Genomic DNA, 72089 nt, shown 5'->3' on the forward strand with positions numbered 1-72089 from the left:
AGGGCTGTTATCCGCTGTGTGGACGACTCCATATTCTCCTTCTTGAAATTCCACGAACCAGTCCCTGTTGGGACACATATGATAGCTACAAGCCGAGTCCATCAACCATATGTCTGAAGATGTTGATGACTCTGTTGTAACTAATGAGAAGTCTGAATCATCACAATCAGCTACATTTGAATCCATAATGGCCTTTCCATTGTTATGTTTGGCCTTATTCTTCAACTTCGGACAGTCTTTCTTCCAGTGCCCTTTTTCTCGACAAAAGGCACATTCATCTTTGCTGGGTCTGGATCTTGACTTGGATCTTCCCTTCTTTGTCCTCGTTTGATTTTGAGGACGACCCCTCACAAATAGTGCTTCTCCTTCTCCGCCCTTCTGTTTTTCTCGCTTTCTTTGTTCATAGCTGTACAAAGCCGAACAAACTTCTCTGAGAGAAACTTCGTCATTTCCATGGAGTAGAGTAGTTTCAAGGTGCTCGTACTCATCAGGAAGTGACGCCAACAACATCAAGGCCAAGTCACCATCATCATAAGTTGTATCCATATTTTGCAAATCTGTAACCAACTTATTGAAACTGGTGATATGTTCATTCATCGTGGTACCAGGAACATAGGTGAAGTGAAACAGTCTCTTCTTCATGTACAATTTATTTTGACTGTTTTTCTTCAAAAATTTATCCTCCAGTGCTTTCCATAATTTACTTGCAGAAGTTTCCTTTGTGTATGGATATTTCTGCTCTCTAGCAAGGTAGGATCGAATGGTACCGCAAGCAACACGGTTGATAATTCTCCAATCTTCTTCTCCAATAACATCTGGTTTCTTTTCTTCAATGGCCAGATCTAGCCCTTGTTGAAAAAGGACATCTAGAACCTCGCCTTGCCACATCCCAAAATGTCCGGACCCGTCAAATATTTCGACCGCAAATTTCGCATTTGACACAATTCTTGTCATAAGCGAAGATGCCAATGATGACGTATTGTTGACACTTGATGTAGATTCTTCTTGTTTATTGTCTCCCATCTTTGACACAAATATTATTTAATAGCTGACGACACAAATCAAGATTATTTCCTTTCTGGTGTGGAAGATCAGACTAAGCTGCAACCACAGAGCATACTCAGACAGAACCTTGACTCAGTTACCAAGATAAATCTTTTCTGATGTGGAAGATCAGACTATGCTGCAACCACAGAGCATACTTAGACAGTACCTTGGCTCTGATACCAATTGTTGCGGAAGCCAAATGTATAGAGTGTGAATAAGTCACAACTACTATACCAAAAATTATGACAGCCACCAAATAATAAATAAGACAATAAAGCAATAATAAAGGGAACACCAGAATTTACGAGGTTCGGCTAATTCTGCCTACTCCTCGGACACAACCAAATATTTTATTCCACTCCAAAATACAAGTGAAATAATACTAAAGAGAGAAGATACAAATGCCTTAAACAGATGAGAAGGCAAATGAGAGGTGTGTTTCAATCCTAAACATTAGGCCTTCTTTTATAGGGGAAAAATCCCCCCCAAACTTAACTCCCAACCAATGTGGGACTTTGGCATTTTGCCAAACATCAACACAGTGTACTTACATAAAAATTGAATATATACTCTCATATTCTGTTAATTTTGAGAATGATTTCATTTTCCTCTGAGATAAAAGTTTTACAAGGTGCTGTGAAATTCACTTTAACTCTTTAAAGTATCTTTTTGACGCGAATCTCGTCTAATTTTAAAGTATTCTTTTCTGAACATTTATACCTAGAGCCCGTTGGGCCATTAAAAGAGATTCCTTTTTTTGAAATTTTTTTTTTTACTTTTTTTTTCTCGAAATCAACGTCTGGCCATGAAATTTTCGATTTTCACTTGAAGATGTTTTGGAATTTTTCAAAAATTTGAAAAACTCCAAAAAAACAATTTTCAAAATTTTCACTTCAGATCACTATAAAAATTCAAAAACAGCTCAAATTATATTCATGTCCAAACACAACTCTAATTTTCAAATACCATTTTCTCTTGAAATTTTTTTCACTTGAAGATGAATTTCGGAATTTTTCGAAAATTTGAAAAAACTCCAAAAAGCTAATTTTGAAAATTTTCAGTTTTTATCACTCACAAAAACTCCAAAACAGCCCAAAATTATATTCATGTCCAAAGACAACTCTAATTTCAAATACTATTTTCACTTGAATTGTTTTTCCAATTTCTTTTCCGAAATTTTACGATTCTTATGTCCAAACGCCCACTTAGTCCATATCCTTTTTACTCATCGAAGACAGAAACATATTCTTTATCATCCCTTTAATATTCTTGCGTCAAATGTGTCAAACCCTAACTTTTTATTTGGTACTTCATTTTTGTGGTGATTCTCTCTGTATTTCCTTTAATCTTTAGGTAGTACGTACCTATGAAAAACTGTGCTGGACCAACGGTGAAATTTATGACAATAACTTGTTATTGTGTAATTGGTGCACATTTTATTCAGTCTCAATAATGTAATTATGATTCCAAACTACCTCATTCAATTCTTCTATCACATTTTCCTCTATATATACCTATGAGAAACCCTCATTCTCTAAACAGTCTAATCAGTTGATCTAAGCCTTAACCTTTTCAGTCTCAAGCCCAAGAAAAAACAGAAAAACATGTCTTTTTTGAAAAGAGAAAAATTGACAAGACCAACAAGGTGGAGTCCAACCCCAGAACAACTTATGTTCTTAGAAGAAATGTATAGGAAAGGTTTAAGAAATCCAAATGCTACTCAAATACAAAATATTACTGCCCATTTGTCTTCTTATGGAAAAATTGAAGGGAAAAATGTGTTTTATTGGTTTCAAAACCACAAAGCTAGAGATAGACAGAAGCTTAAGAAAAAACTCCTTGCCCAAATGAACCAACAACAAATTTTTTCTCAATATCCTGTTGATGCGCACAATACAACCACCACAAACACCAACACAAACAATCTTTTTCACTGCCCTACTGATCACTACTCTCATAATTCTTCATCTGTTGTGAACCAAATATGTCCTATTAGCTCTCCTGGACTTCCTCAAGAGGTAGAGACATACACAAAATAATACTATATGATCTTCTCTATATTCAGTTTTATTATTATTACCGTTATATTTTGGTTTTATTCTGCATGAGGAAACTATGTCATAAGCTAGTCAACTTATATCTTTTGTTTGGGTATTGTACTTTTTCATCTTTTGAAAGTGACCGAAAATGGAGGAGCAAAGAAACATAATTAGAAAGCTTGCCTTGCTCACTCCCCAAAAAAAGAAAAAGAAGTAGAAAAAGTTAAACTGTGTAAATCAGTTTGATTATTTAAGAATTTTAGAAAAAGTTTTATGATATATATATATATCCTAGGTAACTCTATTTATAGCCTTGAGATTTTTGGTTGGATAAATTTTCTAATATGGTATTAGATCCAAGCTTTCATACCTTCAAGCAAAGGTGAGCCAAAATTTGAAACTTATGGGTTCTGAATTCCAAATCTTGTAAGTTAATGGGTTCTAAAATTAATAGTGTATATATTTTCAATGAATTTCTTAAGAAAATACATTATTTGGACCAAAGCTACTAGGTTTAGCCAAACTCGTAGGTTCTACTCTCCCTCCGCCGCTGACTTCAAGTTCACTCTTCAATGGTTCAACAAAAATGGAAGAAAAAGAAGAAAGAAATTATCTTCGATTAACGTGTGAACCTTAGAATTGATCAATTATGTATACACATGCAGGATGATGTTAGAGAATATACTTGTGTCTCGTTGATTATTTAAATATTTTCGTTGAGGTGTATAATGCTCAAGATCATTCGATAGTCTTAAAGTTTTGGATGAGATGCTCAAATTCAGATTTCTTTGACTTAGAAGACTCTAGCATTCTATCCCAAAAAAGGGAAGAAAACAAAGAAGTGAAAAGAAAGAGAAAGAAACAAATGTTGTATTACATCAATGAAACATAAAATTATATGCATGTGAACGTTGGTATTTTTATATATGATGCTTTCACGCTATGTTTTTAGATCTTATTTTTCTCTGATTCTTCTTTCTTTTCTTAACAATTTTTTTTTTTTTTTTTTTTTTTTTGTATTATAGGGTGGAATCAAAGATGCATCATCTCGATTAATGACTTACCTATATCCAATGGATATTTCAAGACCAGTTGAGAATATGGAAAATTGCATGATAAGACCATACGGAAAAGATTGGGTTTTGATGATGAACATTAGTCCTAATACTTTACCTTGTTGTATCAATAAACCCCTCAAAACCCTACCACTTTTTCCTATAACTGAAACCAATGGCCTCAAGGAACAGACCAATACAACATCTTCCACTTTAAGTCATTCATTTTCAAGTTAATTCTTTGGCCTCAACACTTTAATTTGCATGAGCTCCATGCATACTAGTATTTAAGATATTTATTAGAAGACCACGAGCAATAGTACTGTGTTTTTTTTTGTTCTTTTTCTTTCTTTGTACCATTAGAAGGGCTGGTGTAACTGGTAAAGTTGTTGCTATGTGACTAAGAGGTCACCGGTTCAAGTTGTGGAAACAGTCTCTTGGAGAAATACAGGGTAAGGTTATGTACAATAGACCACTGTGATCCGACCCTTTCCCTGATCCTGCGCATAATGGGAGTTTAATGCACCGGGCTACCCTTTTTGTACCATTAGAATTCTTTGAGAAAAAAAAGTACGGCATAGAATAGTGCCTGTAGTTTAACTGTTATCAGTGTGTACCTTGTAAAAAGTTGATGAATGGAGTGTTATTTACTTGATGGTTTCTGTTAACATTCTGTATAATAGTAATGAAATATCTGAATTGCTTATTAATTCTCTGTCAAGTCATTTTGAATGAGCTCCATGCATACTAGTACTTGCCAAAGAAGATCTATGAAGTACTAGATCACGTTTTAAGTTTTTATATGAGATGATCAGATAATTCAATATGGTACTCGAGCTAGCATAACATCGATCCTAGGTTCATATCTCACCGCCTCCCAAAAAGAAAAATAGTTTCTTGTGTTTTTTACCTGAAAAAGAATTAGACCTAGAGGTAGATCCACGATTTAATCTTGATGAGTTTAACCTTTGCGATTCTTAGACTGAACACATTGTATTTTTGAAATTATAGGTTTAGAATTTAATATTTATTGAAATTTTACTGTTCTTATATATATATATATATATATATATATATATATATATATGTGTGTGTGTGTGTGTGTCCGTATCAAAATACCGAGTTCATGAAAAGAGTTTGTGTATGCTCCTAATCAAGCCCACACGTACGTAAGGAAGTATGTTAGACATAATATCCAACACTCCAATAAAATGTTGCATAAAATAGTACCTGCAGTTTACTATTTGAGTGTGTACGTACTCACTCTGGTAAAAAGTGGGATGGACCGTTAGTATTATTGATGGATTCTGTTAACAGTCTGCAGTGAAATATCTGAATTGTCTAATTCTTGTTGTAAATGGTGACTACTCAACTGCTGCTTCTCTTCTAACAGTTCTAATTTCCGATTGTCAATTGTGAATCTGCATATATATACTGATTTTGTGATTCTATTTGTCTCTTTGGGCATACGAAAGGGTAAAGCTGCTGCAATGAATGCAGCAACAGTACCTGTTATGTACATGGAAAGTGAAAGTGATATTAGTCAACTCTTTTCCTATACTCTCACATGATCAATGCATCCATCTTATACTATAAATTAGAGTAATGGCCGAACGTTATGGGTGTGTCAATCCAAGGGAAAATGATCAACTCTAGCATTTGTTTCCATCTACTTCAATCTTGGTGGGGCAATGATGGATTTATTTATATTCCTGTAGCAGCTAAACGTTTAGTAAATATAACAGCTACACCTTTTTGTAAATCGAAAGACAATACACCAAGCATCCCGCGTTTACACGTAGGGCCCCGAAAAGGGCCGCATCCCAAGGGATATGATTTAGGCAGCCGATTCTCATGCAAGTATCAACGAATGATTTCACGGTTCGAACCCGTGATCTATAGGTCGCACGAAAATGATTTAACGTTGCTCCAAGCTCCACTTCCTTTTTGTAAATATTACGTAAAACGACAACTTAATCTTGAATTGCAACCAATAGTTATCTCCTAGGTGTGAGCTTTTGCCAATATGCCGAGATCCATGTTTATGTTAAATGTTAATGCGTACTATACATAGTAGACCTAGTTAAAGACTTAAAGGGTTCATACTTGTCGACATAACTTGATCTTCATTTCAAGTACTTATTTTCTTCAAGTTCAAATACTTTCTTAAGTAAGTTCACATTATGTGCTTATTGAGAAAGAGAGTGAGAGAGAGTTTTGTGTGTGTGTGAGAGAGAGTGTGTGTTTAAAATCGAAATAGGTATACAAGTGAACCCCTTATTCATCGTGATTCTCCTCAACAGAACACTTACTTGGATGTACATGCACGTATGGCTAGATGAGTTTTTCCTATATATTTTTTGTCTTGTCCTATATATATACATTATGTTTTTTGTTTTGTCCTACATTTGGGTTCTAATTATGGCAGGAGAGATGTTATATATTGAAGTTTTATTTCCATTTTATTCGGCGTAATAATTTAATAATCGAAAAGGTTAAGATATAAACATAAAGTTGTTAACCAAAATAATAATAATTTATTTCTTTTTATCCTATACTCATTCAGATTTTGCTCATTCAACCAGCTACGTACAATATAATATGATTGATAGAGTAGTTGTTTATTTATATCAAAGATCAGGGTATAATGATCCAATCAATGATCTTTGAACACGCGGCTTAATATTTGTCACTAGAATTAAGGTTTTATCAGTGATTTAAAATATCACTATAACATTCTGCATATGTAGCTACTAAATACTTTCTAGCTATTCAGGTATTTATTGCCACGATACAAAGCAAGTAAAAATTATGTGGGGTAGCAACTTTTTAAAGTGGTATTTACTTTTTATCCAATATTTTTAATGCTTAGCAATAGTAGCCACTAGTTTATTAAAATTAATATAAAAAGACAGTATTACCCTTTCTAAGTTTTTATGATCGGTGGGATTTTCCTTACTTTTGGGTTTGCTATCATCTTCATTGTCATGGATGTGATTTGCGTAAGACAAATTTGGCCTCCAAATGAGATTCCTCCGAAGAAAACGTTGCTACTGTTGTCTTACTTTCTCAAGAAGAAAACGTTGCTACTGTTATGTTTGATCTTTAGGACTTTTCTTGTTAGGATAAAGATTGAGGAAAAATAGGTATGTAGCTTAAAAGGGTGAGTGTGAAGAAGAGAGAGTGGGAGCTACAAGTTGTCTGAAAAAATGGAGGAGGGTTGTCGAAGTAGGGAGGTTATCGGAATTTCAAAAGTTAAGGACACTTGGTCCTAAACTTAGACTAACAAGCTCAAAAGTTAAGGACAGTAGGTCCCGAACTTACAGTTACAAGTTCAAAAGTTAAGGACAATAGGTTTTGAAGTCCTAAAGTTAGACTAACAAGCTCAAAAGTTAAGGACAATAGGTCCTCAACTTAGGCTAAGAAGCCCAAAAGTTAAGGACAATAGGTCCTGAACTTAGACAAACAAGCTCAAAAGTTAAGGACACTTGGTCATGAACTTACAATTACAAGTTAAAAAGTTTAGGACATGTAATCCTGAAGTCCTGAAGTTAAGTTCAAAAGTTAATGACATGTAGTCTTGAAGTCCTAAACTTAGAATTCCAAGTTCAAAAGTTAAGGACATGTAGTCGTGAAGTCCTGAACTTAGAGTTCCAAGTTCAAAAGTTAAGGACATGTAGTCCAGAAGTCCTGAACTTAGAGTTCGAAGTTCAAAAGTTAAGGACATGTAGTCCAGAAGTCCTGAACTTAGAGTTCCAAGTTCAAAAGTTAAGAACATGTTCAAAAGTTAAGGACATGTAGTCGTGAAGTCCTCAACTTAGAGTTCCAAGTTCAAAAGTTAAGGACATGTTCAAAAGTTAAGGACATGTAGTTCTGAAGTCCTAAAATTAGAGTTCAAAGTTCAAAAGTTAAGGACATGTTCAAAAGTTAAGGACATGTAGTCCTAAAGTCCTGAACTTAGAGTTCCAAGTTCAAAAGTTAAGGACATGAGCAGAAGGGTATTTTCATCCGGGCAGTTAAAATTTATTAAAACAGTGGCTAAAAACTAAAGACATTTTAAACAGTAGCTTAAAAGTAAATACATGTGATTTTAGTGGCTAATCGTGCACTTCCCCATAACAGCAGAAAAAGATAAATAACTTTGCCAATAAAAGTTTTGTAGCTAAGAAGTTTTACAAAATTGTAAATAGCAACGAAATTTTAATTTATGTAGCTATTATTTGGTACTAGCCACGAATTTTATATCTGAAATTAAAAATTCGTAGCTATATGTGCATAATATTGCAGACTTGCAGTGTATGTGAAATCAAGACGAAGAATTTAATCTATTATGGAGTGGGTCTTAATCATTGAAATATAGTTTAGATGTAATTATCAATGATTCTTAGCTCTTGAGTCATCTCTCTAAAAGGAAAAAAAACAGAGTAAAAATAACAGTCCCTTGAAAAATCAAATACACAACTTTTGTTGATATTATATGTCGGAAAGGATAACGTAGATCGATCTTTTCATGTCCAGAGGAATTAAGTTGGCAGATAAGAGAATATATGGGATTAGTGAATTTGATGAATCTATGCCATATAAGCCACTCGATCCAAGCAAGATGATGTCACTATTACATTAAAATATTTATAAAGTTATAATGTTTATCAACATATCTTTGAATTTCTCTTTTCCCAGTTGTTCAAAGTTAATGCTACCATTATTTTAGTATTTTTTTTAAAATGTAGAAAGCTCAAGACAAGAGATCAGAAATTAAATTTTTTCGCCTTGCTTTTATAACGGGAGTTGATGTTCTAAATTGACAAGTGAGGGGTGTAATTATTAACATACAACCTATTAATGAGAGACGGTGTGAAAAGGAAAAGCTATGGGGACGGAGGCACATACCTAAGTAGTGTGAACAAAAATTATTGTATTTGTTACACTTTGTGATAATTAATGTGAACATGACATAAGTGTGTAAATTTATATAGCGAAGGCTCGTAAATAGATAGAGCATGAGTTTAAGTGAGACATTCAAGAGAAGAAAAGATATCATGAAGATGGTTAGCTGCAATATAACCGACATAAGACAAGTGAATTTTTAGCCGAAAAAATGGAATCTAGCATACAATCATTACAACACCATAATGAAAGAGTAAGGTAGACGCCTCCTACATTAGAGTGAACTAATTCAATAGTACCTATAATGACTTTCATTACTATAGAAAGATTACCATATAATACGCTTAGCCCTCTTATATACGTAAGCCTACAACCGATCAGACACACCTACATTGTCAATGCCATGACAGAAAAATCATTTTTATCTACATTGGACACGTCTGGATTATGTGTTTTTGCTTCCTGCAGAAGTGCATGCAAACAATGTTTAATAGAAAATCCATTTATTTAGAGCACAAGACAAAAAGACGCTCTATGAATAAATTTTTCAAATATTCTTACACTTTTTTTTTTATTTGAAGGCATCACCTTCAGGCTAGAGCCTTTGGTGTGGGGTTAGGCAAGACCCTACCATGTCTATATATAAACAAAAAGTACAAAATTGAAGGGGGCATGGACGTTCTCTACAACCGATGAAAGAAAGGAAAGCCTAGGCTCCTTTCATTAATCCGTGCTATACAATCAGCTTACAAAAAAAATTACATTTATCATATCTTCTTTTCATTGAAGGAGTTTCCATCTATCTAGTTGAAATAGTAGTCCCTTAGTTTCTCTTGGCATCTATTGGAGAGAGTGATAGAAGATGCTAATTTAGCGAGGAAATCCGTCACTTAATTTGCTTCTCCAAAGCAATGAGAAATCTGTACAGTAGCGTCTCTGAGAGCATGACTATGATATTGTTCTTTAATTTAAGGTTGTTGGTTCCCCTGTTGAGAAGAATATTGGCACTAACCATGGAACCCAAAAATATGAATCATGCTTAACCCATGTTGAGTGCACCATTTAGTGCCAAAGTTGGCCGTCATTGCTTCAGCTTGATTGTTACTGCTACAGTGCACAGGGAAAGAAAATGCCATCGGGAGTTCTCCATCACTGTCCCTGACAACACCTCCGATGCCAGCAGTCCCATTTTTTTTTTTTTGATAAAGCTTCCATATGTATTGAGTTTGATCATCTCTACCACAGGCTTATTCCAAATGACTTGCTTGATATTCACTGTATGTTGAAGTTTTTTAATCATATTATAAATGCTGGGCCATGTACTTGTTACATTATAGATGGGATAGATAATTTGAAGGGCTCTTTGAATGTGTCAGATGATTTGGAATTTCATCATACTTTTGTAGAATTTTTTTTGCTCCCCATATTTATAAGTTGTCCAGCTTTTCCAAAGTTCCCAGCAAATGACCACTGGAGCAATCTATAGTAGAAGCTTGTGTGTAGCATTTTTTGGATTAATGTCCCACCATTCTTTAATAATTCTGTTGATCGGTCACTGGTGGTGAGTGATTCCTAAAGGAGCACCAATGTATTTCCAAATATGGCTAACCGCTTCTCCCTCCACAAAGGTATGTTGAATAGAGTCATTGTTAGACATTTGACAGCAACTACATCTGGAGGTTATTTGGTTGCCAAATCTAGCAAGTACTTCATCAAAAGGGAGTTTACCTAATGTCACGATCCAATTTAGGATCATGACCAGCGCTTAGAAGCAAGTGCCCCAAGTAAGCCTCATCGGTATTTTACGGAAAATCGGACAGAGTATACCCTATTTTAGGACTATCCAAAAGTTTTCCTAACTTATAAATAAATAACAATCAACCAATATTCACATAAATCAGTCAGAATCTTCATCAACTAACTAAAAATGAGTTTTCACCAACATTACAAACTTTATCAACATAATAATACTAAACCCATCTCAAACAAAATAAAAAAAAAGTGAAATACTAATAACTAATCCAATATAAAAGAATGAATACCCATAACACTAATAAAAATGACTATGGAGAGATATAAGAGTACAAAAGCAAAGACAATAAGAAGTAAATAAACTCTTCGCTCACAGGAACAAGTGCGAGGCTCACCAGGAACTATTAACTCATATACTCTACTTAATGAAATGCTCACTCACGTTAACTGTTGTCTCTGTAAGGAAAAAATAGCGGGAAGTGAGCCGCTAGCTCAGTGAATACGTAATAACACTTAACCACAACTGTTTTTAATGGGGACAAGTCGGAAAACATGCTTGTATAATAATTAGAAAATATCATAAAAATAAATGCCCTTTTTTAGACTCGGTAATAATAATCAATCTTGTCAGTTTTCATGTAAATAAGAATCAATTAACAATTCAGTAATACACTCTGTAAACATTGTCATAACAAATCTTATGTTTGGGAGGTTTTCTGAAAAGATCGTGTAATCTGTATCTTTGTGTGGACCCCTTCGTAAAAGGAGTCAAACATAACTGTAGGTCCCTACTCGAGGTAAAACTGTAACAGTATGCTAGTTATACCTTCCCACTAGCTAGGGCTTTTGCTTATATTTTTCTTCCATCTAGTTCCTCGTGTTAAAAATCCTAAATGTTTTGGTTTTATCCGAGTCCTGAAGATGCATTTGTTTATCTGTGTGTATACTCGTTTCGATTATGCTCTTCGTGTTTGAATCCTCTTTTCTGTTTGGCTTATCTGATTCTGAGTTCTTACTATTGTGGAAACCCTAATTTCTTAAAAGGTTTTCCTCACTTGTTACTGTGAGATCTTTACTTCTTTCTGATTCTCTTTACCTGTTGGACTGATTTCTTCACTTTGGCTCTAAGTGTGAGCCCTGACTATTTGACTTGGTTGACTACTGAGCCCTAGCTTACTTTTGTTACCACTGCATATTTGTATGTATCCAATTGTTTCTTTTTCCAATACGTTTGGCCTTGCATGTCTGATATTTTTGTTTGTTCTATTTATATGCTGAAGTACAGAGTTATGATTCTTTCTTGATTATTCTTGATTTCCTCAATATTACGACTGATTGCAAAGGGTTCTCTTATAAACCCTAATTTTTACTTATTTTTTTAAAATTGATTGATTCCCTTCCTTAATTAATGTGATGTTTTACCTTGATGAATCCTTTCCCAAAATTAAGCATATTTTGTACTTAGACTCAATTATTTACTTCATACTTTTACTGCCCTTTATATGGCAAGGATCAATTTGTCCCAAACTGATTTCTTTCCTTTATTTGACCCTGTTAGTATTTGTTTGAGTAGTAATTCCCTGATTAAAGGGAAGTACTTGTATTGATTGATTCTGATTGTGATTGTTTCCATGTCTGTATTAAAACCTTACTTTTTACCTTATTCTTTACTCGTTTTAAAAACTATAAATATCATATCCTCTCTTCTTTAAACACACGAACAATTTGAGTTCAGAACATACAGCTACACTCAAAACTCTCTCTTTCTCTACTACTACTTGTGCTACTGCTTTGTCTAGCTGGCTAAAAGCCAAGGCTAGACTATGGAATCCTTCTTACTTTTCCTTTCTGCACTTTGCTTCTCTACTGGTATGTCCTAGTTAATTTTTAAAGCCTTAAAAACAACATGTTTCTTTAGTTGCTTCAGTTTCTTTCACTCTTTCCTACTTCTGCTTATATTTCTGCAGTCAAGTTACATTATTAGCATGATGTAATATGCTCCCTTCCCCCTTAGATTAATGCTCCCATATGTGTGTGCTCTATCAGTCACTTGTTGTGTACTTGCTGTTTTATGAATCCCAAACCCCTATATCCCCTCCATGTATTTGTGTTCTTTTGGCTGGTTTGTGACCATACCAGCATCAGCTATTGCTGTGCATGACCAAACCAGACCCTTCTTGGGGTCATGTTCATTCAGACAATGTATCCCCAAAATCCCTTGACCCCATTTGTATGACTACTGATTCTGTGTAGTTGTGAGTTTTACTACTGCAATTGATTTGAATCACCTCTGTTACTAATTGCTTTCAAAATGGACTATCAGTCCAGCTTTTTAAATAAATCTCTTTCAACATGTGTTCTGCACTTCCACTATATTCTTAGAATCTAGGTTCTGCCCATCTTGTGTGAACCTTGCCTTGGGACCCTTGAGCTCCCTTTGAACTTGGACACATAAGGGCTAGCCTTTCCACACTGCACTCATTCTGTCTGGTTATGCAAATCTGGGTGTGATCACTACCCGGGATCCCTTGAGGTCCTTAGGGAACTTTGACACATCCAGGTATGAGAAAGACTTTGAAATATTGGCATTGAAGTGGTTCATTAAATAACTCAGAGAGGAGGTCAAGATCGGTCTTCCTTTGGTTGTAATTTCTTATTTCTGCATTTGTTTTGTAATTCAATAATTTGGTATGTAATAATTTGTAAACAATGTCGGGGTGATTAGTGAAAAAGGGTGGGTAGCCGTATATTGTGGGTAAATTGGGTAGATAACACGCCTATAGAGTCTATTTTGATTCAAATATGGCCTGTTAGATAACATGCCTATAGGATCTACTCTGGTTTAAAATAAATTTTGCATGTTTTACTTTCACACAAATAGAACCATATCTATAGGATCTAAATGGCTTTAATAATATAGATCATGCCTATAGGGTTAAAGTAAGCTTTATAATTAGATATCATGCTTATAGGGTGTAAAGTAATTGAAGTTCAGTTTTCATTACAGCATGTATTCACATTCGTCTCCCTAGAAATCATGCCTATAAGTCCAAAGTCAGCTTTTAATACTTAGATACCATGCCTATAGGATCTAAATAGCTATAATAGAAATCATGCCTATATAACTTAAAACCAGTGTAGTTGGAGAAGCCGTTTAGTTCATGATGTTTATTCTAAATTGGATTAGTTAATTAATCTGCTGCTTCTTTAATAAGTCTTCAAACACTGCCTTAAATAAATACCATTAGAAAGCATGTCTATAGGATCTCAAGTTGTCCGTCTAAAATTAATCATTGCTCTACTACATTCCTAATCAATATAGATATCATGCCCATAGGACATCACTACTATGCCTAAGCAAGCCTTAGGTAATTACTCGAATAAAATTGGAATCTGCCTTTGTTTAATTACCAACTGCTACAACCAGCAGGCAGGCCTGATTTAGACTTCTTTTCTGAGTTTTATAATGAATATGGTTCTGATTCAAACTATGCTTTAATTTTTTTTTTAAAAATTCAGACCTTAACTGTGTTTAAGTCATGCTATTTATATGCATTATTTTTGGAGGTATACATGAGCCTTCTAATTGTTTATATGTTCCCCCCTCAAGATGCAGTCCTACGTGTTTTTGTACGTCGCCTTAGCCTTTTTACCTTTAAAACTAAGGGTTAGCCTAAACCCTTCCTCTTATAGGAATAGTAGTCCTAAATTCCTTCGGGACTGACAGGAACGTGATGGGTAGTAGCATGCAATAGAGGTCGAGACCAATCCGCGCTTTAATACCTTCACGGGGTGGAAAGGGTAGATATGGATATGATAACCGGTGTGCTAATAACACGTGTATCCCCTCTTTTGAGGAGTGTCATACCGGGTATTGCATTGAGGCGATCCATATTACAAACAAACCTAGGACCCCCCTTTTATTTTTTACAAGTATGTCTAGCTTATAACTCTTTTCCAAAGCCCTACCTTTCAATAATTGTTTGCACTTGTGTATTTAAACTTAAATCCCCTATTACTTGAGTCTTTATTTGTTTACTTGCTAATTGCACAAATTCACAAAAACTATCTGGTTGGGACCACACTAGTGGATTGTTCTCGACCTCTATTGTATGCTATCACCCGTCCCATTCTTATCGGTCCCGAAGGAATTTAGGACTACTATTCCTATAAGAGGGAGGATTTTAGACTGACTCTTAGGTTTTAAAGGTAAAAAGACTAAGGCGACATTCAAAACACCTAGGACTGCATATTAGGGGAAACATGTAAGCAACTAAGAGGCTCACATATACCTCCTCAAGTAAAGCACATAAAGCACGACTCAAACACATTTAGGATCAGAGTTTAAAATACTAAGACATGGGAGTTTTAGTTGTTGAAGCAGACTAGTTTATTACATAACTCAGATAAGAAGTCCGAATCAGGCCTGCCTGCTGGTTGTAGCAGTTACTAATTAACAAAGGCGGATTCAGTTTTGTTGTTATCACTTAAGGCTTGCCTAAGTGTGTTTGGTGAGATCCTATAAACACGATGTCTATTACTGATTAGGAGTGTAGCAAAGCAGTGACAGTTTTAAATGAGCGATTTGGAATCCTATAGGCATGCTTTCTAAATCGTATTAATAAAAGGAGTAGGTTGTTAAGATTGATTCAGAACAGTACGAGTCAACTGATTTTAAACTAGACTGGTTTCAGATCCTATAGGCATGATCTCTATTATTGCTGATTTTTTTAATCCTATAGACATGATATCTAGTTGAACTTGAAACGAAGCAGGCAGGATTTACTTGAAATTCCTATAGGCATGATTTCTATGAAAGATACTGATTTTAACCTTATGAACATAATGTCTGATTATAGCCATTTAGCTCCTATATGCATGGTGTCTAAGTATGGTAATAAAACATGCAGAATTTAAAACAGCTCCTATAGGCATGTTATCTAAATGTAGAATTAAAACATGTAGAATTTAAAGAAACAGATCTTATAGGCATGTTCTCTACCCTTCTAATAGCTAAATATGCATAATTACACATCCCTTCTTCACTAGCCAACCCCAATATTTGTTACAAATTATTACATACCAAATACTGAATTACATTAGAAAAGTGCAAAATGGAAGTTACAACCATAGAAAGCCTGATTCTTGACTTCCTTTCTGAGTTATGGAATAAACCACCTCAAGTACCACTTGTTTCAAAGCCTTTCTCAGACCTATGTGTGTCAAAGTTCCCTAAGGATCTCAAGGGACCCCGGTAAGTGCTTACACCCAAGTTTGCATAACCAGATAGAGATGGGTGCAGTGTAGAAGGGCCAGCCCTTATGTGTCCAAGTTCAGAGGGAGCTTATAGGTCCTAAGGCAAGGCTCACACAAGAGGGGCAGAACCTAGGTTCTAAGAGTATAGTAGAAGTGCAGAAACAGAGATTTATTTAAAACTGGGTTGAGAATAGTAAGGGGTAAGAGTGATTTGAAAAACAGTAGTAGTAAAATTCAAACTACACAGAATCAGTAATTGCACAAAAGGGGTCAGTTTTGGAATACATCGCATGAAGCATATGACCCTAAGAGGGGTCAGGTTTGGACATACACAGCAATAGATGATGCTGGGATGCCCATAAACTAGCTAGAGAACAAAAACACATAGGGGAATATGGGGGTTTGGGATTCATAAATCAGCAAATCATATAACAAGTGACTGACAGAGTACATGCATAAGGGAAAACATCAATTTAGAAGGGGAGGGAGCATATTACATCATGCTTAATAATATAACCTGATTGCATAAGCAGAAGCAGGCAAGAGTGAAGGAAACTAAAACAACTAAAGAAACATGTTGTTGTTGATGCTTGAAGATTAACTAAGACATACCAGTAAGAAGCAAAGTGTAGAAAGAAAGAAATAAGCAAGATTCCACAGTCTAGCTTTGGCTTTCAGCCAGCTAGACAAAGCAGTAACACAAGTAGTAATAGAAAAGAGAAAGTTTTGATTGGAGTGTGTGTTCTAAACTCAGATGGTTATCCTTTGAAAGAAGAGGGGGTGGGTATTTATAGCTTTTGAAAATGAGTTCAGAAGAGTTAATAAGTAAAGTCTTAACACAAATATAGAAACAATCACAAGTCAGAATCAATTACACAAGTGATTCCCTTTAATTAACGAATCACTGTTTAACGAGCAGTAATAGGTTCAAATAAGGAAAGAAATCAGTTTGATTATTGCCATATAAGGGGTAGTAAAAGCATGCAGTGAACAATCAAGTCTGAGTACAAAAATATGCTTATTTTTGGAAAGGATTCAGCAAGGTAAAACATCACAGTAAAGGGAAAGGAATCAATTAATTTTAAACAGGCGAGTGAAATCAGGGCTCATATAAGAAAAACTTTTGAAATCAGTCACAAGATCAAGGTCAATCAAGGAAAAAACATGCTTATGTACTTTAGTATATAAATAGACTGAACAGAAACATCAGACATGCGAGGCCAAACACATTGGCAAAAGAAACAACGCACAATAGTAACAGAAATAAGCCTAGGATTCAATAGTGAACAAAGTTAGATAGTCAGGGCTCACACATATAGCAAAAGTGAAGAAGAGAGTCAAAACAAGTACAGGTCTCACAGTAACAAGTGAGGAAAGCTTTTGAGAAATCAAGGTTTCAACAATGGTCGAGTTTAAAATATGGTAAAACTCATAATCAGATGAATCACATAAAGAAAAAAGAGAGTCTGAAACAAGAAACTTTAAATTGAGTCAAGTATTCAAACAAACAATTTCAGACCCAAAGACCTTGGGTTTTCAACAATAATCGAGTTCAAAAAATGGTAAAACAAATAAGTCAAATAAGAATGACAAACAAGTACACATCTCACAAACAGTCTCATAAATCGGATGAGACAAAAAAGGAATTAGGGTTTTCAACATGCTAACTCAGATAGAAGAAAAACATGAACAAAACATAGCAAAATCACAAACAACATTAAAATCGGGGCAGAGATCTTTTGAAAAACTTAAAGGAAAACCCTAATGAAGAGTCATTTTGAATGAAAATTTGAAGAGCTAAAAGAGAAATTCGGGTTACTGATAATCAGGAGACAAAAATAAAATACTTTTGAGAACAATGGTAGAAAGTAAATAGATAAGTATTTCAATGAATTCTCAATAGTATTCCGTGTCCTTACAAATGATGATCCTTCTTCCTTTTATAGATCATTCTAGGTCTAGCGAACCCATCGTTAGCTACGGGATCCTTCAAAGTCTCCTCCCATTTATACTTGTCTTTGTAACTAGGAAATACTCGTATGAAAATATTTTTAGTACATGGCATTTCAATTCTTATCAAATCATATTATTTTATTTCGGTTACAGTAATCATATCTCAAATAACGGTAAAACATGTCTAGTAACAAAGGAGTACATTTAAAAATAACGATAATCATCCCATATAAATGTCTTGGTATCATATCAAGTAAAGGACTTGTCCCACATGCAAATTCAAAACAGCCGATAACATATTCATATGAAAATTCATGTGTAAATCATGCAAGTTATGAAATACAAGTTGCGGGAATGTTACTACTCATAGTACTCGTGTCGCAATACCAAACACCTCAAGAAATCTGTATGACTTCTTATCGATCCAAGTGCTCAATTCGTGTGAAATCTATAAATAAATATAAGTTTATGTTACCCTCTGCTAACCGCGAAATTCAGTAAGTTTAAGTGATAGGAGTCACAATCCCGATTACCCATGTCTCAGTGTTACTCAAAATATCATCTGTTAGACTACCTATAATGCTATCAAAACTAACTCTTAATAGTTTTCTTTTTTATTTCCAGATTCATGGTTATTCATGAACTAGTTTATTTCACCATGAGCATTCATGTTACTGTTACCCATCATACTTAAATACCAAACTCAATTCTAGTATTATAATTGAAGAGTTAAACAATATGAAACCAAAATTCTTCCAGAAAACTTACGTTGTTAGTTCTTGAACTTTCTTGTTATAATTCTTTGATGCCAAACAAAGTGCTTTTACTCAAGAAAAAGAACTGATGCGTTTCGCTCCTCTTCAAGCATCGTATCCTGGCAGCAGTCTAGGTTTTTGACTCCAAGTGGTGTTAAATTTCTCCTTCTCACTTTGCTTACGAATTAGAGTTGTAGATATTTTCCCAATTTTCCAAGTTGTACTCTATTTGACGGATGGAAATCTCCTCTCCAAACCCTTATTAACCCCACGCCATACATCTGATGGGCTTTGGCCTCTTAAATTGCTTCATCCCTTTTTTTAATAGCTAAATGACCAATTTGTCCTTGGTTAAAATTATGGATTATTATATTCTTCCCCTCTTATGAAATTCTATCCCCGAATTTCAAACAAAGTGCATGCATGTGGACTGAAATAAGTAAGAATATCTAACTCACATAGTATCTTCTACTTCCAAAGTAACTTCTTCAGCGAAATAGGTTCCATAAGACCTTCGCGAACATAAATTCTTTTGATCGTAACTTTCTTATTTGTCTGTCAACACTAGCGTTTGACGCTTCGTTACAAGTTAATTTCTCATCAAAGTTGGATAATCAGTGCTTCAAGCACATAAGAGAAGTCTAATATACATTTTCTTAGAATAAAAACATCGAACACTAGATGAAAAAAATAATTCAAGAAGAAGTGTCAAATGATAAGCACGACTCTCATCCCTTCAAGTACCTCTTATAATATTATAAACTTTGAATGCATCTTTCTTCTTCTTTTTTTTTTTTCAAATTGCATCACGCTTTTTATAGAGGAGACTTGTAGGATCACTCGGTCTCTTGCTATAAATTCTAAATCTATTTTTTTTTTGTTATCTACCCAAGGCTTTTCTCTGCTTTGTGATGTGAGCAATCCTACCTGAGTTAAATGAACTTATCAGTCGCTTCTTATAACAAGTCTATTCCTAATTATTTTTAAGTATGTAAGTATAGTCTTAATACCTTAGTATCACCGACTTAAAACCATCCGACAAGGCTTTATATGGACCCATCTAGATGCTTAACTACAAGCTACCGTTATAAACAAACTCAAGTAAAAGGTCGATAAGCATCTCAACTAGATATGTACATTACGTTCAGATTACCCATCTAACAGCGGATGGGAGGCATTACAAATATCTACTCGTGTACTCAATACTTACTGGAAAGATATTTCAAAAGTGTGCGGTAAATTGTGATTCTCTATCAGAAACGTGAGATAATAAAGCCCCCATGGAGTTGGAATTTTTTTCATTCATGCATATATGTGCATATTTTATTCATTGCTTGAAGTTTTGACTAGCAAGAAATGTGCCTACTATGCAACCAATTTATAATTTTTCAAATATAATCATAATCTTTAATCGTTGAGGTAATTATATTATAAAATTTACTACAATTTTATTTCATTTCCACTTTGAAATTTCGAGTTGTTGTAGTGGTCCTGCAAATCGAAAATGCTAACCTTAACATGCTACAAGTCAAATAGTCATAAACAAGTTAAAGAAATATTTCTTCTTTCTTTTCTCACAAATATAATTTTCTTCTAGTCATGGTACATTTTATTGTACTCCAAATGTACAGTGTATCTAGAGTATTGAGTTCCTCAAGAGCAACTCATCCTAACCCATCTATATATGTTACACTTAAGTAGTTACTTAGTCGAAAAATGCCACTATCAATAGTTACATTCTTGTTTTTACTAGCTAAGACCTCATCATTATATTTACATAATCGTCATCTTCATATTGAGTGGCCTTTATGTGCTCTACTAGTGAAGACTTTACTTTAACACAAGCCAGCAATATCTCTACATTCTCCACACTAAATTTGATATGTATCCTTTAGTCTCTGCATATTTTTAGCCAAAGGTCCTTTTGGTATTATATGTGCCAAGCTGCCCATATATTTTCTATTTAATGCATCAGTCACAATATTGGACTTTCCATAATTATACCCAAAGGAATTAACATGGTCCTCAAGAATTTTCATCCACCAACATTACCAAAGGTTTAGCTGGAAAATATACTCTAAGTTCTTGTCGTCAGTATGAATCTCCTAAGTTTTGCCGTATAAGCAAAGCATCCAACCTTCATAACAATAACCACTGCAGCTAACACCTAATCATGAGTATGATAGTTTTGCTCGTGCTTTTTATAGTCTCGGAGCATAAGCTATAATGCGGCCATTTTACATAACACATCCTAATCTCAGGCTCAAAGCATTACCGAATATCATGAGTCATTTAGAACTTGATGGTAAGGCTAATTCTGGAGTGGTTGTCAAACATGAATTTTCTTTTAGCTTCTGAAAGCCCTCTCACGTTCCTCCATTCGCTAGAATCTTTAATTTTGATGCGTTAACTTGGTTAGTGGCATTGCTATTCTAGAAAAAGAAAATCATGTACGAAGTGCCTGCAACAACCTGCCAAGTCCAAGAAGTTGTAAATCTTTGTAGTAGTAGGAGGTCTTGACTATTTTTGAACTGCTTATGTTGTTTTGACCACCATAATTCCATCTTCCGATACAACATGCCCAAAAAATACTACTGAGTCTAGCCAAAATTCGCATTTAGAGAACTTAGAGTAGAATCGATATTCTTGAAATGTTTACAATGCAATTCTCAAATGATCTTCATATTCTTTTTGGATACAAGAATATAGTAGAATATCATCATAAACGCTATGATAAATCTTTCCAAAATAACATGAACAACGTATTCATTAAGTCCAAAAATGCAGCTGGAGCATTGGTAAGTCCGAAAGAAATCGCAAGGAACTTATGATACCGTGCCGAGTTCGGACTATTGTCTAAGCAATATCTTCCTCTTGGATTCTAAGCAACTGATTAAGCAAGTCAGTTATAGGAGGCAATGTATACATATTGTGCATTATTACCTTATTCAAACTGTTTTTAGTCGATGCACATCCTTAAAGACCCGTATTTCTTTTTCACAATATCTCTGGTGCATCCCATGAAAATATACTCGATCAAATAAACTTTTATCTAGTAGTCTTGTAATTTTTCTTTTCTTCCTTTAGCTCTTTCTAACTACGTTCGTGTCATAAAGTAAGGGGATTTTTTGTTTTTTATATAATGTTAGGTGTCAAATAAACTTTGTTATTCACATTGGAAGTAGTCCTATTAAATCTTTAGAAAATATGTCAAAAAATTCTATTGCTATTGGTACCTTTTCCCAGCTAGGTGTCTTGTCCCTTATGGCTGTAATCATAGATAGAGAACCCCCAACAATTTTTTTTAGTAACATTGAGCCTTTATATATAATATAAACTTATCTATCTTTGCAACTTGGTTTCCTCTCATGACAAAACTGGATAAATTTTAATAATTGAAACTCAACTACCTTTGTATGAAAATCAAGAGTGGCATAACAAGAAGTTAATTGGCATGTCAAAATAGACCATATAAAGTAATATCAAGCAACCTATGATAAATTTATGCTCAAATTAAATTTTACAAGCTTTTTAAACATATTTGGTTACCTCAAATTCTAAACACATGAGCAACAATCCAAACAATTTATTCAGCATCTCACTGTCCTTGTTTCCAATTGTTCGACCCGCAATAAAATGCTCGTCGAAGGAATTTCCTAGTCTTGTGCTTTGCCTTTAAAACTTTTATGCATGCCTATCACGTCATGTTTTCAGTCTTTCTAGCAAGATCAACTACCATAAATAGGTCATAATATTCGTATATAAAGTTAATGCCTTGTTTAAAAGACTAAGCAAAGCCTCTAAGGTTGAGATGATATGTATATAGCTAGCTGAGAAAGTTTAATGCCATATATCAGTACATATGTTGTATGAACTAATTTCTTACCTAGTAGATTCACACTATCGACTTTCAAAAAGAAGGTGATTCATAAATATTTTAGTGAACTCGTTCCCAAGTTAGTTGTGTGCTCCTACCAATGTAACTAAAAATACATAACATATAAATTGACCATGTTCTTCAGTCTATAAGTTGTTAGCACCGCCCACCCCTCGCTACATCCTAGAGTCCATAATACTTTAAGTTTTCCATCAAGACATATGAGGATTCTCGAACGATTAGAAATCGTAAATTCGATAGTTTTAACCTTATATTAAGAATAGTTCAGGTGCCTTAGGCCTTCAAATCACTATTTTTATTTCCCATTCTTCTCTTATCTATTCATTATATCCATCAAGATCTCAACTTCCTTTTCATCGAGGTAAAAACCCTTTGTGAAAACACTTTCCTATTGTTATAGTGAATGACTATGGAAATTTCAGGAATTGACTTTGTTACACATCTTAGTAGTATGGAAGTCCCTCATTATGGTACAACAACACTTTTTGTTCATATTTCTACTATTACTGCTTTCCTTTTATAGGAGACAGTTGCGTGACTAGTGACAACACTTGTATCTTTGAACCTTTAATCAAATTCTATTATTGGGTGATTGGACCTAGCCAAACAGGAATAAAATGAAAGGTGATATATTCGGTTAACCATAATCATCATACATGTATGGAGGAACAAGAAAGAAAGACGAGGCACATCCTATCACGCCCTTGCGGAATCACGATTATGGGAATGGCCGGCTACATAACCATAATTGAAATTCTACTACCGACGTGTGCTCCATTAGTCGCAAGAATAATGTTACGACCCGGATTTTTCACCCTCGAGAGCCGTGATGGCACCTACTGGTGAAATCTAGGCAAACCAAATTATTCTAATTACTTAACCTTTTCCAGTTTTAAACCATTATCAGCGATGGGTAGATATCATGCAAATAGCGAAAATAATTAAGCGGAAGACAAAATCTGACAATTTATCTTAATACAAAACTGCGGAAGTCTAAATACAACTCTACCCAGAATTTGGTGCTACAGCTTCATAGTCGGTCTAAGAATACAACATACAAAGTGTGAAAGATAAAATATACACTGTTTCTGAAATGAGTAAAGGAAACAGGATAAAGGAAAAGATAGGAGGTGACGCCAAGGCCCGCGGACGTCTGCAGGACTACCTCGTGTCGCTTGTGTGGGCTGAAGACAGCACCCTCACTGCGGCCCAAGCATTTCGGTATCAGTATCTGCACATAGTTCAGAGTGTAGTATCAGTACAACCGACCCCATGTGCTAGTAAGCGCCTAGTCTAACCTCGGCGAAGTAGTGACAAGGCTAGGACCAGACTACCAAATAAACCTGTGCAATATAGCGTACAAAAATAATAGGAAGCAGATAACAATGATGGCAATAATGATCAACTAGTGATATAAATAGCAGGCAACAAGAACACCATAAATGTTTCTCAACAAATAATAGATACAAGTGCAATCAATTTATCAAGTCCTTCAAATATAAATCTTTCGCCTATAAATCCTTCAAGTAATAATCTCTAAGCTAATATGCTTTTCAATGAATATATTTCGAATATATTTCCTTTAGATAAATAGCTTTCAAATAAGCATCTTTCGAATATAATTCTTTTGAGTAAAGGTCACCTTGTGACGCCTCATTCACTTAACATAAAGTAGAGTACAACTTCCAACCCAATTAGGAAATCAACAAGAAAAGATGAAGTTATTTTTAGAAATTATTTGATAAAGAAGATACCCTTTTCAATTAAAGTACAATATCGAATGAATCATTACCTTTAATACGAGAAATCAATAAATCAAAATATAGTAGAAATTCCTTTTTAAAACAACCTCAAACAGTTTAAGGAAAATTTAGTTGAGAAATCAATTGAGTTAAAAATGTAACAATTGTTGAAATTTGGAGTATTGAACATATATATAAAAAGGGTAAAAACAGAATATCAAGAGAATTATAAGGGAATCAAAATCCAACCACTAACAAGAATAAGGAAAACAAAAGCACATTTCACTTTCTTTTCACATCTTGTTGCAGGCGTGCAACCCGATCCCATTTCCTGTATCTCGTGGTAGGTGTGCCACCCGCTCCCATTTCATGTATCTTCTGGTAGGCGTACCACCCGCTCCCATTTCATTATATCGTGGTAGGCGTACCACCCGCTCCCATTTCATTATATCTTGTGGTAGGCGTACCACCCGCTCCCATTTCATTATATCTTGTGGTAGGCGTACCGCCCGCTCCCATTTTATTATATCTTGTGGTAGGCGTACCGCCCACTCCTATTTCATTATATCTTTTGGTAGGCGTACCGCCCACTCCCATTTCATTATATCTTGTGGTAGGCGTACCACCCGCTCCCATTTCATAATATCTTGTGGTAGGCGTACCACCTGCTCCTATTTTTTCATTATATCATGTGGTAGGCGTACCACCCGCTCCCAGTTAGAAGCCAACAATAATCACAAGGAATCCCAGCAAGGGAACAAGAGCAATATAACAACTTTCTGGCAAGGGAACAATGATATTTCAACAATATCCCGGCAATAGAACAATACTATCAAAACAAACATCCCAGCAAGGGAACAATAATATCAAACAAACATCCCAGCAAGGGAACAATAATATCAAAACAAACATCCCGACAAGGGAACAATAATATTAAACAAACATCCCGGCAAGGGAACAATGGTGATAATAACATATGCAGCGCAATAAACCACAACAGAGTATAACAATTATAATACAAGTCTCACGGGCATACTTGACACCAACGTATAGATACTCGTCACCATGCCTATACGTCGTACTCCACAATTAACATGTAACAAATAAGACACAACTCCTAATACCTCAAGCTAAGGTTAGACCAAACACTTACCTCACTTTGCAACCAATTCAAAATTCCAACAAGCCTTTGCCTCGCGAATTCGTGCCAAAATTCTCAAATCTAGTCATAAACAATTCGATTCAATCAATAAAAATTATAGGAATTAATTCCATATGAAATTCTACATTTTCCATTAAAAATCCGAAATTGCACTAAAAATTCGCCCGTTGGGCCCACATATCGGAACCCGACAAAAATCATGGAATATGAAACCTCATCCAACCACGAATCCAACCATACCAATTTTACCAAAATCCGACAGCAACTCGACCCTCAAATCTTCAAATTAAACCAAGAGGGTTTTAAAATTTTTCCAACTAAAATCACCAATTAAATGCCAAAACTAGTAAAAGATTCGGGTAATCTAACCAAAATTAAGTTAAGAACACTTACCTCGTTGTTTTCTCTGAAAATCTCCCGAAAATTGCCTCTCCCCGAGCTCCAATTTGGTAAAATGGAAAATGGGAAACATTCTGTCCAGCAATGTTCATGGGTACTATCCATGGGTAATGTTCACATGCTGTGAAAAAAAATTAGCAGCTGTCCAAAGAGAAAATTCAGCAGCCTTTTTATATCCGTTAACCTTCCGAAATCCACCCGAGGCCCTCAGGACTTCAACAAAATACACCAACAAGTCCTAAAACATGATACAGACTTAGTCGAAACCTCAAATCGCATCAAATAATGTTAAAATCATGAATCACACCCCAATTCAAGCCTAATGAAACTAAGAACGTCCAACTTCTATATTCGATGCAAAAACCTATCAAATCAAGTCCGATTGACTTCAAATTTTGCACACAAGTCATAAATGACATAACAAAGCTATGAAAATTTTCAAAACTGGATTCCGACTCTGATATAAAAAAGTTAAATCTCAAGACAAACTTGAGAAATCTTTAACCTTAGATTTCTAGATTCCATTAAATGGCGATAATTTGATCTAGGGACCTCCAAATTCGATTTCGGGCATATGACCAAGTCCCAAATCACGATACGGAACTACCGGAGTGGCCAAAACTTTTATCCGGGTTTGTTAGCCTAAAATATTGACCGAAGTCAACTCAGTTGAGTTTTAAAGCTCTAGTTCACAATTTAATCCATTTTTCACATAAGAACCTTCCGGAAAATTATACGGACTGCGCACGCAAGTAGAGAATTTATTGATAGCGCTTTTCAAAGTCTTATAATACCGAAATAATTATTTAAATTAAAGATGATATTTTGGGTCATCACAAATGATTTAGACTCTAATACCAACTTTGTCATGACCCAATTTAGGATCATGACCGGCGCTTAGGAGTAAGTGCCCCCAAGTAAGCCTCATCGGTATTTTACGGAAAATCGGATAGAGTTTTCCATATTTTAGGACAATCCAAAAGTTTTTGTCTCATAAATAAATAACAACCAACCAATATTCACCTAAATCAGTCATAATCTTCATCAACTAACCAAAAACGAGTTTTCACCAACATTACAAACTTATCAACATAATAATACTAAATCCATCTAAAAAAATGAAAAAAGTAAAATATTAATAACTAATCCAATATAAAGAATGAATACCCATAACACTAATAAAAATGACTATGGAGCGATCTAAGAGTTCAAAAGCAAAGACAATAAGAAGTAAATAAACTCTTCGCCCACAGGAACAAGTGCGAGGCTCACCAGGAACTATTAACTCATATACTCTACTTAATGAAATGCTCACTCGCGTTAACTGCTGTCTCAGTAAGAAAAAAATAGCGGGGAGTGAATCGCTAGCTCAGTGCGTAATAACACTTAACCACAACTGTTTCTAACGGGGACAAGTCAGAAAACATACTTGTATAATAATCAGAAAATATCATAAAAATAAATGCCCTTTTTCAGACTCGGTAACAATAAACAATCTTGTCTGTTTTTATGTAAATAGGAATCAATTAACAATTCAGTAATACACTCTGTAAACATTGTCATATCAAATCTTATGTTTGGGAGGTTTTCTAAAAGGATAATGTAATCTGTATCTTTGTGTGGACCCCTTCGTAAAATGAGTCAAACATAACTGTAGGTCCTTACTCGAGGGAAAACCGTAACTGTATGCTAGTTATACCTTCCCACTAGCGAGGGATGTAACTATAATCGCTAATCTGTAAATATAAGGTGCACCAGGTCTAACGAACCCACCGTTAGCTAAGGGATCCTTCAAAGTCTCCTCCCATGTATACTTGTCTTTGTAACCAGGAAATACTCATATGAAAACATTTTTAGTATAGGGCATTTCAATTCTTATCAAATCATATTATTTTATTTCGGTAACAGTAATCATATCTCAAATAACGGTAAAACATGTCTAGTAACAAGGAGAACATTTAAAATAACGATAATCATCCCATATAAATGTCTTGTATCATATCGAGTAAAGGACTTGTACCACACGCAAATTCAAAACGGCCGATTACATATTCATATGAAAATTCATGTGTAAATCATGCAAGTTATGGAATACAAATTGCGGGTCCCAAATCAAACTATTAATTCAGAAAAAGATAGTTTTAAGCTATTAATTGGAAATGTCTCATAACAGGGGTCTAAATAACCAGTGCGGAAGAAAATAACACAAGCCCGATATCGGGGTGTCACATGTCATGAGCAACTACAAGGTCTGTCTAAGTACAACAAGACTATCATAGTTCAGAAATAAAGATAATAAGAACAGTCTAAGTAAGGTAAGAAGGAGAAATGCAGGGCTGCGAATACCAAGCAGCTACCTTACCGACTCCAAAGACCTACTGAAAGAATGATCAGCACTCACTATCGTGACACACAACTCCTGGATCTGCACACAAGGTGCAGAGGGTAATGTGAGTACACCAACTCAGTAAATAATAAAAGTAAATGAAAGCTGAGCAGTAAGAAAACAGATAATTCTACGTCATAGCACTACAACAAATACAGTACATTTCCAAAATAGTACAGAACTCAATTATCTCATAAAACAAACTCAGATTCAATAAAAACTTTTCTTTTAAAAAAAACATCTTTCAAAGTTTCGAACAAGTGATGAAATAGTGAGTAAAATGATAGAAACGTAAACAGACCCTCGGGCAAGACATGTACCATAAACCGCCCCTCGGCTAAAATATCAACAGAACCAGCCTCTCGGGTTACCTCACAATAACTCGTAATCAGCTTCTCGGGAAACAACATAAATAAAAATAGCCCATCGGGCAATATCACATCACTCAGACTGGGTACCCGCGCTCACTGGGGTGTTCAGACTTCGAAGGGACTCCTAAAACCCAAGCACTATAACAAGCCATCTCGTGGCATAATAAATCAGGCCCTCAACCTCTCATATATCACAAAATCAGTACAACATGTTGCGGCGCGCAGTACGATCCCATGATATCCTCACAACACAGGCCCTATGCCTCACTTAGTCAGAAACCTCTCAAGCCACTCGGGCTACAGTAAAACAGGGTGTTCAGCCCAAAATATCATTTATAATATCAAAACGGAGTAATAAGACTGAGTTATGAAAACAGTAAACACGCATGACTGAGTACAAATATTAAATCAAACAGTGAGGAATAGTAGTAAAAAGCCTCTAAGAGTTCAAACAGCTTGGCATTCATCCCAAATATGACATTCAGCCCAAAATATAGTAATACGTTCCAAACACAATGATATCAAATAGTTTTCAGTCAAATATACAACTTATTAATCGTACGGGACAGACCAAGTCACAATCCTTAATGGTGCACCTCCCCACGCTCGTAATCTAGCATTTGCGTCACCTTAAAGTAGTGAAACAATGTGAAATCCGGGATTTCATACCCTCAGGACAACATTTACAATCATTACTTACCACAAACCAGACAAAACTCTAGCCTGTGATGCCCTTGCCTCTCGAATTGGCCTCCAAATGCTTCGAATCTAACCAAAATTAGTTTATTATCACCAATATACGCTAAAGGAATAAAGCCCAAGTGAAGATAATCAAATTAACACAAAAATCCCGAAATTGGCCAAACCCGACCCCCGACCCACGTCTTGAAATTTGATAAAAATCATATTACTAGAATCCTTATCCTCCCACGAGTCTATACATACCAAAAACATCAAAATCGGACCTCAAATGGCCCCTCAAATCTCCACTCAAAGCTCTCCAAAAACTCAAGCACTAACCTTCAGCTTCACTCAAAATTCTCAACTAATTTCACGATTAAGTAGTGGATAATTCATCACAAACACCAAATACAAAGCCCAAGCAACTTACCTCACTGAAATCCTTCAATTACTCCTTGAATTCCCGGCTTGGAACTCCAAAATCGCACAAAAATGGTAAAAGAATGGCTGAAAATCGCGAAGTGGGGCTTTTATAGTTTCTGCCCTAGGGATTCTGCACCTACGGTCCCATAAGCGCACTTGTGCTTTTGCGTCTGCGTATTTCACTTAAGGCATCTGCTTCTGCACCTTTGAACTCACAGGTGCGGTTAATCCTTTCGATCCTGTGGTCATCCTCCGTGCCTGCAATCATCGCACCTACGGTCCCCACTCCACAGGTGCAGAAACAACAGAAGCAGCAAAAATTCTGCAACTCCAAATCAACTACAAACCTTTCGTCAACCACCCAAATCCATTCTGAGGGCCTCGAGATCTCAACCAAACATGCTTACAAGTTAAATATCGTCATTCAAACTTATTCCAACCTTTGGAACACTCAAAACAACATCAAATCACCCTTAGATTCAAGCATAAAGATTCCTAAACTTCCAAATTCTGCAGACGATGCAAAAACCTATCAAACCTCATCCGAATTACCTGAAATATTTTACACACATCACAAATGATACAACAGACCTACTCCAATTTCTGGAATTCCAATTCGACCCCGATATCAAGATTTCCACTACCGATCGAAAAATGCAAAAATTCCAATTTCGCCAATTCAAGCCTAAATCTACCACGGACCTCCAAAATTCATTCCGAGCATGCTCCCAAGTCTCAAATCAACTAAAGAAGCTATTCGAACCATAAAACTAAATTCCGAGATCATTTACTACAAGTCAACTTCCAGTTGACTTTTCCAACTAAAGCTTCCAAATAAGAGACTAAGTGTCTCATTCCACTCTAAGATCACTCTGAACACAACACAACCAACACAATATGAGGAAATACAGCTTAACAACACACAAGGAAGCAAGAATGGGGAAAATGGAGCTGTAACTCATGAAACGACCGGCCGGGTCGTTATAGTGAGTTACCTGAGATCCCCTTCTTTTTAACGGGATAACTTTTTGGATGGTATTTAGCTTTGAGGAAATCAGCCCATAATGAAGGTTTTGTTCTAAACCTCCACCATCTCTTGATAGTTAATGTGTTAGAGATATCTTCAAGACTTTTAATACCGATGCCACCTTCATCTTTAGGAAAGCACAAGTTTTTCCAAGAGCTCCAACGATTATTCTTTTTTTCCCCACTGGTTCCCCAAAGGAACCTAGCCATGTGTTTCTAAAAAAAGTTCAAAAGTTCCTTTGGGAGGGTTTAGAGCAGTAAGCGTGTAAGTAGGTAGAGACTATAAAGCACTCTTGATGAGAGCCACTCTACCACCATAGGTTAACATTTTACGTTGCTATTTATTCAATCTCTTAACAACTTTGGTAACCATGTTATCAAAGAAGCATATCGTTTTTCTTCCTATATATATTGGACAACCAAGATAAGTGAAAGGGAAGATCTTACCCATAAATCGTATGCAATCTCTCAATCTGTTGATTCTATAAGTACTAGCTTTAGGGCCAGTGAGAAAGAAGATTTTATCCTTATTGACAAGCTGACCCGATGCTTTTCATACGTTCTAATTTCTTTCATCACCATCTTGACTGTTTTTGAATTACCACCACAAAATATAACAATGTCGTCAGCATAAGCTAGTGATTAATTTGAGGACATCTCTTGTTCATTTAGAAGCTAGTGAAGTTCTCTTTATAAATGAGATTGTTCAAAGATCTAGGCAATACATCTGTAGCAAGAATAAAGAGAGAGTGAGATAAAGGATCCCCTTGCTTGAGGTTCTGTGAAGAAGTAAAGAAACCATGTCTAGTTGCATTAATAATAATCGAGTACTAGACATTCAAGACCATTCTCCAAATTATACCAGACCATTCTGTGCAGAAGCCAAATTTATTTAGGACATCAATAAGGAAGCTCCAGGAAAGCCTGTCATAGGCTTTAGCCATATCAAGTTTCATAACAATATTCCGTCCCTTGTTAGGTTTGGAGATATCATGAATGATCTCCTGAGCTAGCATCACATTTTTTGTGATTAGTCTCCTAGAGAAAAAACCAATTTGATTTTCAGAGATTAGCTTAGAAAGAATAGAGTTCAACCTTCTGGATAAGAGTTTTGAGATGATCTTACTAGTGTAATTGCTTAGACTAATAGGTATAAGCTCTTCAAATATGTAAGGAGAATCCACCTTGGGAATAAGATCAATACAGGTGTGGGAATAAAATTTAGTGAGGTTCTTCCCTTTGAAGAAATCCATGACAAATTCAATGATGTCATGCTTGATGATATCCCACGTAGCTTGAAAAAAATTCATATTAAAGCCATCTGATCCATTAGAGCTATCAATGCTCATACTGAAGTCGGTTTCTTTGATTTCCTTTTCCAATGGCATCATAATCAACATCTCATTATCTTTCTCTAAAATAAGCTTAGGGATACAATTAAGGATATCATTGCTCACAGTAGAATGTTGGTCTAGATGAAGAATCTTTTAAAGTGCTTGATAACAACCTTAGCAATTTTTTCATCACCTTGGATCATTCTATCTCTGTGATTCTTACTTGTATGGAGTTGAAGTCTTTGTCTCCTGTCTCTCAGGATAGTGTGAAAATAGCTAGTGTTGCAGTCACCCTCCTTGAACCAATTAATTCTAGCTTTTTGTTTCATCAAGGATTCTTGCATACCCAGCCACCTATTATATTCAACATAACCTCTGTTTAGATCTTCCCTTCCTTGCTCATTGTTGTTTTGCATATCAATCTCTTCCAAGATTTGCACTTTAGCTTCCCCAAGAGCATATTTGTTCATGAATGTCCCCAATGTTTTCTTTCAACCATTGACTAAGATGCTTACTAAGAAGTTTCAGCTTACTTTGAAGCCTCCATATGGCATTATCTTCAATATTTGTGTTCCATATCTCCTGAATCATACCCAGAAAACCTGGTTGAGTGGTTCATAAGTTGAGGAATCTAAAGTATTTGATGTGATGTTGTTGATCATTATGAGATTTTGATAGAAGGGGTCTATGATCTAAACCATTCCTTACCAAATGTTTCACAGTGTTGTTTTGGAAGAGTTGATCCCATTGATCATTGATCATTATTCTGTCGAGTCTTTTCCAAATTCTTTACTAGGCCTTCCGTTGTTACACCAAGTGTATCTTGGGCCAGTGAAACCAATATCCATTAAGCCAGAAGATTCTATAGTGCTAATAAAATCCAAGTTTCTATATGCTCTATGGGGATTACCCCTAGTTTTTCAGCCGGATACATGATAATGTTGAAGTCACCACCAATAAACCATGTTCCATCAATAGTGATGGATTTTCAATGTCTTTGCCTTATGCTTCTTATGTTTTGATGATCTAACAAACTTATTGTGAAGAACCAAATAGAGAACCTGACCCACATGGTATACATTTCAAATGAATAATGTCCAGTCTGATCTCTAGCAAATGAATGAACAACCACAAGGAGGAACACAACAGGGGACCTGGTGACCTGGTCCCTTAGGGTTCTCCGATAGAAGTACAAGTCGGTGACTGTTTGCAAATATTATAAAGAGGAACACAACATAGAGCTGGTCCCTTAGGGTTCTCTAACAAGAAGTATAAGTCAACTGTTCATCAGGAACGTAACAGCAGAAAATGACCATCTCACAACTGTTACAAAAGAGGAACACAACTGGGACCTAGTCCTTTAGTGTTCTCTAACAAAAATACAAGTCAACTATACAGCTGGAACGCAACTGCACAAAAGTGACTGTGCAGCAGACAGTGCAGCAGTCACTTCTCATTGGGAAGAAGCGTGTACCAAGAATTGACATCACTATCCATTGTGATGTCTTTTGTGATATAACAATCTGGTGCAAGGAACAACACTTCACTTGTGCGTTTAGTGATATTCTCTCAAGCTTAACAGTGTTCATCCGGCATTGAAGTCACTGGTGTGTCAAGAACAAGAAGACAACTCCACTAAGGATCAGTTTCATAATGAGTTTATGCATATCCGTAGTTGAGTTGTAATCTTCTTATTTGTTCTTCATTGTATCTCCTATTTTGCTTTCTTAGAAGCTTTGTCTTAGGAAAACCAAAATCCTTAAACTTCCGAGTTTACGTTGTGACTAGGATTAGTCATAAGTTTAAAGTCTTAGTAACTAGAAGAGTCACAAAGTGGCTTGTGGTGAGAGCATCGCAAGTTAGTTGAAGTCTTTGTAATAGGGTTATTAAAAGTGGCTTGTAATAGTAAGATTGCAAGTTAGTGAAGTTAAAAGCCTACAAGTGTATGTCGTGGGTTTTTGATCCCCTTGTGTGGGAATTTTCCACGTAAAAATCCCCTGTCTTCTTTACTTACAATTTTATTAGCATTCTCATCTTGACCTCATAGAGGACCAGATACTGTACTATTTGGTGGACTTATACAAACTAACAATTGGCACTAGAGCGGGTTCTTTCTAAAAGGCTAGCACCTAGAAATGATCTTAATGGCTTCTCCACCCAACTTTGAGGAAGTACAATCAACCTACAGACCTCCTAGATTCAATGGTCAATACTACGGCTGGTGGAAGTCTCACATGCATGATTTTATAATGGCCGAAGACTTAGAACTATGAGACATCATCTGTGATGGTCCACATGTTCCTATGAAGAAGCTTGAAGAAACTTGACCAATGGTGCCGAAAGACAGAAAAGAGTACAGCGACATTGATAGAAAATCCATAAAAAAGAACTATCGTGCCAATAAAATCTTGGTGTGTGGCATAGGACCCGATGAGTACAATAGAGTCTCAGCTTGTGATACTGCCAAAGAAATATGGGAAGTGTTGCAAACCGCACATGAAGGAACTACTCAGGTTAAACAGTCCAAGATTGACATGCTCACCACAGAGTATGAGCTCTTTAGGATGAAGGATGATGAGTCTATACAAGATATGTACACCAGATTCACCTCCATCATAAATGAGCTTCATTTATTTGGAGATGTTATTCCCCAAAATAAGCTTGTATGGAAAATCCTCAGTGTTCTACTAGGTTCTTGGGAAAGTAAGGTAAATGACATCACTGAAGCTAAAGATCTACAAACTCTAACCATGGATGAGTTGATTGGTAATCTTAAGACATACGAGATGAAAAGAAAGAAAGACAGTGAAAGGAGAGAGCCAAAGAAGGAAAAGAACCTGGTACTCAAAGCTGAAAGTAGTGACTCAAGTTATGAAGATAGTGACATGGCCTATCTTACTAAAAATTTCAAAAGATGGTTCAAAGAAATGGTGGTATACCAAAGAGGGGCAGTTCAAGTAAAGCAATGAATAATGATCTCTATTATAGGTGCAGAAAGCCAGGGCATTTCATCAAAGACTGCTCACTCGCAAAACAGGAGCAATACAAACAAAATCCTGACAAAGTAGCAAGAAGGAACCTGGTTCCAGACAAGCAATTCAATCGAAAAAGTGCAGCTGACAAAATTGTGAAACAGGCTCTTGCTGCTTGGGGAGACTCCTCTAGTGAATCAGAAAGAGAACCAGATGTAGAAAAAAGTTCCATGATGGCAGTGGAAACTGAAGCAACGAAGTATGATTCACTGTTCGTGCTGATGGCTTAGTCAGATGATGATGAGGACGATGAGGTATATTTCAGGGATGTTCAGAGAAATCTAAAATCCTACTCTTCTAATAAGTTAATGTCATTAGCAAATGTTCTAATTAATGCTTATTATAGCCTTGACAATGATAAAGAGACCCTGACCATAGAACTAGGAGAAGCTGAGCAATCTAGAGATGATCTGGTGGTCTGTGTAGTGGACCTAAATTAGACCATAGCTAATCTTGAAAAAGAAAAGGAAGCTCTAAATGAAAAGATAACTAGTGTAGAAAATGAGAGAGATGACCTGATGGTTGTGGTGGTTTACTTGAAGGAAACAATAGAAGGTCTCAGCAATGAGAAACACACTCTAGAAGGAAATATTTCAGCTACTCAGCAAGAGAGGGATGATTTTTTAGTGATAATCACTAACCTAGAGGAAACCATTGAGGGACTTAATAAAGAACATAGGACTGTGAGTCTTGGGAAAGGGAAGGAAGTAGCTAATGCAACACAGATCAAGCTCGAACATAAATTAAATGATGTGAAAACTTGTCTATGTGGTGAACTTGAGAAAAATTGGCAACTTCAAGCTGAATTGGAGAAAGTAAAAATTGATCTTGAGAAATCTCTGAAGTGGACCTGGTCCTCAAATGCTGTCACTACCATGTATTTGAATATTAGTGGAAACTGGCAGGGAATCGGGTTCCAACAGGAGAAAACTCTTTACAACCCTCACAGCAAGTATGTCACTTTTCCTGATAACTGGCTGTGTACCCACTGTAGGAACAATGTGCACTTCAAAGAAAGTTGTCAGGCCAGGGTTCAATCTATTCAGAAACATAAAGTGTTTACTGATGAAGTGACTACTAACAAGGGACCAGGTATCGGTCGCAAGAAACGAATATTGCCTGCATGGACTAGAAAATCCCTTATCTATACCTTTTATAATAACAAGGGACCCAAACTAGTTTGGGTTCCTAAATCTAATCCATAATTTGTACGTGCAGGGAATGGTAAGAGGAAGCGACTGCAATAAACCAAGGATAGTGGATGCTCAAAGCACGTGACTGGAAGCACCATAGATTTCTTCTCACTGAAAGCCCTGCAGGAAAGGAATGTATCCATTGAAAAAGGAAAGGTTACATTCTCAGAGCTGGAAAAGTTGGAAAATCTCTCTGTCAGTCAATTGAGAACGTGTACTATGTGGATGGCCTCTCTCAAAGCTGCGTTAAAGGGAACAAAGTAGAGTTCTTGTCAAAAGAGTGCACAATTACCAATCTGGTGACTGACAAAGTGGTCTTAGTGGCCAAAAGAAACAAAACATCTACGTTGCTGACTTTGAATCTTTATAAGCTGGTGATATGAGATGCTTGAGAAGGACCTGGTTCGTGGTCTGTCAAATACAAGATTCACCTGGACACTGGTTCTTAGAATAAAGGATGAGACTTTCGAAATGCTTAGGGCCTTTGTCAAGAAGATCCAAGTGAAGATAAATTAAAGGTAGTATGCATCAGATCTGACCACGGGACAGAATGTGACAATGCCAAATTTGATGAGCTTGTAACAAAAATGAAATCACACACAACTTCTCAACACCAAGGACTTCACAGCAAAATGGTATTACTAAAAGAAAGAACAGAACTGGAAGACATGGCATGGACAATGCTCATCGACAATAGAATCGCCAAGAGTTTCTGAGCAAAAGTAGTAAATACTGCTTTCTACTTGGTCAATAGGTGTATGATTAGGTTCCTCCTGAATCAAAACCCACTATGAGCTGCCAAATGGAAGAAAACCGAAGACAACTCATCTGAGAACCTTCTTGACTGAAAATGCCATGTTCTCGACAATGGGAAGGACCAGCTTGGGAAGTTTAATTCAAAGACGATGAAGGAATCCTTCTGGGATACTCTCCACAAAGCAAAAGCCACAAAGTCTACAACAAAGGGCACATTAAGTGGAAGGAAGTGCTCATGGGTTATTCAACAGGACACCTTTCTCTAACCAAGGAAAAAACAGTGATAATCAATATAATGAACCATCTTTGGTCCCTGGAAAATATCTGAGGTTTCAAATAGGGAGGCTGATATAATGAGTAAGATGAAAGAGACAGGTGAAAGACAATGCAACATCATCCTCCACTTCTTACAAGGAACCTGGTACTTCACTTACTACCACTGAAGCTGAAGAAAGAGTGGAGATGCAGTTCATGGCGCTCCACAAGTAACAGAACAAAGAATGTAGGGAAATCAAATTAACCTCCCAAGTTACCCTACCAATCAAGCCTCAGTCCCAAACTGGAAACACAAAAGCTCCCATCTATCTGATCACCTAATCACTCCCTTTCTCTAGAGTTAGAAAAATATTAAAAATTCAAAAAAAAAGTTTTTTAGTCCCTTATGTATCTCCACTCCAGAATAGAATGCAAATTCAAGTCCTTAGCAATCCTACTTGAGGGTCGCCAAATAAAGTTTGAGATATCTTAAAAGAACTCAGGACCTAGTCCTGTATTACCCCTCAGGTGACAGTTTTTAATCCTGTTGGGTATGATGATGTTAATTGTGCAGGTTTTCTTGTGGACAGGAAAAGCACTTCTGAAATGGTTCACTTGCCATGTTAATGTCTCATTCTTTGGGGCACAAGAAAGCAAAACTCAATGTCCACGTAAACAACTGAGGAAGAATGTGTAGCGAGAGTATCCTGCTATGCTCAAACCCTATGAATTGAGCAGCAACTGGAAGATCTTGGGGTATCTTCTGATGGTATATCTTCTCTATCCAGGTCAAGACAAGAGGACCAAACACATTGAGGGGTAACATTATCTTCAGAGGGTCAATATGGAGAAAGGGTTGATCTGTGGAAAATCCTGCAGCACAGAAGACCAAATTCCAGATACCTTCACCAAAGTTTTGAGTAGGGAACATTTTGGAAGAAACAAGGTGAAGCTGGGGTACTAAGATCTAATGGAGAACTTGATCCCCCATCAGTTGGCTATGAAAAACACATTCAGGTAAAATTAGCTAAAGTATTTTCTAGGCAAGCCTAACTCACATCAATACCATTGCAGGTAAACATGCATGATGATCATAGAAGCTAAAGGTACAGTTATGAACTACGAAAGAAGAGATGCTAAAACCCTTTTCAAAAAAAAAATTGTTCGGGCATCAGGTTCTTGCACCACAGGTTAGTAGTAATGTGTTTATTCAGCATGCCTTCTCAAAATTGTTTAACAAAATCAAATCAACTGCCACATCATCCGACTTTTCAAATTATACATGTCATCTCTTGTCTTTCAAATCCCTTCATCCTCTCTGCATGATAACGTTTTCCCACAAACCTACCGCTGTTTTTAGAATCCATTTCTCTCTCTTCTCATCATTATTCCTTCTTCCAATAAAACTGTCTTTCTCCCTCACAACAATTCATGAACCTTCATCTCTTCTGTATAGCTGTGATCTTCTTTTCATATCTACCTCTCACTCTACTTATCTTTCAAATACTCCTATAATGGCAATCGAAAGATCACCTCCTTCTCCACCATTAACACCACTCCCACTTCCCTATCATCCCCAGAGATTCAATATTTCACTCATTCCAATATTACTATACCCACATCTGGTTCCTCCTCTTTACCCATAGTCTTTCTTTTTCTAACAAACCTTGTTTTTCTCCCATATATTAAGAACTCTATGTCTCGTCACTCCTTTGATATCATCAAAGAACACTCAGAGGGTTTCACCTCTCAAGTGTCAGAGGTCCCTGAGGATGATCCTGATCAGTATCTGAACTCCTCCATTTTGGACTTGGTGACTCTCACGGAGTCACCAGAAAAGGAAGCAGTGCATAACATCATGGCAATCACTACTGAGAGTCTAATGAATAAAGGAGCATATCTCTCGTCTGAGTATCAGGGGGAAGAAACTCCATTACTAGGTGATGTAAGAACCATAGTACTCCTCAAGTCTTTGGCTCATGAGACGTTCCTAGAAAAACCTACTGAAGAACCTGATCCTCTTCCAGGCAAACCCATTTTTGCACCTCATGATCATCCTAAGCTCTTGGAATCCTCCTCCAAGTCACCCACTATCAAGTCACAGCAGAAAGAGGGTTTTGAGTCTACATTGCAGAAAAGTAGGAGGAGTGTCAAGACAAGGAAAAAGAGGTTGCTGAATCAAGGAAAATTTGTCACTGACAAGAGTGTTCTAGTAAGTAGGATTGACAAAAATGCTCCAAAGGAACCTGGTTCCGTAGTGCAACAATCTTTGAAAGCTCAAAAGTCTGTGGATAAAGCTTCTGATGAAACTATTGAGAAACAAAATGGTGCATCCGTGAAAGGTAGCAACAAGTCTAAGAAGAGTCTAGTTGAGAAAGCCATGTCTGGATATGATGTTGTGGGGCTAGTAACCTAGAAAGGAAAGTCTGTTGAAGGATCTAGCAAACAAAAATGGGAAACTGTAAGAGAACCTGGTGCTCCGAGGACCATGACCAGTGATAGTGGTCTTTGGCAGCAGAGATTAAGAACTCAGAAAGTCTTGTGGGGTCGTATATTTGACCCAGCAATTTCAGAAATGGCCGGTATGAGACAAATTCTGGAGATAGTAGAATTTCAGCAATATGAGCACTTATTTGAAGGTAGCATGTCTCTGGTGTATGAAGATGCTGTGCAAACTTTCTACGCATCTCTTTTCACCATTAATGGGGATCATATTTGTGAGCTAGTAAATGGAGTAGACATTATACTCGACGCTTCAGCATTGGGAAAGATTCTTAGAATTCCATGTGAAGGAATGTCCTCAGTCAAAGGTGTCTGTGGTGTCAACTTTAGGAGAGTCATCATGAAAGAGCAAGCTATTCAGCAGGGGGAATAGGTGCATAAGAAGGTATTACTTCCTGAGTATCAGCTTCTCTTTGAACTGGTCAATAAGGTGCTCTTACCTCGTTCTGAGAGGCGGTCTATTGCTATAAAATCGGATATGGTCTTAATGGAAGCGCTTGATGAGTTTGTCCCAATCAATCTGCCAGCAATCATGATAGTTCATATGCAAAAGGTGGCAAACTTTAAAGGTGGGAATCATGGGCTACCATATGGCTTTCTCCTCAATCAGGTGTTCAGATTCTACAAGGTACCCTTGGGGAATCCCAGAGTGGGCACACACAATCAAACCTTCTCTAAAACTACTTTAGAAGAATGTGAATGTTTAGAAAGAGTTGGTGGAAGTATCTCGACCATTTCTCAGCTGATCAACGCTCAAAATGTAGCTTCTGAAGAGATCAGAAGGTTGAGGGCTCAAAATGCCATACTGGAAGCTCAGCTCAGTCAAGCAGTTAAAGGACCTGATTCTGTTAATGAAGAAGTTGCCCGACAGACAAAGGAAAATGATAAACTTCGGGCACAATTTCTTGAAGAACAACTATCTACAAATGCTCGACTAGACCTGGTTCTCAACACCATTGCTGCCTCTCCTTCCAAGCCTCCTTCTTCTAGTGTCCCCTAGGATCCTCTCAGTGGCTAGCTATTTTTGCTCTAATATTTTGTGGTTGTTGTTTTCTTTTTGTTTGCATTTTTTTTCTGATGGCATGCTGGAATTAACCATTACTGCTCTTGTCTTGCTCAGTCCATTGTTAATAGTAATGAAACAACTTCTCTTTTTGCCTGTACAATGTTGTGTTCCTCTGGCTTCTCTTTTCTATCATGTTGTGTGCACATATATAGCATGAGTTAGATGTGTTAGACTTCTTTATGCTAATTACCTTCTTGTATTCTTTTTAATGATGCCAAATGGGGGAAAAAGTCATAAGGGAAAGGGTTATGAGATTAAGGGGGAATCAAATCAAAAGGAAAAAGAGAATAAGGGGAAACAAAAGCAAACGGTCAGGGGGAACTTGTGTAGTTTCTGGTATCTTGTCTGGTTATTTCTGCTCTAAAAAAATACTATCAATGCCTCAGTTTGTCATCATCAAAAAGGAAGAAATTGATGGGTTTTCAATGTCTTTGCCTTATGCTTTTTATGTTTTAATGATCTAACAAACTTATTGTGAAGAACCAGATAGAGAACCTGACCCACATGGTATACATTTCAAATGAACAATGTCCTGTCTGATCTCCAGCAAATGAATGAACAACCACTGGGAGGAACACAATAGGGACCTGGTGACCTAGTCCCTTAGGGTTCTCCGACAGAAGTACAAGTCAGTGACTGTCCGCAATCATTATAAAGAGGATCACAATAGGGTCTTGGTCCCTTAGGGTTCTCTGATAAGAAGTACAAGTCAACTGTACAACTGGAACGTAACAACAGACAGTGACCATCTCGCAATGGTTACAAAAGAGGAACACAACTGGGACCTGGTCCCTTAGTGTTCTCTGACAGAAGTACAAGTCAACTATACAGCTGGAAAGCAACTGCACAAAAGTAACAGTACATCAGTCACTTCTCATTGGGAAGAAGCGTGTACCAAGAATTGGCATCATTATCCATTGTGATGTCTTTTGTGATATAACAACCTGGTGCAAGGAACAACACTTCACTTGTGCATTTAGTGATATTCTCTCAAGCATAACAATGTTCATCCGGCATTGAAGTCACTGGTATGTCAAGAACAAGAAGACAACTCCACTAAGGATCAGTTTCATAATGAGTTTATGTATATCCGTAGTTGAGTTGTAATCTTGTTATTTGTTCTTCATTGTATCTCCTATTTTGCTTTCTTAGAAGCTTTGTCTTAGGAAAACCAAAATCCGTAAACTTCTGAGTTTATGTTGTGACTCAGTTTAGTCATAAGTTTAAAGTTTTTGTAACTAGAAGTGTTACAAAGTGGCTTGTGGTGAGAGCATCACAAGTTAGTTGAAGTCTTTGTAATAGGGTTATTACAAAGTGGCTTGTAACAGTGAGATTACAAGTTAGTAAAGTTAAAAGCCTACAAGTGTAGGTCATAATTTTTTGATCCCTTTGTGTGGGATTTTTCCACGTTAAAATCCCTTGTCTTCTTTACTTACAGTTTTATTAGCATTCTCAACATGACCTCATAGAGGACCAAGTACTCTACTATTTGGTGGACTCATACAAACTAACAAATAGTATTGTTCATGTTATGAATGCTATCCCACAAATCCCTTCTTTCCCTAGTAGTACATTTGGCATATACTGATGTACCAAAGGTTCATATATCTGCAGCATTATCTTTCATTTTGAAAGTAATTTGTTGTTCACTTTTTGCCAATCCAGGTAGTTCCAGAAGCACTAGATTTTACTAGTGACATTAGCCTGGCAATGTTGAAATCCCAAGAACCTTTTGTACCTATATATCTTACTCATATCCATAAAGGGTTCAAAGATAGCCACAAAACCACTTTGTTGATGTTGATAAGAAGTTTAAGTCTGTGAATAGCCTTCCTGGATCTCACCCTCTTATAGTCCAAAAGATTGTACTAATCATTGGGTTGAGGGCGGTGTGTTTTTTGTTTCCTCTTTCTTTACAAGAAGAAGATGTGTTGTCTTTGGTTTGTCTTTCAACTTTTTTGTTTCTGCTTCTTCCTCTGGCCAATGGAGATTCACGAGAGTCACCCTTTCCTATGGAATTTTCTGCAATCTTTGTAAGATCTTTTTGTTTACTATTCTTCATGTCATTCTTTCTGTTTCCCCTTCTTCCTCTAGTGTAAGAAGATCCATCTTCATTCTGTTTCTGAGAAGTAACCTCATCTCCATCAAACATAGTTTTGGATTCCATAGTTGTTTCTTCTTCCACATGGTTGATTTGTCCTTGGTTGCAACATTCTGGCATCTGGCTTTGGTTTGTCATGTATTCCTAGTTAAGATCAACACAAATATTTATGGCTTTTTTATTTTTGATCTCCGAGGGTAAGCTAGTTGACTGGACATCCTCAGTTGTAGCCTCTGTGATTGCAACATTCTCATGATTGTATCCCTTGGATTTTTATTGGTCACTGCTTTCTTTTTATCATTTCTCTATACCTCCTTTCCTGTACTATCTACTCTGATTTTTCCAGTATCATGATATTGATTACTAGTAACTGTAATCTCACCTTCTGTTACTCGATCTTGATTAAAAGCATTCTATTGCTGACTAGCTTCAATCATCGAGGCTGCTAATTGTTGTGGAACTGATGAAATCTTTACTTGATAGTGCTTCTTGGTGATCTTATCTCGGAGAACATGTTTGAATTTGACACTGCTATTCTTTTTTGGCATTTCTTTGCTTTCATATTCTTTTTCCTTTTCCTTCTTGGTTCTGCATCAATATTTTGCTGTAACAAAGGGCTGTCAGTTCTCTGTTTTATCTTTTTAACATCGAGATTTTGATTTTTTGTCTTCAGTGGTTGTTCTCTCTCTACTAACTTCTGATTCTTCATAGTTTCTATCTCATCTTTCTCTATATTACTATTGTGATCTTCTTCTTTACCAGATATTTTGTTCTTAGTTGGCTGCTCCTTGCTTTTGTCTTGCACCTCCTCGACATTAGTAACAATCTAATGCCTTACATTCAATCACATTGTATTCCAGTTTCCTACAATGCTTACAATATTTAGGTATGCCCTCATATTCCAATTTCTATGTGTAACCATCTAGTGGTGAGTTCTCATATTCTTGGTCAATGAATACACTTTCAGGTAGAGGTTTAAGAAGATTAAACTCCACCCTAATCTTGGCCATACTTGGTCTAGTTCTTCCGTAAGTAGCCGCATCTAGAACCAAAAGGGTTCCAAGAGAGCTAAAAATTTGCTTACATAATGCCATGTGTGCATGTGAAATGGCAATCCCGGCAGCAGAACCCACGTTGGGGCAACGAGAAGGTCTTCCTCAGGCTTAAAATTAGGGGACCATTTTTGTAACCACATTTGTCGACCATCAATTTCAATTACCCTTTTAAACCAAACCTTTTGCCAATCTTCCTCATTAAATAAATCGATGAAAACATTGTAATTGTCATAAACACCAATTCTGGCAGATCCTTTCAGAGTTATCAGCTCCTTAAACCTTGACCTAATTCTATCAATTTGGAGGCGAAGTTTCAGAAATCGACCAACGATAGAGTACTTACATTCTTCTGCCATTATGCCATATTATTCTTTAGCCTTAAAAATCACAGCCGACATTCCATTATGAGTTGTATGCTTTGCAATAACTTTCTCCCTTTTATAATGTTTTAGGTTCAAATTAGAAGATGACGGAGTCGTGACCGATGTTGCATAAGAGATTTTCTTTTCAATTCCTCCAGTGGGTAGGGTCTCTCCTTTAAGAGGGATGTCTTGCTTCTCCTTACACGCCGGAAGTAGGCTTCCCGACGGCTCCATCTGGTGGAGCGTGAAGAGACACATTGGACAATATAGTAGTTGGGGTAGCCGTTGGGGAGAGTGTTATTTTTAGAGGGAGAAAGTGTTGTAGTATAGTTTTATATATTCTTACACTAATGTTTCCATTACTATAGGTCTACACAAAACCTTTATGTATAGCTTTTAATGAGAAAGTAGAAAACATAAGAAAATTTTCAAAACGATAATTTAATCAAGTAAACAAAGTTATAATTGGAATACAGGACGCCTAATCATTTTCGAACTTTGCAAATCTTTTGAAAGAGGGATGGAAGAAAAACTCCAACACAAACACGGAAGTCAATTACTCGAAACCAAAATTGGCTGGAGAAACAGTGATTCAGAAATGCAAATTCGTCATTATGAAATTCGAAGCAGAAGCTGGTTTGGACTGTGGAGCGATGCAACCAATCAATCGTAATTCCTTACTGCGACTTCTAAATCGTAGTTTGCAAATGCTACATATAAGCCACAATTATAAAATGTGACTGTCACGACCCAAATTTCCTTCCGTAGGATATCATAACGGCACCTAATCTCTAAGACTAGATAAGCATATCAACATGCGAAATATTATAACAACAATAATTACTCTTAAAACTCAACAACTCAATACATATAGAATTTTTCAAAACCCGACGACATACAAGTCACAAGCTCTAAGAAGAAATTTTGAATATCTATACACATTAGAGTCCAATGAAGATAAAGAAACAACATAATAAAGATAGAGGGGAACTCTAAGGTCTGCGGACACTGGCAGATATACCTTGAAGTCTCCACGTACGTACTAGCTCATTGATACCTGGTCTGGTAGAAAGCACCTGAATCTAGATGTGCATGAGTACACCACAACGGTACCCAATAAGTGCCAAGCCTAACCTCAGTAGAGTAGTGACGAGGTCAGGTCCGGGCCCTTTGGAAACAATAAGAAGGCAGGGCGACAAGTTTAACAATAAAATAATAAAAATGATAATGAAAGTGAATCACGTAAGGAGTACGTCACAATTTCACTACACAGAATAAGGACAAATAATACAGCACAGAAGAAAATAAGAATTTACATATTTAGGGTAAAAAACAAAACAATCAAGACAAATGCACCAATAGAAAAACACCAACAAGGGCACTTCCGAGGTATCGCCTCGTAGTCCCAAATCGTAAATAAACTACCAATGGAAATATATCAACAAGGGTACTCCCGAGGTACCGCCTCGTAGTCCCAAATCATAAATAAATTCACAATTTTTCCTTATATCACCGCGAGATCCTTCACATTTAGTTTTAAAAATTATTTTTTCGGAAATAACATCCCGCATTTTTGCCACCTTATCACACCGCATGGATTCTAGTAATTTCCCTACTAGCCACATGTATTAAGCCCACCTTATCTCATTGTATGCGATTCAATACCCAGACCTTATACTACCGCATATGTATCAGTATCACAATATATCACAATTCGCGCCTCAAGTGCCCAAATATTTCAAGTTTCCAAATAAATCAACAATAACATTATTTTTCACAATAAGAAGTGCACAACTCAATCACAAAGTATACAAAATTCTCAATAAAATATTCAGGAGTGAACAACTCAACAGGATAATATTTAACAATTTAACACTTTTATTTCATAATGATTTACGACCTTTATATATTAATACCAATTTCAACAATCAATATTTCATAATTTAACAACTCAATTAAGGAATTCAACTGTCAAATAATGAGAACCGAATAAAAGGGAGCAAAACTTCAACTAAACAGGTAAAACAATTAGCAGGAAACAGGTAAAGCAAGCAGGACATGTAAAAATAGAATAATGATGATGAATAAAACATGATAAAATAAATTCAATTAAGAGATGAAGTCAAAATACCCTTACTTATTCCAGAATGAAGATAACAAGGATGCTGGTGGAAGACAGGATACATTGGAAGAAGAAACGGCTCTATGAGGTAAGCAATAATTTGAGAATACTCCTCCTTAATACAAAATGATGATATGTAGATAATGTAAATACGCATAATGCTTTGTGTAGACTTGTGAAACCATATGTTGGGCTTAATTACTTGCAAGTTTTGCTAGTGACCATTTTATAGGGGAAAATTGATCGGAAATTTCCATTGGAATCCACGATGATTTAAACTCCCCATAAACCCTTACATTCGAGGACGAATGTTCCTAAGGGGGGAGGGTGTTACAACCCATATCCACATGTGTTAGTTCATGCCATATATTAGTTAACATAAATCCAAGAAGGAATTATCTTTGAGATGATAAGAAGTCAATCCTATTGGTCTTAAGTGATACAAGAGTGTATAAGGGTGATTAACAAGTATTAGAAGTTAAATGAATCAAGGATGTTGTAACTCGTATTTTCAAGTAATCTAGCGGTGCTTAATACACTCAAGAGTTCATTTATTAAGGTATTTTAATCATATAATATCCGTATCATAAGTCTTGAAGTCAAACGAGTTATGAAACAAAAGTCGACAAAAGTTGTCGCAACTTAGGTTCATAATTTTACTTAAACATTAGGTCAAATGTTTCTAATCTTTTCTCCTAATTTACAAGGAATTACGGGGTTATCTACCAATCAAATTAAATATCTATGAGTCTAATTTCCAACGCATTAAACCGTTCATCGATACGATCTCGGAGTAGAGAGATATTCGCGTTTTTGCGAGACTGCGCCAAACACCTCTCTATGGGGCCCACTAAGGCGGTTTAAGATATTTGGACCTATATAGGATGCCTCCAACCCGTTTTAAGTCATTTCTTCTCACTATTTTCAGACCTTAGAACCCTAGGAACATCCTCTCAAGGTTCTCTCAAGATTCAAGACCCAAAAAAAGGGCAAACAACACAAATCAAGTGTCGGGAATTCCGTGGCGCTAGTAAGTCTCTTGTTCTTCTTGTTGTTGCTCATTTTTGTGTCGTTCCAGCTCGTGTGGGAGGTTTTTTTAAAGGGTTTATGTTCTGTAAATACTCCCTCATGTTCTTAATATCAATCCTAGGTGATTTCAAGCCTTCTAAAGTGATTCTAGTGCCGAAAAACACTAATTGATCGCTAGTTTCGCTTTTTTGTTGTTGTGGCAGCATTGGAGGGATATTTCATGGAAATTTAAGGTCAAATTGGAGTTGTTCTTTCTGTATAAAGGTAAGGAACCTCTTACTCTATATGTATTTAAGATTATCCAAGTTGCGGCTAAGCCATTGAAGCTAGAACTTGTGAAATATATATCGAAAGGCTTGGTAGTAATGTTATTGTTTTGTGGACTGTTTTGCGTTGTTGTTGGGCTGCGTATTTTACTACTGTTTTGTGGAGTTTTGGAGGAGGAAGGGTGTGTATAAACACCATATATATGTAGGGTTATGGGCTGATAGTTATTCGTAACATTTCCAGGTTGTTTGACACGACTACGGTGGTCGTCGTATGTATGGAGTGATTAGGCTGTGTGTGGACTATTTTGGGAGGCTCAATATGTTTATTATTGATGTTGTTTGGGCTGTTTGGTGACTGTTTTGAATGGTGTGAGGTCATATATATAGGGGAGGTGCTGTCCGTTTCATCGTAAAATAGGTTGTGGTCGATACATAATAGTTATGACGCTTAAATGATAACGATAGTATCGTTTCTCTTATTGTAGACTAAGGAGTTTTGACAATTGCATAGCTTGAGATTGGGGCAGTATATACAAGGTATGTGAGGCTATCCCTTTCCTTCTTTTGCACGACTCCGATTGTACATAATGTAATGAACGAGCTTCCAAGATACTCTACTCTTAGAAGCTAGCAGTACTTACATTGTTTTCCCTCTTATGGAACGATTGATGTTAATGTTGCTTCTCTTATTCTTATGTTATCAATGTTGTTGGTACTTCCTGATTCTTATAAGGTTCATAGTGAAGAGTTAGTCCTAATAACGTGTACAGAGGATACCGACCTTACGTCACTCCGAAAGGTTTAGAATGTGATTCCATGAGTCGAGCATGCATTATATATATGTATCTATTTTACTCTACCGAGCCACGCTATAGTTGGCCGGGTACGGCACCTATTGTGCAACCACTGATCAGTTGGGTTTTACCGAGCTCCACGTGGCCGGGTACGATTCTACCGAGCCTATTATGGCCGGGTACGATATGATGATGATGATGCCCACAGAGGCGAATGCTTTAAAGGTTTATGTATTTATACATATGTATCATGCATTTCATGTAAGTAGCCCTCAGAGGTACTAAGATGTTACAGGTTGTATATTCTCTATCCTTGCTTACATTACTGATCGTATTTATGGTTCCTTGCCTTACATACTCAGTACTTTATTCGTACTGACGTCCTTTTATTTGTGGACGCTGCATGTCGTGTTGCAGGTCCTGATAGACAGGCAGGTGCAGCTCCCCCACCACAGTAGACTGTCCAGTTCAGCGGTGATTGGCGAGATCCCTTCTCCGGACTTGCCTTAGTCTTGGTATGCATTTTTGTTATAGACATTATGGGTATGTCGGGGCCCTGTTCCGGATATGTTGCAGCACTTATGTTCCTTTAGAGGCTCATAGACAGGTGTCGACTCATGTATAGTTTGGTATGCCTTGTCGGCTAGTTTTTGTTGTATATGTCACACCTCCTTTTTCCGCCCCCGCGAGGGTACAGGAGTTTTTTCCAATTAAAGGACAATCGAAACGGGATTTGTTTGTTTATTTCAGAGTCGCCACTTGGGAGATTTAGGGTGTCCCAAGTCACCAATTTTAATCCCGAATCGAGGAAAAGAATGACTCCATATTACAGTCTGCGTACCAGAAATCCGGATAAGGAATTTTGTTAACCCGGGAGAAGGTGTTAGGCATTCCCGAGTTCTGTGGTTCAAGCACGGTCGCTCAACTGTCATATTCGGCTTAAATATCTGATTTTTATACAATTATGAGCTCATGTGCAAATTTTTAACTCTTTACCGCTTTTATTATTATATTTTTTAAAGAATGTGAACATCGTTTAAAAACATGTCTTTGGATTGCGTCACATAAAATGCACCCGCGATCCGGAACGTATTTTTATTCAATGTTTTGGGATTTGGATTTGGGTCGCATAAATGCGCACCCGTGTTTAGGAATGTATTATTATTAAAATCATGCCTAAAGCGATTAGCGTATTATTATTTCTGGGTAAGACCGTGGAATTCACTAAACAGTCCATCCCGAATTCTAAATATTCAATTAAACATTTATTGAGGGCCCTGCAATTGGTGCATTTTATTGGCGAAGCTCATCTCATTTTAAGAGGACTGTCTCGCTTTTCCTCCGTGTATGTGCGTGTGGTCATGGAAGCAGCAGGGTGAGTTCTTGGGTGTTTTTTGTTGGAGGTCGACGAGGCTTAGGCCATGGTGAAGAAGATGCAGACGAAGCAACAGTACAACATTAGCGATGACACAGTAGGGTCGTTTGGTCGGGGCCGATGAAGAAGCTGTAACCTGGCTGCTTGCGCGATGCAGCTGGAGGTCAGCTGGTCGTGAAGCAGAAAACGCAGCAACGCAGCATCCATGGTCATGGTGAAGCTGGAAGGAGAAGAAGAAGTAGTAGCCATGGGAGCTGCTTCACGTCGTCCATGGCTGGAGCTCGTCGAAGCGGGGCTGTTGGTTGGGAGACGCTGGCAGGGTTCGTTGTTGGAATGAGGAAGAAGAAGCAGCAAGGGTAGTCGATATGGTAGCAGCTGCCATGGAAAGAAAAGTAAGAAGTCACAACAATGGTGGTTTGGTCGTGGTGCTAGGTTGGTTCACGGCTGGGAAGGGTGGTCGTTTTTGTTGAAGATGGAAGACGAAGAAGCGGGCAACAGCCGTGTTTGGGTGGTGAGGATGGAGGGGAAGGGGCAGCCATAGATGAGGAGCTTGGAGAGGATGAAGAGAGGGGAGGGGGGCGGGTAGTTTAGGTTTTGTTTTTTAGGGTTTCTTTTTTTTTTTGGTTTTTGTTTTGTTTTGTGTAAGATAGGGGGGTGTTGGGTATTTGGGTTACGGATTGGGTCAACCCGGTTTTAAATGGACCGGGTCGTGGGGAAGGTTGGACTATTTTTTGGGCCTGTGGCTTACAATTGAAGAAGTGGCCCAATCCGATTTTTCTTTGTATTTTTGCTCTCTTTTCTTCTTTTATTTTTCTAAAACTAAATTATAAAAATACTTAAATTATTATTAAGAACTAAATTAAGTTATAAAAGCGCAAATTAACTCCCAATAATAATTAACGCACAATTAAGTAATAATTAAGCATAAAATTGTATATTTGGACATTAAATGCTAAAAATGCAAAAGATGCCTATTTTTGTAATTTTTAATTTTTGTAAAACAAACTTAATTACTAACAATTGTATAATTAAATCCTACATGCAAAATGCGATATATTTTTGTATTTTTAATTATTTAACAAATAAACATGCATAGACAAATATACAAATAATTACACAAAAATACCACAAAAATTCAAAAAATATTGCACACAAAAAATAAAAAATCATTTTATTTTGAATATTTTGGGAGTAATTCTCATATAGGGCAAAAATCACGTGCTTACAGCTGCCCCTCTTTGGCCGAAGACACGAAGGGTTTTCGTGCAAAGATAAAGTGAGCGATTTTTGCCCATCCGAGTACTCCGTGTGAAACATTTATTTTGAAAAAGATTTGACCGAACCTTTGTTTCAGAGGTTTCCTACATATCCTGGGCTAAATTGGAATCATGTCAATGTAGTTCGGGAAGTTTTGGTAGCTGGGACTACCGTATGACTGCAATGTTACTGTTGTTGCATGCTATTACCACTGCTTACCGATCTCCTTGTTACACCGTGTTTAAAAGAAAACAAGAAGCTAGGCTTGACTGCATCTTGTTCTTATTGCCTTGCTTTCTTGTCGGCTTGTGTTTCCTCCGATGCTTTTCTTCCGTGAATTTGGGGATGACACTGGCCCTTTGCTTTTCTGAATGCCAATTTTTCATCATTTTGTTCGGTCCGCTGGGGACATGGCTTCCTTCATTAAGTTTTTCGGTGGTTCCTCTGGGGATACGGCTTTCTTCATCAGATCTGTTATGCTGGGCATGATTTAATGTTCACAAGCCGTTTTTTTTTTCAAGACGCATCTTTTCTTCCTTTTGACTCACGCGCTTGAATTTGTGCAGGGACCTCTTGTTGCAACCTTCTGCTTCCCGGTGCTGGGGATTTTTATTGTTTCCTGCTGTGGATTCCTGTTGTAACCTTTTGCCTTCCGGAGGGGTAATTGATTTCAAAATCTGAAGTACAAGACTAAAAAGTATTCCTCTCATTATACAGGTGGGCGCCTGACTTCAACAAACAACTTTGAAAAATAAAACGCCATTCTTCTCTTCAGGCAGGCTCCTGATTTCAAAAACAACTTTTTTAAAAATAAACGTCATTCCTCTCTTCGGGCGTTCTCCTGACTTCAAACAAACAACTTTTAAAATAAACGTCATTCCTCTCTTCAGGCGGGCTCCTAACTTCAACAATAACTTTAAAAATAAAATGTCATTCCTTTCTTTAGGTTGGCGATATTTCAACAACTTTTAAAAATAAAACGCCTTTCCTCTCTTCAGGCGGGCTCCTGACTTCAAACAGACAACTTTTAAAATAAACGTCATTCCTCTCTTCAGGCGGGCTCCTGACTTCAACAACAACTTTAAAAAATAAAATGCCATTCCTTTCTTTAGGTTGGCGAGATTTCAACAACTTTTAAAAATAAAACGCCTTTCCTCTCTTCAGGCGGGCTCCTGACTTCAAACAAACAACTTTTAAAATAAACGTCATTCCTCTCTTCAGGCGGGCTCCTGACTTCAACAACAACTTTAAAAAATAAAATACCATTCCTTTCTTTAGGTTGGCGAGATTTCAACAACTTTTAAAAGTAAAACGCCTTTCCTCTCTTCAGGCGGGCTCCTGATTTCAACAACTTTTAAAAATAAAATGCCATTCCTCTCTTCAGAAGGGCTCCTGACTTCAACAACAACTTTAAAAATAAAATGCCATTCCTTTCTTTAGGTTGGCTCCTGACTTCAACTTTAAAAATAAAATGTCATTCCTTTCTTTAGTTTGGCGAGATTTCAACAACTTTTTTTTAAAAAAAAAATAAAACGCCTTTCCTCTCTTCAGGCGGGCTCCTTATTTCAACAACAACTTTGAAAATAAAATGTCATTCCTTTCCTTAGGTTGGCGAGATTTCAACAACTTTTTTAAAAATAAAATGCCTTTCCTCTCTTCAGGCGGGCTCCTGATTTCAACAACTTTTAAAAATAAAATGTCATTCCTTTCTTTAGGTTGGCGATATTTCAACAACTTTTTTTTTAAAAATAAAACGCCTTTCCTCTCTTCAGACGGGCTCCTGATTTCAATAACAACTTTGAAAATAAACGCCATTCCTCTCTTCAGGCGGGCTCCTGACTTCAAACAAACAACTTTTAAAATAAACGTCATTTCCTCTCTTCAGGCGGGCTCCTGACTTCAACAACAACTGAACATTGATAATCTTAAGAAAACTAAAAAAAAATGACTCCCCTTTTTTTTCAAATTCAAACTTCTTCTTTTTTTCAAATTATCCGACTAAGATTTTATTATATTATCTTGGGAGAAAAATTCCATCGGACCAAGATTTTGACTCTAGGAGATAAATTGTCAAACTAGGTCCATTTTGTTGTGATATTAGGAGAAAGATTCATCGGACTAAGATTTGATATCTTAGGAAAAAATTTCATCGGACTAAGATTTCTATCTTAGGAGAAAGATTCATCGGACTAAGATTCTATGTCTTAGGAGAAAATTTCATCGGACTAAAATTTGATGTCTTAGGAGAAAATTTCATCGGACTAAAATTTCTATCTTAGGAGAAAAATTCATCGGACTAAGATTTGGTATCTTAGGAGAAAATTTCATCGGACTAAGATTTGATATCTTATCTTGGGAGAAAAAATTCCATCGGACCAAGATTGTGACTCTAGGAGATAAATCGTCAAACTAGGTCCATTTTGTTGTGATCTTAGGAGAAAGATTCATCGGACTAAGATTTGATATCTTAGGAGAAAATTTCATCGGACTAAGATTTCTATCTTAGGAGAAAAATTCATCGGACTAAGATTTGGTATCTTAGGAGAAAATTTCATCGGACTAAGATTTGATATCTTATCTTGGGAGAAAAAATTCCATCGGACCAAGATTGTGACTCTAGGAGATAAATCGTCAAACTAGGTCCATTTTGTTGTGATCTTAGGAGAAAGATTCATCGGACTAAGATTTGATATCTTAGGAGAAAATTTCATCGGACTAAGATTTCTATCTTAGGAGAAAAATTCATCGGACTAAGATTTGGTATCTTAGGAGAAAATTTCATCGGACTAAGATTTGATATCTTATCTTGGGAGAAAAAATTCCATCGGACCAAGATTGTGACTCTAGGAGATAAATCGTCAAACTAGGTCCATTTTGTTGTGATCTTAGGAGAAAGATTCATCGGACTAAGATTTGATATCTTAGGAGAAAATTTCATCGGACTAAGATTTCTATCTTAGGAGAAAGATTCATTAAAGGCTCAAAAACAAAATAAATTTGGGGTTCAAAATTACAACCTTCGGAATCATATTTGTTTTCAACAAACGCCACTCTTGCCCCATTTTCTTGCTTGGGGATTATTTATTTATTATTATTTTTTTTTACTTTTTATTACACCATGCACACCATGCACACTATGACCAAGCCGTGAAGCGCCTACGTATCCTCTTTGAGGAATCAGGTCAAACGCAGTTCCCAATTCCTCTGTTTTCTTCTGACTTTCTTTTGTTTTTTTTTGTTATCATTTTTCTTTTATTTTCTCTTTTTCTTTTTCTTTTCTTATCTTTTATGTTTGTGTTTCTACTTCGCTACTGATTCCGAAAGAGGGGTATGAAAGAAAAAAAATAAACAAGGCTCAAAAGGGGTAACGAAGGATAAAGTGTTTAGGTAGCAGAACGAAATGCCTTCGTCATTCCAGTCTTCAAAACACGCCAAGCACAAACAACACCATTAAATATTCGCCATATCTTCTGATTGTGCCGGACTTGATAACCATATGCAAACATTTGCCTTTTTCTTTTGTCATTTTTAAAGCACCACTGGGCAATTCTCTCACTTCTCATTATCATGAAGACCCTTATGTCAATTTGGCGAATCTTGCTTTTGACAGTTTTCTTTATGTTTTACTTGCCCCAGTTCCATATGACTCGAGCTCTGAATAATCTCAAACCGTCCTTATTTTCTTTAAATGTTCTGATCACCTCTCCAGGGTTTTATGATTAACTTTTAAGATTAGGCCTAAACTGTGCGCGCATGTCATGTCACTAGAATCGGCATTGAACAAAAGCAAAACAAAAGGGTAAAGAAAACTAAACAAATAAGATGACTGGAGATAATAAAAGACCGGAATTTGCATTTAGACAGACGGTAGAACTGTTTAAACAACAAAATAAACAGTTACAACCCTAAAACCAAACCAGATAACACCACATTAGGTACTAGACAAATAAAAGGATAAGGGGGTTTGACCACAAGACAATATCTGGATTACAACCCTGAAAAAATCCGGACGACAAAAATGACAATAAAATAAACCACCAAAACTCCTCTTTGGCTGACCAGGAGATGGAGCGCCTTTCCAATTGCCAAACACGGTGTTTTAGCCATTGAGTTTTGCATCATCATTGCCAAGACCATTACCAACTTCAATATCATTATCATCAGTTAGCAACTTCCCGGGATGACTCTCAAACTCCATGTCACCAGGCATCCTCCCCATAAAGTGTGCATCATGATGTGCAAGTAAGGGATTCTGCGCGATATTTTGGGTGTCACTATCTTGGATCACAATCAGATTTTCTTGGATCATCCTTTCTATTTCTCTTTTCAAATCCCGACAACTTTCAACATTGTGCCCCTGGGCATGGGAATGGTATTCACACCTTTTAGAAGGGTCAAAGCTTCTTGCACGTGGGTCTACATGATTTGGAGGAATAGATGCAATCATGTCGTGATGCTTTAACCTCTCAAATAAGCTTTCATAGGACTCTCCTATTGGTGTAAAATTATCTTTCAACCTTCGTTCCCCTTTATACCTCTGGCTTGGATGTGGGTTATAGGGCACCTGAAAGTTATGTGGAGGCTTCTGGAGATTTTGTGACGCTCGTGCTCGCCTTCTGGGGTGTTTTGGTGGCCGGGAAACATACTGAGGTGGAACAATAGAGTGTTGTGGGTTCTGAGGGGGATAATATTGCTCAGGGGATTCATAGATAACTTTAGGAGGCTGCTCATACCTTCGAGATGTTCTCCTAGGACCTCTTCTTGACCCTGATGTCATCATGATTTCTTCAATCTTCTCATTTGTGTCGCAAAAATTATCAGACTCAACCCGGACAGCATGAGTTGCAGCTTTAAAAACTGCTTGACTTATAATTTTTCCTGTCTTAAGACCATTCTCTATTATTTCTCCCATTTTGATTGCTTCTGAAAAGGATTTGCCAACTGCGGACATCATGTTCTGAAAGTAATATGGCTCTTGCGCTTGAAGGAAGACATTTATTAGCTCGTGGTCATCCATGGGTGGCTTAACTCGAGATGCTTGCTCTCTCCATTTAATGGCATATTCCCTGAAACTTTCACTTGGTTTCTTCTTCAGGTTTGAAAGGGAAATGCGGTCTGGGGCAATGTCGATGCTGTATTGGAACTGTTTGACAAAGGCTTGTGCCATGTCGTCCCAGACATACCAGCGAGACGTGTCTTGATCCATAAACCATTCGGAAGCTACTCCCGTAAGTCTTTCCACAAAATAAGCCATCAACAATTCTTCATTTCTTCCCGCACCTCTCAGTTGATTGCAATACCTTTTCAGGTGGGCAATGGGATCTCCATGTCCATCGTACTTTTCAAATTTGGGAGTCTTGAAACCAGGCGGCAAGTGGACATCGGGGAACATACATAGATCTTTGAAGGCAACACTCTTTTGACCAGACAACCCTTGCCTGTTTTTCAACCATTGTTCTAAGCTTTTCACTCTTTGGGTCATTTCTTCTTGTACCATCTTTCGGGCAGGCTCTTCAATCTTTGCAGGAAGATCAAACGAGTACAGGTGGTACTTAGGAGAGTGGTACTGCTCTTGTTGTGTCGCAAATTGTGACTCATGACGAGGTTGTCCTTGCCCACTGGCCCATGCTTGACACACTCCGGTCATTTGCTGTTTCAGTATTCTATTTTTCTCCGGCACAGTAGACTCTTGTTGAACCCTCTGACTCTGAGTCTCTTGAGCATTTGTAACAACTTTGATGTTAGTTATCATTTTCTTTGGATCTTGTGTTTCCATCTTACCACAAACCGACCAACTCAACTTTCTTCACAATTCAAAACAAAACATGTTAGAATGGACTCAGTCGGTTCTTATTACTAGCAACATCTTTTTCCTTTTTTTTCGATTTTTTTTTCAATTTTTTTGTTGTTGTTGTGGTCGAATCTTATGGAGATTGCCTACGTATCATGACCCCGCATGAATCAGACCTTACGTAGTTCGGACCAATAATAGATAAAAATAATAAACATTTTTTCAATTTTCATATTAAAACAAACTGGGTTTCAAAGTGTTTGAAGATGACCAACAAACTCAAAAATCAAACAACCCACATATTCTAATCAAAAGATTTACAAACGGCCAACTTCTTTCCCCGTTTGACAAAGGCAACCAAGCGGTTATTTTTCAAATGTGGCCCCTTCCCAATTTCATATGAATTATGACGCCGGGGAGGATTATTTTATGACACTTTACAAACTTGTCCGTTCTTTTACGAAAATAGCCTTTCGACAACTGAACGATACTCTAAGGCTATTTCGGCAAGAACGGTTTAAGACGCAGCCGAAGCTGGCTCGGCTTATTTTGACCAAAAATCCCTACGGTATTCACCTGGCCGCTGACTCTTTGTTTTTTTTTTGGTTTTTTTTTTCAAATTACAATAAAAACCTGGTGTTACAAACACGGCCCTTTAGCGCCTCGGGGCGAAGATTTTTAAGGCTGTGTGGGTCAACTGGACCAAATCTAAGACAATGACCCAAAAGGTGGCTGTTTATGCAAAGTCAGCCTTTCGGCGTCCCTTTTGGGAACATTCGGCTATTTATGACAAAACAGCATCATCTGACTTATTTATGACTCTTTTTATCGTTTTTCAAATTAGAAAACTCAATATTGCAAACACGGTCTTTCAACGTCTCGAGGACGAAGATTTTTAAGGATGTGTGGGTCAAGTGGACCAAATCTTAAAAAATGACCCCAAAAGTGGCTGTTTATGCAAAGTCAGCCCTCCGGCGTCCCTTTCGGGAACATTCGGCTATTTTTGACAAAACAGCATCACCCGACTTATTTATGACAAAATTAAAATTTTGACATGTTTTTTTTATCATTATTATTTATTTGTTTGTTTTGGCTAATTTAGAAAAAGGTGAGGTTGGACCCGATGAGGGTTGCCTACGTATCTCATATCCGGTGAGAATCAAACTCGCGTAGTTCGGGCAATTAACTGAACTATTTTAAAACAGGATTTTTTTTTCATTTTCAGCAGCAAATAACAAAACCACTTTCAAAGCACGACTCTTTTCGTTTTCATTTTGGCATTTTCAGAAATAAATAAAAAACTATTTTAAAAGTAAGACTCTTTTCATTGTCATTTTTCAGGGGAAGACAAACTATTTTCCTTTTCTATTTTTTTTTTGAAAAATAAGACAGATAAACGACTTTTTTTTTCTATTTTTTCTTTGCTTTTAATAAAACAAACTAATAAGACATTTTTTTTTTCATTTTCTCAAAATTTCGGCAGAGTTTTGACGATATTCGGGCGTTGGTTTTTCCTTTTCAAAAATAAACAATCAATTCCCTAACCGCTATTTTTTTTTTCAATTTCACAATATTCCTGATATTCAAAAAATCGGTCAACACACAAGTCTGAATCAAATAAATGCGCAAGTAGCAGCAAGTAAGATGCATCAGGATGGTCATTTTCATTTTTGGTACACCTGTCCTAGACAGACCCAACCCCTGTGTTGAGCCTCCAAAGTCAAATGCACGTGATGCAAACAAACGTTCCTACTAGGGATCCGACATGAAGCTGAGTTATTCTAGGTTCATAACCTGGGTATTTGTTCTAGACTGTGTACCCGAGCGGACAACTCGAGTCGAGGACGGGGCTACGTACCGGCGACCCGCGGGATCGTCCGGCTTTGTAACTTGTCACGGACCTCTTTCTTATTTCAAGGTATGACACTAACAGAATAGGGAGTCTCGACCAACGAGCTTCTCCCCGGAGGTAAAGAGAGAAGGGTGTCGGCACAATTTATATACAGTTCAGATAATATCAAAGCGGTAAAAGAAGCATTTAGCACATTACGCTCAAACATGTAAAAAATCAGATAAAGCCAGATATAACAATTTATCTAAGCTCGAATTTCTAACCCTGAACCAGTGGTTCTGGGTTATTTATCCCTAGCAGAGTCGCCAGAGCCGTCACACCTCCTTTTTCCGCCCCCGCAAGGGTACAAGAGTTTTTTCCAATTAAAGGACAATCGAAACGGGATTTGTTTGTTTATTTCAGAGTCGCCACTTGGGAGATTTAGGGTGTCCCAAGTCACCAATTTTAATCCCGAATCAAGGAAAAGAATGACTCCATATTACAGTCTGCGTACCAGAAATCTGGATAAGGAATTCTGTTAACCCGGGAGAAGGTGTTAGGCATTCCCGAGTTTCGTGGTTCTAGCACGGTCGCTCAACTGTCATATTCGGCTTAAATATCTGATTTTTATACAATTATGAGCTCATGTGCAAATTTTTAACTCTTTACCGCTTTTATTATTATATTTTTTAAAGAATGTGAACATCGTTTAAAAACATGTCTTTGGATTGCGTCACATAAAATGCACCCGCGATCCGGAACGTATTTTTATTCAATGTTTTGGGATTTGGATTTGGGTCGCATAAATGCGCACCCGTGTTTAGGAATGTATTATTATTAAAATCGTGCCTAAAGCGATTAGCGTATTATTATTTCTGGGTAAGACCGTGGAATTCACTAAACAGTCCATCCCGAATTCTAAATATTCAATTAAACATTTATTGAGGGCCCCGCAATTGGTGCATTTTATTGGGCGAGGCTCATCTCATTTTATTTTTAAAGGACAGTCCTAAAATGCCTACATTTTTTCTCTTATTAAATTTGTCTCTACAAAATAAAAGAGAAAATGTCATAATTTATTTACATGCTTGAGTTGTTATAGATGGGTTTCGAATATGATTCATAAAATCTGAAAATGATGCAAACAGGACAGTCTGTTGCCACTGCGGGCCCAGGCCCAACGTGTATGATATAAAACTAGACCTGGGTCGTCTTATTCACATGTTACTACCTAGTTACATTATACTAGGCATGTTCTCAGTTTGTCAAATTAAAAAAAAACTTAGCAATCTAATTTTAATCCTAGACCATTTACATGCTGAAATTAACCAATATTATTTAACTAAACAATATTCCTACCAAGTTCCTAAATGGCCTATTCGTTTGATTTTTTGACTAGGCGGAGTTACTACATCATTTATTTATTTTTAGGCAATATATAGATAGTTCATCCGTTAAGCTATCGTCGGATGTTCCACTATATATATTAAATAGCTACATGATTCTGATTTTTGCAAGCTAAATAATTTATACATACAAATAAAATTCAGAATATAATTAAATTAAATTTAGAATTTCAACTCTTCATTTTCGTATTCATGCTTCATATTTCAGTTTACAATAACCAGCGTGTCAGTTGTGTACCCGATATTGGAAGCAAAAGAAAAGGGAGATCAGCAGAAATTCAGTAGCATAAAACAACAACAACCCCAGCAACCAGTAACAACCAGCAACGAGAAACTTAGTGACAGATTTGAAAATAAAGACAAAAATCCAGAAACACCAACAACAATCAGCGGACAGAAGCAAAGGGAATCTTTTCAGATTTTGAAAGACCAGTTTGTGTTTAACCCTTAATTTCTGAATCCGTATATCAGAATATTTGGATTGTAATCAGGTGTATACTATTCTTCTTTTGAATTTCCAGAATGTTTTTCTTTTTATTTTCTGAATCTTAGTATTTTTCGGAATTTCCACTCTCTTAAAATTTTCTTCTGTATTCTGTCCTCTTTTCTTGTGTATTCTCTGTTCTCTCTTTTTTATTCAGCTCTTTTTTTCTCTCTCTCTCTATCTGTCCTGCTTTTTTTTGTATCTGATCCCCTTCCTCTATTTATTTCCCATCCCTAACCCTTTAATCAATTAATAAAACCACACTTTCTCCTACCAAACCCATTATCTTCCCACTCATCCCCCACTACATTAAACAAATATATCAACCCCACCCCATTACATCTTGTCCCCCATGCCTAACATAAACAATTACCATATTCCCCTCCACTACATTATGTCTTGTCCCCCATTTATATTAAACAATTATATCACCCACATCCCATTACATTTTGTCCCTCATGCTTAACATAAAGAATTACAAAATGTACAATTCCTAAACTACCCCTCTGACCTTATTGCAATTACCATTTTACCCCTAAACGTATTGCAATTTACCAAACTACCCCCATCAGCTATAACCAATCAATTAATCAAACTCAACCAAAATATAGCCAATATGACCAATTTCTACACAAATTCAAACAATAACTCATATGAACACAGATGAACAACATCAAATTAATGTGAATGAATTAACCATATTGGGAACCAATCACTTAAACCAAAAATGAATGAGCAAAAGAGACAACAATATTAACAACATGATTCAAACTAAATCAACAAATCAAAAAAAACCAAAACAAACTCACATAAAAATCACTGGATTAAAAATGAATTTCAAACAAAGATGAACATGAATTAAATCTATTTTAAACAACAAAACATGACGGATTCAAATGATTAAACCAACATATTTCCCTATTACAACTAAATTCTTTTAGGCAAATAACAAAACAAAATCTAAGAAGAAACAATTATAAATTTAAACTTGAATCTAACATCATTAACAATTTCTGAAAATACATAAAACACATGAAACAATCTGAAAAAATTAATTAAACTTCAATTTGAATCTAACAACAACATAATCAAACTAACCATTTTTATCTAAAAATAAATAAGAAAAATAAAACAAACTTATACTAATTTCAAATCTGAAAATATCAAACAAATTACGGACGAAATAAAACTTAAACCAACTAACCGTAAATGACCAACGACGAAGAACTTGAATGAAAACAAATCTGTCAGAAAATGATAATCGTACCAAGACTACCAACTCCCTAACGGATCTTGCCTTCAACGATAAACTCCCCTTCCTTTTAAATTTGACGAACTCAAAACAACACACAACGGACTCAAACGAAAACCAAACGAAACCTTGACAGAACTTCGCCGGACTTTAACCGGACTGTCTCGATTTTCCTCCGTGTATGTGCGTGTGGTCATGGAAGCAGCAGGGTGAGTTCTTGGGTGTTCTTTGTTGGAGGTCGATGAGGCTTAGGCCATGGTGAAGAAGATGCAGATGAAGCAACAGTACAACATTAGCGATGACACAGTAGGGTCGTTTGGTCGGGGCCGATGAAGAAGCTGTAACCTGGCTGCTTGCGCGATGCAGCTGGAGGTCAGTTGGTCGTGAAGCAGAAAACGCAGCAACGTAGCATCCATGGTCATGGTGAAACTGGAAGGAGAAGAAGAAGAAGTAGCCATGGGAGCTGCTTCACGTCGTCCATGGCTGGAGCTCGTCGAAGCGGAGCTGTTGGTTGGGAGACGCTGGCAGGGTTCGTTGTTGGAATGAGGAAGAAGAAGCAGCAAGGGTAGTCGATATGGTAGCAGCTGCCATGGAAAGAAAAGTAAGAAGTCACAACAATGGTGGTTTGGTCGTGGTGCTAGGTTGGTTCACGGCTGGGAAGGGTGGTCGTTTTTGTTGAAGATGGAAGACGAAGAAGCGGGCAACAGCCGTGTTTGGGTGGTGAGGATGGAGGGGAAGGGGAAGCCATAGATGGGGAGCTTGGAGAGGATGAAGAGAGGGGAGGGGGCGGGTAGTTTAGGTTTTGTTTTTTAGGGTTTCTTTTTTTTTGGTTTTTGTTTTGTTTTGTGTAAGATAGGGAGGGTGTTGGGTATTTGGGTTATGGATTGGGTCGACCCAGTTTGAAATGGACCGGGTCGTGGGGAAGGTTGGACTATTTTTTGGGCCTGTGGCTTATAATTGAAGAAGTGGCCCAATCCGATTTTTCTTTGTATTTTTGCTCTCTTTTCTTCTTTTATTTTTCTAAAACTAAATTATAAAAATACTTAAATTATTATTAAGAACTAAATTAAGTTATAAAAGCGCAAATTAACTCCCAATAACAATTAACGCACAATTAAGTAATAATTAAGCATAAAATTGTATATTTGGACATTAAATGCTAAAAATGCAAACGATGCCTATTTTTGTAATTTTTAATTTTTGTAAAACAAATTTAATTACTAACAATTGTAGAATTAAATCCTACATGCAAAATGCGACATATTTTTGTATTTTTAATAATTTAACAAATAAACATGCACAGACAAATATACAAATAATTACACAAAAATACCACAAAAATTCAAAAAGAAATTGCACACAAAAATAAAAATCATTTTATTTTGAATTTTTAGGGAGTAATTCTCATACAGGGCAAAAATCACGTGCTTACAGTATAGTCTTTCATAGTAGCGTGGTAGCTAATACCTTATATGTAGTTTCTTGATTGTCTGATCATCCCCTGCTATGTATGTTCATGCCGTCATATTTTATTGCTGGTTGTCCATGATCCAGGTCTACCATTTATATTGATCTCGTCAACCCTAAAAGATAATAATGAAGGTTAGATGAAATGTACGTTGGTGCTCGGCAAGTGTGGTCGGGTGCTAGTCATGGCTCTCCAGTTTGGGTCGTGACATCAACGATGAGTCCAACCACACTAAACTAAATTCCGATTACAACTCGGCCCTCAAATCCTCAATCTTAACCTTAAGTGTTTTCACAATTTTTTCAACTTAAAACACCAACAAATTAAATATTAAAAATAATAATGGATTCGGGTAATTTAACCAAAATTGAGTCAGGAATTCTTACCCTCAATATTTTTCTTGAAAATCTCCCAAAAATCACTTCACCCGAGCTCCCAAAATCGATAATAGAGGAATGAGCTTCGAACTCCCCGACTTGGCCATTTTCTGCCCAGGGCTTTCGCACATGCGGACAATTTTGCACGCCTCCGAGCTCTCTTCTATGAGAAAAATCTCGCACATGCAGTGCCCACTCAACAGCCTAAGTTTCGCACCTGCGAGCAGAATACCTGTATATGCGGTGTCACTTCTGCGAGCAAGGCAGCGCACCTGCGAGGGTGCCCGCTTCTTCGCCAAAATTCTTCACTTCTGCGATCATATGCAGGTGCGGGAAATTCTTCGCACCTGCGATCATTGCCTAGTCCTGCCCCATTCCGCTTCTGCAAGCCACAACTCGCTTGTGTGAGTCCGCATCTGCTGTCAGTCCCTCCGCAGGTGTGATGACACCAGAAGCTGGAAACTTTAGAATTTGCCTATCCAAAAATTGATCCAATTTCTATCTGAATCACACTAGGGGTACTTGGGACCCCATCTGAATATACCAACAAGTCCCGTAGCATAACTCGGACCTACTCGGTGTTTCAAATGATATTAAACAACATCAAAATTATGAATTATAACTCGAATCGCACTTATGAGTTTTCAAACTTTTCAATTTACAAAACTCGTGCCGGAACATATTAAATGAATCCAGAATGACTTCAAATTTGGCACACAAGTCATAAATGATATATTGGAGTTGTTCCAATTTTCGGAATCGAATTCGACCCCAATATCAATAAAGTCAACTCCTGGTCAAACTTTCCAAAAATCATCCATTTTCCAACTTTCGCCAATTTACACCGAAACGACCTACGAACCTCCAAATCAATATCCGATTGCGCTCCTAAGTCAAAAATAATCATACGGAGCTATTGAATCCATAAATTTCAACTTAGGGACTATGTCCTTTCAGGGACATCCGATAAAAAAATTTAGGGACTATGTGTCCCATTTCACTCCGAAATCAAAATCAAACACCCCCGAAAGTTACAATACCACGATATAGCATAGAGGAAGCATAGTTTACGGGATCGGGGTTAAAATACTCATAACGGCCGGCCGGACATTACAGCGACATATAACTCGCAATTGTAAATGCAGACATATAAGTCGCTATTATAAAATGTGACATATAACTCACTGTTGTAAAATACAAACATAACTATCAAATGCTTTATAAATAAATGAAACTTCAATCTCATATTTACTTCGTATCATTTGTATGATTTTCGTATTTTATAGTTCTCCGATGCATAAAATTCAATATATATGAAAATAGGATATATAGCTTAAATGATTGTGACTTGTGAAATGAAAAAACAAAAAGATTAATGTATTTAAACAACACTTGCTAAAAAAATAATCACACACGCCTGGGTTAAAGTTCTTAGCTCTATAGAACTTGATGATGATCATTGATAATTAGGCAAATACAAATGACAGAACCATGAATATATGGAGTTTTTACTTCTCTTTGAACAAAAAATATTGCTTTCAATTAGTTAAAAATACATTTGTCCGGTGAATATGGCTTTTTGATGGTTCCACTACTAGAAATCCGGAAATTAGCGACCAAAATTGGAAGGTCCGCAAAAGCGACCAAAGTTGGTTGGTAAAGGATAGAAAAATATTTTATATTTATTTTAAATAAATTACCGACCAAAGTTGGTCGGCAAAGTGGTCAACAAGTTGACTGAGATGGTCAGACTTGTTTAGTCAAAGAAAATTTCACATTACCGATCAACTTTGGTCAGTAATATGGGACCCAGTTAAATTTTTTTAATAGTTATGTTATTATTTAAAATTATAACGACCCGACTGGTCGTTTTGAGCAATAGCGCCCGGTTCGGCAGTTTGAGGTCTCGAACACCTTCATATTATGTGTATCGACTTGCGTGCATGGTTGGATTCCGTTTTCGGATGAATCAGAGGGAAATTGGAAGAAGAAAGCTAGTTTTGGAAGTTTAAATGGTGAGAATTTGACCGGAATTGGACTTTTGAGTAAGCGGCCCCGGAATGGGTTGTGGGTGGTCTCAATAGCTTTGTATGGTGATTTTGGACTTAGGCGCGCGTTCGGATTTAGAGTTGGAGGCCCGTAGGGTAATTTGAGGCGTTTCGGCGAATGTTGGAAAAGTTGAAGTTTGGAAAATGTAGAAGTTTGACCCATAGTTGACTTTTGTGATATCGGGGTCAGAATGAGATTCTGAGAGCTAGAATAGTTCCGTTATGTCATTTTGGACTTGTCTGCAAAGTTTGGCGTCATTCGGTGTTGGTTTGATAGGGTTGGGATGCTCGGTTGTGATTCTAGAAGTTTTTGAAGTTTAAGTTTGATTTTCATGCGTTTTGGTGTCCAATTCTTAGTTTTAGAAGTTATTTTGATGATTTGAGCACCCGAGCTAGTTCGTGTTGTATTTTTCGACTTGTGTGCATATTTGATTTGGAGCCCTGAGGAATCGGGTGAATTTCGGATTGGTTCGGACTGATTTTTTTTCTTAACTTCAGACTGCTGGTTTCTGGTGTCTATTGCCCTCTTTCGCGATCGCGTAGCTCTAGTCGCGATCGCGTAGAGTTCTGTTGGTCTGCCCCTTTTTCCTTCATTGCATTCGCATAGTGCCTCTCGCGATCGTGAAGGTCTGATTTCTTTTTCTTCGCGTTCACATCTGTTCCCTCGCGTTCGCGAAGTAGAAATTAGGAGCTGGGAGCGGTTTGCTATTTCCTCTTTGCGTTCGCTATAACACGGTTTACTGTAACACGACAATTTTAGAGTATCGGTTTGTCGTCTTTGAGGTAAGTATCTTTCCTAACCTTGTGTGGGGGACTCCCCATTAGGATTTGAGTCTTCTATGCTAATTGTAGCACGTGCATGCGAGGTGACGAGTGTGTGCTCGGACTTATTTGTGATAAATTTGCTCGAGGTTTCTTAGGTCCTTATGTTCATTATGTGGAAAGTATCCTGTTATGACTGAGTTTAATAATTGCTTAAATTGCCTCTATATGCTTCATATGATGTTGTAACGTTTCTCTAATTCTTACGTGTTATATTGACCCTTAATTACCTTAATTGAAGTGATTGACTTCCTTATTATTTTGGATACTTCTTGATTGTGAGTTCTTCTATGACTTCGTGCAAATATGTTACATGTCCAATTATTGTGGTTACCGGTGTATTTATCACGTGCTCATTATGTCTTGTTGTTTTGTTGAGGTTATCTTGCTTCTTGGTTTTTCCATGACCCTTATGATGTACTTGTTGATTCCCTTGTCGGGATGTTGTTGTTTATGATATTGTTTTCCTTGTCGGAATATTATTGTTACTATGGTTGATTCCCTTGCCGGGATCTTATTATTTCTATTCTTGATTCCCTTGCCGGGATGTTGTTGTTTCTACTGTTTGGGTGAGGAAAGAGTGATAAAGCACGAAGGGTGATGCCGTGCACTTTACATTATTCATATGGTGAGGAAGAGTGATAAAGCTCGAAGGGTGATGCCATGCATATTTTCATTATTCATATGGTGAGGAAGAGTGATAAAGCTCGAAGGTTGATGCCGTGCACATTTACATTATTCATATGGTGAGAAAGAGTGATAAAGTATGAAGGGTGATGTCGTGCACATTTACATTTATATTATTCATATGGTGAGGAAGAGTGATAAAGCATGAAGTGTATTGATCCAGATGGTGAGGAAGAGAGATAAAGCACGAAGGGTAATACCATGCACATTTATATGATTCATATGGTGAGTAAGAGTGATAAAGCACGTAGGGTGATGCCGTGCACATTTCTATTATTGATTGCATGGTGAGGATTGAGAGTTAAAGCACGACGGGTGATGCCGTGTACTTTCTGTTTGTTGTGTTTATCTATTGTTATCAATTCAAGTGTTTTAACTGTTTAAATTCCTTTACTGTTGTGATTCTTTGTGTTGGAACCTACAGTGTTTTCAATACCTCGCCGTATTTATATATATATATATATTTCAATACTTCAGACTTCAATAATTCTTACACCTTTAATTTAATTAGTTTCTCAATTATATTCCCTTAAATCGTCTGAGGTTGTATTTTACTTAAAAAGGAATTTCTACTAAGTTTTAAGTTATTAATTCCTATGTTAAAGGTAATAATTCATTCGATGTTGTATTTTAATTGAAATGGGTACTTTCTTTACTCAAATGATTTCTAAAAAACATTATGTAATTTACATTGTATTTATATCATCTTTTCTCGCTAATTTTCCTAATTAGTTTAGAAATTGTAATTTACTTTATATTATGTAACTGAGACTTCTTGAATACCTTGAGTGCATTTGTACGGACATTATGTATTGTATAGCATGTGAATTTTGTTGTTAAAAGTGAGATGGAAAATATGTGGCCACAAGGTGCCGTGTGTGCGAAAGGTTCGGAAGTTAAGTTTATGATATGAGAAATTGAGGATTGAGATGGTCGGGATTGTGTATTAGATATGATGTGATTGATTGAGTTGGCATTGCCTTGTTTATTTGAATACATTCTTACTTGTCTCTATCCCTATTATGTCAGTGTTGATTACTTGGTTATCGTTCGTTACTACCCGTGTTCTCCCTTTATTGTCCATACTGTTTGTATTTTGATTTCTCTCTGCTGTTGATATTACCTTGTTATATTTATCTTGATATTTTATTATCATATCCTGTTCATTTCATTTGACCTGTAGGTGTCTTGATTGTTCCTCGTCACTACCCCACTGAGGTTAGTCTTGATACTTACTTAGCACTACCGTGGTGTGCTCACACAACACTTCTGTACATTTTTATGTACAGATCCAGGTATTGATCGATAGTAGCTGTATGGGTCGTCGCGGTGGAGACTTACGGTAACCTGCTGCTACGTTCGTAGGCGTCGGAGTCACCATCGTTTGTATTTACGTTCCATTGATTCCTTCTCGTTTTGGAACAGTGTTATAATTATTTTGTATAACTACTCTTAGAAAGGCTTATGACTTGTACCACTTGTTTTGGAAATTGTGCTTTATTTAGAGTTATTTAATTTGAAGTTAGTAAATGTCAATGTTACTTTAGTTAATGTTAGACTTACCTAGTTTAGAGACTAGGTGCCATCACGACTCCTTCGAAGGGATTTTGGGTTGTGACTGTGATGACCCAAAAGATCATCACTTGTGTTGCAAGTAAATTATGTGTTCTGAGGCCTTAAAACCTCTCTTTGTCTCACCTTGATTTGCGTGCATAGTCCGGGCACGTTTTCGGAAAGCTTTTATGTGAAAACTAAGTAAAATATAGAAATTGGCTTTTAAAATTGAATAAAGGTGACTTTGGTCAACATTCTTGGTAAACGGACCCAGACCCATGATCCGACGATGTCATAGGGTCCGTAATAAAATTTGGGACTTGGGCATATGCCCGGAATCGAATTCCGAGGTCCCAAGCTCGAGAAATGAATTTTTAAAGAAAATTATTTTTTGGAAAATATAAGAGTTTTTGGAAATGAAAAGATGTTTGAAATTGATTATATCGGGCCCGTATTTTGGTTCCGTAGCCCGGTACAAGTTTGAAATAATAATTAAGTTGAATATGTGAAGTTTAATAATAATCGAAGTTCGTTTGATATAAATCGGACCTTTATTTGAGAAATTGAAAATTTTGATGTTCTTGAGTGATTTCATGATTTTGGGGTTTAATTCATAGTTATTGATGTTATTTTGATGATTTGATCGTACGAGCAAGTCCGTATGATATTATTAGACTTGTGTGCATATTTGGTTTGGAGCCTCGAGGGCTCGGGTGAGTTTTGGATAGGCCACAGAGAGAAATTAGACTCAGGAAAACTGCTGTTGTATTGCAGGTCAGCAAGCTTCGCAATTGCGAAGCCTGGCTCGCAAATGCGAGCTCGCATTTGCGAAGAAACATCGCAATTGCGATGATGGGCTAGGGCAGGGAACCTTCTCATTCGCGAGGCTTATATCGCAAATGCGACCTTCACATTCGAGGGGCTTTCATCTATTGCAACCCCGATGACCAGGTTAACCTAGAAGGGGGCCCAGTTTAGGTTGTCGGACAAATGTAAGGCGAGATTTCAGAAGCTCAAGACAGCTTTGACTACAACGCCGGTGTTGGTTTTGCCCACAGGTTCAGGGCCATATACAGTTTATTGTGACGCATCTCGTATTAGACTTGGTGTGGTGTTGATACAGGATGGCAAGGTCATTGCTTATGTTTCGTGACAATTGAAGATTCATGAGAGAATTATCCAGTTCATGACTTGGAGTTAGCAGCCATTGTTCACGCATTAAATATTTGGAGGCATTATTTGTATGGCATGTCATGTGAGGTGTTCACAGATCACAAGAGTCTACAGTATTTGTTCAAGCAGAAGGAGCTAAATTTGAGGCATAGAAGGTGGTTGGATCTGTTGAAAGACTATGATATCACCATCTTATATCATCCGGGAAAGGCCAATGTGGTGGCCGATGCCTTGAGTAGAAAGTCAGCCAGTATGGGCACTCTTACATATATTCCGGTCGGTGATAGACCGCTTGCTTTGGATGTTCAGGATTTGGCCAATCAGTTCGTGAGATTGGATGTTTCTGAACCTAGCCGTGTGTTAGCTTACACAGTCGCTCGTTCTTCATTATTTGAGCGTATCTGAGATCGGCAATATGATGATCCTTATTTGCTTGTCCTTAGAGATACGATGCGGCACGGAGGTGCCAAGCATGTTACGGTTAGAGTTGATGGAGTTTTGAGGATGCAAGGTTGTATTTGTGTGCCTAATGTGGATGGACTTCGAGAGCTGATTTTAGAGGAAGCCCATAGTTCCCGGTACTCTATTCATCCAGGCGCCGCTAAGATGTATCAGGATTTGTGGCAGCATTATTGGTGGAGGAGGATGAAAAAGGATATTGTTGCATATGTGGCTCGGTGTTTGAATTGTCAGCAAGTAAAGTACGAGCATCAAAGACCTAGTGGTTTGTTCCAGAAGATTGAGATTGACTGGAAGTGGGAGCGTATCACTATGGACTTCGTTTTTGGACTCCCACGGACTCAGAGGAAGTTCGATACAATGTAGGTTATTGTTGATAGGCTGACCAAGTCAGCACATTTCATTCCCGTGGTAGTTTCCTATTCTTCTGAGAGATTAGCTGAGATCTATGTCCGGGAGATTGTTCGTCTTCATGGTGTACCTATGTCTATTATTTTGGACCGAGGTATGCAGTTCACCTCACATTTCTGGAGGGCAGTTCAGTGTGAGTTGGGCACACGTGTCGAGTTGAGCATAACATTTCATCCTCACACGGACGGGCACTCCGAGCGTACTATTCAGATTTTGGAGGATATGCTCCGAGCTTGTGTCATTGACTTTGGAGGATCGTGGGATCAGTTCTTGCCTTTAGCAGAGTTTGCCTACAACAACAACTACTAGTCGAGCATCCGGATAGCTCCTTATGAGACTTTATATGGTAGGCGGTGTCGGTCACTGGTTGGATGGTTTGAGCCGAGAGAGGCTCGGTTGTTTGGTATTGATCTAGTAAAGGATGCCTTGGACAAGGTCAGGATCGTTCAGGATAGGCTTCGTACAGCTCAGTCCAGGCAAAAGAGTTCTGCCGACAGTAAGGTTCGTGATGTTCCATTCATGGTCGGCGAGCGGGTGTTGCTTCGGGTGTCGCCTATGAAGGGCGTGATGAGATTTGGAAAGAAGGCCAAGCTAAGCCCTCAATTCATTGGCCTGTTTGAGATTCTTGATCGAGTGCGAGAGGTGGCTTACAGACTTGCGTTGCCACCGAGTTTATTAGCCGTACATCCAGTGTTTCATGTGTCCATGTTTCGGAAGTATCACGGTGATCCATCCCACGTGCTAGATTTCATCAATGTCTAGTTGGACAAGGACTTGTCCTATGATGAGCCGGTAGCTATTCTAGACCGACAGGTTTGTCAGTTGAGATCGAAGAGTTTCCCTTATGTTCGTGTTCAGTGGAGAGGTCAGCCTATTGAGGTAGCGACCTAGGAGTCCGAGTCCGATATGCAGAGTCAATATCCCCATCTTTTCTTCGACTCAGGTACTTCTTTTCTATGTCCGTTCGAGGACGAACGTTTGTTTTAGAGATG

The 72089-nt window shown here is 37.1% G+C and overlaps 2 protein-coding genes across 2 annotated transcripts; both read left to right on the forward strand.

Annotated features, from left to right (window-relative positions):
- The first annotated feature begins 2602 nt into the window (after positions 1–2602).
- LOC104228002 (WUSCHEL-related homeobox 3-like) lies at positions 2603–4851 on the forward strand. The gene is made up of 2 exons (XM_009780386.2): positions 2603–3065; positions 4112–4851. The coding sequence occupies exons 1-2, from the start codon at positions 2652–2654 to the stop codon at positions 4376–4378; spliced, it is 681 nt and encodes a 226-aa protein (XP_009778688.1). The 5' UTR covers positions 2603–2651; the 3' UTR covers positions 4379–4851.
- Positions 4852–34496: 29645 nt separating this feature from the next.
- On the forward strand, positions 34497–38099 carry LOC138881784 (uncharacterized). Its single transcript, XM_070162051.1, has 9 exons — positions 34497–34874; positions 35081–35409; positions 35545–35614; positions 35741–36150; positions 36193–36290; positions 36417–36422; positions 36548–36765; positions 36871–37026; positions 37977–38099. The coding sequence occupies exons 1-9, from the start codon at positions 34497–34499 to the stop codon at positions 38097–38099; spliced, it is 1788 nt and encodes a 595-aa protein (XP_070018152.1).
- Positions 38100–72089: the final 33990 nt, after the last annotated feature.

Source organism: Nicotiana sylvestris, chromosome 11 (genome assembly GCF_000393655.2).
Source record: "Nicotiana sylvestris chromosome 11, ASM39365v2, whole genome shotgun sequence".
In the NCBI taxonomy this organism is placed as follows: Eukaryota; Viridiplantae; Streptophyta; class Magnoliopsida; order Solanales; family Solanaceae; genus Nicotiana; species Nicotiana sylvestris.

What these genes read in the sequence shown, in the direction of transcription:
- LOC104228002 (XM_009780386.2), top strand. Translation starts at nt 2,652, where the DNA reads ATGTCTTTTTTGAAAAGAGAAAAATTGACAAGACCAACAAGGTGGAGT. An exon ending in CTCCTGGACTTCCTCAAGAG is followed by an intron (nt 3,066 to 4,111) that starts GTAGAGACATAC and finishes TTTGTATTATAG; the next exon opens with GGTGGAATCAAAGATGCATC.
- LOC138881784 (XM_070162051.1), top strand. Translation starts at nt 34,497, where the DNA reads ATGGTGCCGAAAGACAGAAAAGAGTACAGCGACATTGATAGAAAATCC. An exon ending in CTTTACAACCCTCACAGCAA is followed by an intron (nt 36,151 to 36,192) that starts GTATGTCACTTT and finishes TACCCACTGTAG; the next exon opens with GAACAATGTGCACTTCAAAG. An exon ending in CTTTGAATCTTTATAAGCTG is followed by an intron (nt 36,766 to 36,870) that starts GTGATATGAGAT and finishes CGAAATGCTTAG; the next exon opens with GGCCTTTGTCAAGAAGATCC.